This window comes from Pseudophryne corroboree, chromosome 2, assembly GCF_028390025.1.
Source record: "Pseudophryne corroboree isolate aPseCor3 chromosome 2, aPseCor3.hap2, whole genome shotgun sequence".
NCBI classification, from domain to species: Eukaryota; Metazoa; Chordata; class Amphibia; order Anura; family Myobatrachidae; genus Pseudophryne; species Pseudophryne corroboree.
In genome coordinates, this window is record NC_086445.1 from 610,807,518 (window position 1) to 610,879,606 (window position 72,089).

Sequence of the window (72,089 nt, forward strand, 5' to 3'; positions counted from 1 at the left end):
TTCTATCAGCTTGGACATCTTATTTAATCTTTACCACAGAGTTTTATTTATTTATGATATTCAGATATTGGTTGTTTTCATGCATTTTGAAAGTCCTTTAAATCTGGCATTTTGTACTGTGAAATACATTCAGTGGAGTATTTCTGTGATTGTTATTATTGCATGAATATAAATACTGTACATATCTGTGGTTAAGTGTAGCACGGATATCAGCTGGACATCCACTTGCAGCCAAATGGGTGGAGCTGGGAGGCAACTGGGTGTTTGCCCTTTCTGTCATGGACATGCAGATGGACTTGTAGTCTATTGAGAGGTGAAACTTTGCATCTACAATTGCGCTGGTGTGAATGCATGCTGATAGTGATGGCAGCTGCTCTTCCAAGCTGATAAATATGGGGGGGCAGCACCATAAATGTGGCTGACTCTGAATACAGGTGGGAAGCTGTAGCAGTGTTTGTGCATGCAATGTGGCTACAGAGGTGGCAGCTTTGCATGCATCCATGTATCAGCTCTGTTGTACCCTGCTGTCATGAAACTTGAATGGATATGGGTATATTCAATTTCTGTTGGATCCTGTCCAATGGAGATGGACTTTTTCCCAATCGTGGTATTGACTAGACCCAGTTCAGAGGCACAGTGTCTAACATGCCAGTGGTTACCACTAGAGATGAGCGGGTTTGGTTCTCAGAGAACCAAACCCCCGCGAACTTCACGATCCGAGTTGGGAACCGAGTCTGGCTCAGGACTTACCGCCAGACTCGGATCCCAGAACAAGGCAAAACATCATCATCTCGCTGTCGGATTCTCGTGAGTTTTGGATTCCAAATAAGGAGCCGCGCATCACCGCCATTTTCACTTCAGACTTGGAGAGTGAGGGAGGCAGACCTCTGTCTCTCTCTGTGGGTGGTGGCATTGGGTGGGGTCAGTGTGTGCTCTCTAAGGGGGCTGTCCTGTCACTGTGGTGTCCCTGTGATGTTAAAGTTGCTGTCCTGGCTGTACTGGTGTTTCATGTGCTGTTAGGGGTGCTGCAGTTGTACATGGGTGTTGCTGTCCTGGCTACTGTGCTATACAGGGGCACTGTTTTCCTGTATGCTGTGAAAATACAGGGGTGCTGACCCTGTCTTGTGTGCTGTAAAAATTGAGGGGTGCAATGAAAATAAATGTACACTGGCCCTGTCTTGTATGCTGTAAAAATTCAGGGGTGCAGTGAAAATAAATGTACACTGGCCCTGTCTTTTATGCTGTAAAAATTCAGGGGTGCAATGAAAATAAATGTACACTGTATGCTGTAAAAAAAAAACGTTTTTTGGGGGGCAGCAAAAATAAATGAACACTGGCCCTGTCTTGTATGCTGTAAAAATGTCAATGGTGCAGTGAAAATAAATGTACACTGGCTCTGCATATGGTACATACAATGTCTTGTATGCTGTAAAAATTCAGGGGTGCAGTGAAAATAATTGTACACTGGCCCTGTCTTGTATGCTGTAAAGATTCAGGGTGCAGTGAAAATAAATGTACACTGGCTCTGCCTTGTATGCTGTAATAATTCAGGGGTGCTGTTGTTAAAATAAATGTATACTGGTCCTGATCTGAATGCTGTAAAAATACAGAGGTGCTGTTGTTAAAATAAAAGTACACTGGCCCAAATAAAAGGGTGCTGTTGTTAAAATAAAAGTACACTGGCCCAAATAAAGGGGTGCTGTTGTTAAAATAAAAGTACACTGGCCCTGTCCTGTATGCAGTAAAAATACAGGGGTGCTGTTGTTAAAATAAAAGTACACTGGCCCAAATACAAGGGGCTGTTAAAATAAAAGTACACTGGCCATGTCTTGTATGCTGTAAAAATATAGTGGTGCTGTTGTTAAAATAAATGTACACTGGCCCTGTCTTGTATGCTGTAAAAATTCAGGGGTGCTATTGTTAAAATAAAAGTACACTGGCACTGTCCTGTATGCTGTAAAAATATAGGGGTGCTGTTGTTAAAATAAAAGTACACTGGCCTTATGTTGTATGCTGTGAAATGACAGGGGTGCTGTGAAAATAAAGGAGCACTGTTCTGCATGCTGCAATAATAAAGGGATGCTGTCCTGTGAAATGGAGAACAAAAATTTTGAGGAAAAAATAGTAGAAGATCAGGAACCACTTCCAGTTCCTAGCACTAGTGCTGAAGCTGCTGCTGCCACCAGTCATGACATTGACGATGCAATTCCATCAGCAACATCTGCTAAGTCCGATGCCCAATTTGACAGAAGGCATATAAAATCCAAGAAGCAAAATATAATAATCAGAAAAAAAGAAATTATCTGATGAGAAACGTAAAATTGGCAATATGCCATTCACGGCTCGAAGTGGAAAGTAAAGGCTAAGGCCTTGACCTATGTTCTTGACTGGTGGATCAGCTTCTCATGAAGATGGAAGCCCTCCTCCCTCTGAAAAAAAATTCAAAATTAAGCTTATTTAAGCACAGGAAAAAACAACTGTGCATTCAGAGATATCACAAATCCCCAAGGAGAGTCCAAGTGTGTCCACAGTTGTGATGTCTAGGCCTGACCTTCCCAAGACTGTATGGAAAGAGGAGGCTCCTACCACCATTTGCATGCCCCCTGCAAGTGCTGGAATTAGCACCGCCAGTCCAGTTGGTGATATTGAGATTGAGGCTGTCACTGTAGAAGTACACCAGGATGAGGTGGATATTGGTGTAGCTGTCGCTGAGGAGTAAGTTGACGATGAAGATTCTGATGGTGATGTGGTTTCTTTGAATAAGGCACCAGTGATGACAGTTGTTGTCCATGGGATGAAAAAGCCCATTGTTGTGCCTGGGCAAAATACCAAAAAAGCCACGTCTTCGTGTGGAATTATTTCTCCACAAATCCATATAACAGATATCAAGCCATGTGTTGCCTTTGTCAATACATAAGTAGGGGTATGGAACATTTTCCCTTATACATCACTTGCAGTGCATTCATCATAAGTCATTGTCAAGTTCAGAAACTTTGGGTAATAGCATAAGCAGTCCACTGACACCTAAATCCCTTCTTCCTCTTGTACCCAAGCTCCTGCAATCCACACCACCAACTCCCTCAACGTCAATTTCCTCCTCAGTCAGGAATGGATGTAGTCCTGCCGGCAATGTCACTTGCATGACTGATGAGTCCTCTCCTATCCGGGATTCCTCTGGAGGATCCTTGAGAGGTATGCCTACTGCTGCTGCCGCTGCTGTTGTTGCTGCTGGGAGTCGATCGTCATCCCAGAGAGGAAGTCAGAAGACCACTTGTACTACTTAAACTAAGCAGTCCTTTTTGAGGAAGATGAAATATGACTGCAGTGTCCCTGTTGCAAAGCGGATTACTGAGGCCATAATAACTATGCTGGTGTTAGATGTGCGTCCGGTATCCGCAATTAGTGCAGTGGGATTTAGACAGTTGATAAACATACTGTGTCCCCCGGTACCAAAGCCTGTCTAGATTCCACTTCACTAGGCAATCGATTCCAGGACTGTACAGGAACATTAAGAAAAGTGTCCTCAATGTCCTGAAAAATGTGGTTGTACTCACTGTCCACTTAATCATGGACATGTGGACAAGTGGAGCAGAGCAAACTAAGGACTATATGACTGTGAAAGCCCACTGGGTAGATGTATTGCCTCCCATAGCAACAACAGCAGCAGCACCAGTAGCAGCATCTCACAAACGCCAGCTCGTTCCTAGGCAGGCTACGCTATGTATCACTGGTTTCCGTAAGAGGCACACCACTGACAACTTCTTACGGAAACTGCACTACATCAACACACAATGGCTTACCCCACTTAGATTCTCCTGGGGAATCGTGATATCTGACAATGCCACCGATATTGTGCGTGCATTACATCTGGGAAAATTCCAGCACATCCCATGTTTTGCAAATACAATTTATTTGGTGGAGCAGAATCTTCTCAAAAATGACAGGGGCATGCAGGAGATGCAGGTGGTGGACCTAAAATTGCAGGCCACATTCAACATTCAGTGACTGTGTGCCAAAGACTGGAGCTCCAGAAAACTTTCCTGGACCTGCTCTGCCATCACCTGAAGCAAGAGGTGGTAACAAGGTGGAATTCAACACTCTATATGCGTTAGAGAATGGAGGAGCAGCAAAAGGCCATTCAAGCCTATACATCCACCTATGATGTAGGCAAAGGAGGGGGAATGAACCAAACCTTCGAACTTGCCACACGTGAAGTCAGTTCAGACACTGCCAGCTTGAGTCAGGTCATTCCCCTCATCAGGCTTTTGCAGAAGCAGCTGGAGAAATTAACGGAGGAACTAAGACGGAGCGATTCCGTTATGTAAGTGGGACTTGTGGATGGAGCCCTTCATTCACTTTGCCAGGATTCAAGTAAATCTGAGCGCTACATTTTGGCCACCGTACTCGATCTTCGGTTTAAAGCCTACGTTGTATCTCTCTTTCCGGCAGACACAAGTGTGCAGAGGTGCAAAGACCTGCTCGTGAGTAAATTGTCAACTCAAGCGGAACGTGACCCGTCAACAGCTCCTCCTTCAATTTCTCCTGCCACTGGGGCTGCAAGGAAAAGGATAAGATTTCCTAGCCCACCCACTGGTGGTGATGCTGGGCAGTCAGGAGTGAAAGCCGACATCTGGTCCGGACTGAAAGACCTGCCAACGATTACTGACATGTCTACTGTCACTGCATATGATTCTGTCACCATTGAAAGAATAGTGGAGGATAATATGAGTGACAGCACCCAAGTAGGCATGTCAGACAGTCTGTATGTATACTGGCAGGAAAAAGAGGCAATTTGGAGGCCCTTGCACAAACTGGCTTTATTTTACCTAAGTAGCCCCCCCTCCAGTGTGTACTCCGAAAGAGTGTTTAGCCGGTAACCTTGTCAGCGATCTGCTTAGGAGGTTACTTCCACAAAATGTGGAGAAGATGATGTTCATCAAAATGAATTATAAATTCCTCCGGGAAGACCTTTACCAGAAATTGCCTACAAAAAGTACACAGCGACCTGTGATGGTGGATTCCAATGGGAATTAATTAATACTCTGTGAGGAGGAGGATGTACACACTGAAAGGGGTGAGGAATAGGAGGATGAGGATGAGGTCGACATCTTCCCTCTGTAGAGCCAGTTTGTGCAAGGAGAGATTGATTGCTTCTTTTTTTGTGGGGGCCCAAACAAACCAGTCATTTCAGCCACAGTCGTGTGGCAGACCCTGATTGGTTTGTTAAAGTGTGCATGTCCTGTTTATACAACATAAGGGTGGGTGTCTTTTTCTTCTTTGCATCATGTGCCGTTTGGGGACTAGTTTTGTTAAGTGCCATCCTGTCTGTAACTGCAGTGCCACTCCTAGATGGGCCAGGCGTTTGTGCCGCACACTTGTGTGGCTTAGCTTGGCCATCCAGCTACCTCATTGCACCTCTTTTTCTTCTTTGCATCATGTGCTGTTTAGGGCCTATTTTTTAATTCTGCCATCCTGTCTGCCACTGCAGTGCCACTCCTAGATGGGCCAGGTGTTTGTGCCGCACACTTGTGTCGCTTAGTTTAGTCATACAGCCACCTCGGTGCAACCTTTTGGCCTAAAAACAATATTGTGAGGTGTGAGGTATTCAGAATAGACTGGAAATGAGTGGAAATTAATGTTATTGATGTTAATAATTCCGTAGGATCAAAAGTTTTTATGTTTTTTTCAAAAATCATCCAGATCCAAAAACCAAAACACGAAAGGGTGGTTTTGGCAAAACCAAGCCAAAACCAAAACACGAAAGTGAAATTAGAACCAAAACACAAAACACGAAAAGTGCCAGCCGCACATCTCTAATTAGTGGGTGTACTTATCCACATTTTGTATATTTGTTGATTTGTTTGGGTCAATAATTTGCAAAATTATATTTATATTTTGTTTGCTAGTTATGGACAACATATGTACATCAATTATTTTAGTTTAAGTAATTTAAGACCATAATGATAAGTTTGTTAGTGGTGCATTGTTTACATCACCACTTTGTTACTAAGCTGCTGCCTTAAACTGGGAAACTACAATGTGATACTTTTTTCTAAGATGGGTGTTCTTTTGAAGCTGGGGTGTTGCACATACCAACCAATCACATTCCAAGATGTTTCTACTATAAGGTGTAACATAAATGATAAGTAGAATCTGATTGGTTGCTATGGGCAACATTCCATCTTAAATAGAACTTCCATCTTTGTAAATTTATCTTAATGTTTGACTTATGGTAAATTGTGTGTGTGAAAGTATATGTCATTTATGTTTTTTGTTTTTTTTTACTCACCAGGCAGGTGTGGAGAATATGGTGACAATGGCTGCGGGCTGTCGAGGAGTTGCATTGGTGGGATGACTCATACCTCTGACATGCGTCAACGTGGTGTTGTGATGTGTACTGGCCGTGAAGACACACCCAAACTGCTTTTCCATGGTGGCAACACATGTGTGGAAGGACCTAAAAAAAATAAATGTAATATTGTATCCAAATTGATGTGAAAACACACCCAATGCTAATGTACTTACCAGCATCATCAGCATCCTCAGCATCAGTAGGAGTGGAGACTGGCCTACAGGCTATTTGTGACTTTTTGGAGACTGTAAATGTATATGAAGCATTTAATTTTTATCCAAACAATTTAATCAACACACATATGTTGGTACTCAGGAATTCAAAACTCATGTTTATCAAAATAATGTATATTAAAAAATGCATACATACATAAAAAATACAATCCACAAAAAAAACATTCACAATACACATACATTTCAGTGTTGTCAGCATACACAATGAGAAAATGTCTATAAAAAAACACATGCTGACCAATACATTTTATAAAGAAACAGTACAAAGCATTATTACTGACCAATACATTTTATAAAGAAACAGTACAAAGCATTATTACTGACCAATACATTTTATAAAGAAACAGTACAAAGCATACTAAAAACTATTTTATAATTACAGGTTGAGTATCCCTTATCCAAAATGCTTGGGACCGGAGGTATTTTGGATATCGAATTTTTCCGTATTTTGGAATAATTAGATACCATAATGAGATATCATGGTGATGGGACCTAAATCTAAGCACAGAATGCATTTATGTTACATATACACCTTATACACACAGCCTGAATGTAATTTTAGCCAATATTTTTATAACTTTGTGCATTAAACAAAGTGTATCTACATTCACACAATTCATTTATGTTTCATATACACCTTATATATACAGCCTAAAGGTCATTTAATACAATATTATTAATAACTTTGTGTATTAAACAAAGTTTGTGTACATTGAGCCATCAAAAAACAAAGGTTTCACTATCTCACTCTCACTCAAAAAAGTCCGTATTTTGGAATATTTGGATATGGGATACTCAACCTGTAGTACATCTTCAAAATGATTAAATTAAAAAACAGGACTTACCAGCCTGCTTGGGCCGGTCTGAGTCCCGGACATAAGTCCCCCTCACTACTTCCGGAGGAAACAGGTACTGTAGGGGCTCCTCATACTCTAAATAAGAGGCCACAAAAGGACGCCCACCTCCTGTTTGGTATGCAGACTTGGCTTTCACTCGCTGCTTTATATCGTAGAACCTCTTTCTACATGTCCCCTCAGTTCGCCTCACCAAGCCCTTACTATTAAGAGCATCAACCACCTTCTTCCAAATGCCTGTTTTCTTACGGGATGAGACCTTAGCAGCCTCTGGGCCAAAAAGCTGCCGATGGTACCTCATAATCACCCGCACCAGGGTCATATTTTCAGCAAAAGTGAACTTAGCATTGCGCCCTATCTTGGTCCTGGTGCGTGGCTGCAGAGCCACATCACTCTCACTAGAGGACTCAGGCGCATCTTCTGCCACCTCCTCCACCTCACCCTCCTCACTAACCTCCTCGGCTTTACCCCCTCACTAATCTCCACCTCACCTCACTCACTAACCTCCGACACCTCACTAACCTCTGCATGTGACATACTTAAGACAAACAACACTGAACACTAAAAAATAAAGACAAACAACACACACTCCTCCTCTACCTCTACACAGCGCGCGCACACACACACACACACACACACACACACACACACACACACACACACACACACTCACATACACAGAAACACTGGCAAGAGACTAAATTAAAAAAACACTGACAGAAAATATAACAAACTAATAACTAACAATACAACAATAAAGACAAGACAACTTTCAAACACAATACAGCAATCAGAATTCGTAAAATATAAAAGCACAACACTCACCAACTCCTCAGACCACTATCTCTCACCTTTCCACTAACTAAACCCATGACGGCATTCGGTTTGGGGCATATTTATATGGCTGCGCTTTGACACTCCCACGTATTCTACACAACCAATCATGCATCACCTTCAAAATCGAAAGTAAATGTAAAAATGTGGGCGCATTGTACACAAAACACTGCCGCACTAGAAAATTATGAATCATGCATCCAAATATCCATGTTTGGCCGGACACAAACACATACAGCCGGAAAACATACACCAGAAATACGAATGACATCGACATCGGAAAATACGAATATAACAAACACGATAGCTTAGAAAATTACCGATTACAAAAACAAAAAGTTGCAATTTTGCACGGCCGATGTCAGTCGACTTCTGTTTCAACTGAAATTGGCCAAAATACAAATCTTAGTAAATATTCTCCAATATTGTGAGATATGAGGTGTTTAGAATCCAAAAAAATCCAGATCTAAAACCAAAATAAAAAGACGAAAGGGTGGTTTTGGCAAAACCAATCCAGATCCAAAACACGAACGATGATCCAGATCCAAAATCCAAACCCAAAACCCAAAAATTGTCCGCCGCACATCTCTAGTTTTTACCAGGGACCCCTGCAAGGAGGTTTGGGCTTTGCAGCACCTGACACACAGGTTGCTGCCCTATGACACCGTTTCCAAGTACGGGTGCTGGTTAAAACTGGAAACTGGACCGACTTGGATGATGGCCTGGGACCAGATAATGGACTGGATGTTGGCCTTGAAACAACTACTTATGATACCAGTCTGGGATTAGTTACTCTGGACGCTGGGTTTGGATTAGTATTGCTGTGAGCCAGGCTTGGATTACTGATGGAACAGGAACTCAGGATACTTGAAGTTTGTGACTAATTATGTAGTGCTTGTACTGTGGTGAGAAGCTGAATGAGTATAGATACAGTAACATAAGTTTGCTGCAGGAAAAACTAGAAGTATCTGGAAATAATATGCTAACAGCAAAGACCTAAGGTGATAATGGGGGTCATTCCGAGTTGTTCGCTCGGTAAATTTCTTCGCATCGCTGCGATTTTCCGCTTAGTGCGCATGCGCAATGTCCGCACTGCGACTGCGCCAAGTAAATTTGCTATGCAGTTAGGAATTTTACTCACGGTTTTTTCTTCGTTCTGGTGATAGTAATGTGATTGATAGGAAGTGGGTGTTTCTGGGCGGAAACTGGCCGTTTTCTGGGTGTGTGTGAAAAAACGCTACCGTTTCTGGGAAAAACGCGGGAGTGGCTGGAGAAACGGAGGAGTGTCTGGCCGAACGCTGGGTGTGTTTGTGACGTCAAACCAGGAACGACAAGCACTGAACTGATCGCAGATGCCGAGTAAGTCTCGAGCTACTCAGAAACTGCACAGAGATGTATTTTCGCAATAATGCGAATCTTTCGTTCGCAATTTTAAGAAGCTAAGATTCACTCCCAGTAGGCGGCGGCTTAGCATGTGCAATGCTGCTAACAGCAGCTTGCGAGCGAACAACTCGGAATGACCACCAATGTTCTTTAGAATGAGCATATGGTAGTAACTAGAACTTGCACACTAAACAGTTAAATATCTTGCTGGTAGGACAATCAGAGATTAACTGCACATAGAGGTACAGAAGTTCTAAGGGCAGAATGCAGCTGATAATAAACAGATATGAATTGAAGTCTGTAGAAGTGGAAACTGCAGGCAACCACAATGGTGATGGATAGCTCATAGGTGGTAGTACAATCAGGAGAGAGCCACAGCAAGGCTGTAGATCTCCCTCAGCAGATTTCAGCAGAATGGGAACTTGAATAGACTGAAGGGGCCGTAAGTGAAATGGGATGCGGTCAAGATCCCGCCGGACGGAATCCCGGCGGTCGAAATACCGACGCCGGAATCCCGACCGGCACAATCCCTACATATTCTCCCTCCATGGGTGTCCACGACACCCATAGAGGGAGAATATAATAGTGTGCCCACAGCATGGTGAGCGAAGCGAGCCCGCAGGGGGCTGCATTCCGCTCGCCACCCCTGTCGGGATTGTGTGGTCGGGATTTCGACCACCGGGATCCCGTCCATCGGGATTTAGTACTGATCCCAGTGAAATGCATCTGGATCCTGCACTGAGTTGAGAAACAGGTAACAGGTAAGATTATAGTTTGGAAATACTGAGATTTGATGAGATACACAGGGCACTCAAGAGCATCTGTAGCATGAAAAGCTTGCAGGAAGGAAACCAGCATTGAAGAGGCACTGTAATTAACTAAAATCTACAGATTTACTGCAAACAGGAGCCAGGGATTAGTAATGTAACGTATTGCTCTGGCAGTGAATCAATAAACAGAGACGTTTTACATAGGAGCTGCAGGTTACAGATTGACTGCCAGAGTCAGCTTAGGCAAGCAGCACTCTGACTGGAGGAGATGTGGTCAGCTGACAAGATCCAACATGGCGATGTCCATGCATCAGCTCCATGTCACAAGTGCAGAAAGAAAACATTCCCTGCAGGACAGGCAGCAAAGGTAAGTCACACAATGAAGTTCCAGAGTGTGATACCTGTTTCATTAAATATTCAAAGTAATATTAATTTATATCACAAATTCTTAATTGTTTGACATTTTGGCCAGATGAGACATCGAGTCAAATTTTTAGGTTATATGAAGTATGGAGTAAAAATTTTATCCCACTAGAATCAGACAATGAAGATCTCAGCAGTACAAAGATGTATTCAAGGGAAGTATTTTTGCTTACTCTATTTTTGGTTTTTATTTGGGACTTTGGGACATCCCCTCCATCATCCCTGGGCGACTATGATAACATCATTGACAACCCTACTGATATACAGTAGTGTGCATCAAACTTATTGCCCTTTCTTCCTGTTCTAGCCTCTAACAGAGGATCTCTTCCCCCACCCAATGTTTTGGACACCTGACCTTGTCTTCTCCCATCAATATGTTCTTTTTGACTTCTCCAACTCTCCCTCCCACTCTCTGACCACCATCTCATCACCTTCATCTTATCATCATCTCCTGCTCCCCCCCCCCCCTCCCCTAATGCTCTTAATACAATTATTTTGTCCTCTTTGCTACAAACTCTCCTCTCCCCTCTATCCACACTGGCATGCCCTATCCAGATAGCCTCCTTCTACAGCCCCGCCGACACTTTTACCTCTGCTGCCCCCCACTCTTTTGTCCACCTTCACCATTCTGAACCCCAACCATGGCACTTGAAAATTTAGCCAGTTTCTTAAAAAATGCACATGTACCACTAGACACCACTGGAGGAAATCTTGTCTCTTGGTGGACTTCCTTAATTTCTAGTTCATTCTCTCATCCTGCAATTCTGCCTTCTCCTTTGATAAACAATTATTCTTCAAGTCTGTCATTTCTTTGCAGTCCTTTAAACCCCCTGCCTTTTTGCCACCTTCAACACACTCCTTTGCTCTCCCACTGACATTGCCTCCATTTAACTTCCAAAGTTGATGCCATCATGCAGGAAATCTCCCATTTCTACAGTCCATACTGACATTTTTCTGTCTCCCCTAAACCTGCCCCATTGATCCCATCCTTTCTCTCTTTCTTCACTCCCTCCCCCCACTGCCTGCTCTAACCTTGCATACCTCTTCAATCTATTCCCTCTCCATCTTCCCCACAGCCTTTTAATATGCTCTTGCTTCACCCACTCCACCTCACACTATCACCCCATTTCTATTCTACCTTTTGTCTCCAAAATGCTTGAGCTGTTTGTCTACAAACATCTCACCAGCTACCTCTCTGACAACTCCCTCCTTGATTTTCTCTAACCTGGCTTTTCTAACATTGTCCTCTCATGGTTCACCTGCTACTTTCTCAACCACTCCATCTCTGTTTCTACCTCTGGTTACCCCCCCCCCCCCCACCCGCTCCCATCAAGGTTTCCCATAGACATCCCACAGGGTTCTGCCCTTTTCTTTGCACACCTCCTAAATCAGTTCTTCCCACCTCCAGTGACACTTATTTGTCAGTGACACACTACTTTACTTCTCATCTCCTGATCTCTCTCCTTGCCTTCTCTCTCAGGTGTCTCTACTTTTCTCCTCTCAGATGTCTTTCCCCCATCTCTTCCTGGATGTCCTTATACTTTCTCAACTTAACATGAGCAAAGCTAAACTCATTGATCCTTCATTCAAGAGTGTATTACCCTCCCAACCTTTATCACTGTTGTTCCCCAGCTCTGCTGCCTGGCTGTCATTCTTGACTCCTCCCTCTCATTCACCACCCACAGTCAATGCCTTACCCAGTCCTGTGGTTTCCGGCTCTGCATCATCACTCGTATCAGATCCTTCCTCTCACAGAATACCTCCAAAACTGTTGTCTATTCACTGATCTTTTCTCATCTCAACTACTAATATCTTCTCCTTACAGCCCTGATCTGTTCCCATTTTGCTCCTCTTTAATCTATACTTAATGCTGCAGCTAGATTTATCTTCTGCTCTTACCATGCCACATCTGCCTCCCCTCTCTGCTAAACATTACGCTGACACCACTTCCCCCACAGAATCCTCTTCGATCCTCTTTACCATCATATCCTCTTTACCATTACATCCTCTTTATCATCACATGCAAGGACCTCTCCAACTGCACTATTCCCAACATCTTCATCCTTCTCTCCATAGAAACTACTTCCTCTTCTCTCCTGTTGGTTAATGACTATTGCCTTTCTGCCTCTCTGGTTTCCACTTGTCACTACCAAATTTAAGATTTTACCCATGCTGTTCCCCACCAATGGAGCATTTTCCCTCAGACTGTCCTAAATCTTCAAATAGTTTTTGAAAACCTAATGTACTATTAAAACATACCAGTCCTCTGCCCTCTATGCCCTTGAGCATCTTCTTTAGAGGACATTGAAGGACTCATATTGTCATCATGACTGGTTGCAGTAGCTGCAGCAATAGTATTTAGTTGCTGCTCCTGCTTTTCTCTAAACTGATCGTTATTAATTTTTTAACTGCCACACTGTGTGGAGTCATAGGGTTTATGTAAAGTGAACAAAGTGCACTGGGATACAGAGCATACTGGGTAGGTAGAGTGCACAGAACAGTACAAACAAATTATACAACAATATATTTTTAATTTTTTTTACTGCATTCACACTGTGTGGAGTTAGACCACTTTTATGCACATGCACTGGGGTACAGAGCATACTGGGGTAGGTAGAGTGCACAGAACAGTACAAACAAATTATACAATATTTTGTTTTATTTAATTTTTTTTAACTGGGGAGTCAGAGCTCTTTTATGCATGCTCGCTAGGGTACAGAGCATACTGGGTAGGTAGATTACACAACATATTTTGTTTTATTTTTATTTTTTTAACTTGCAGCTTGGCTCAACTGTGGGGAGTCAGACCTCTGTTATGTATGCTCACTAGGGTACAGAGCAGCTCAGTACACACTGCTTGTGGTCAGACTGCTTTTATATGTACATTAAGTGAACAAAGTACATGGGGTACAGAATACTGGGGTGCAGTGCACAGAACAGTACAAACAAATGATTACATTTTTTAAAAAATTTTCTAACTTTTTTGCAATTGACAGTACACACTGTAGTACTTATGTGAACGCAGTGGGTGGAGTATTGTCTGCAGAGTCAGTGCAGCACCACTGTGTTACAGAATGAGACTGGAGACTGGACTTGTGAATGGACACAGCACAGCCACTTAATGGACACAGCACAGCCACTTCTGGATGGACACAGTACAACCAATTTTTATTGAATCACTATCACTCTGGACACAGCACATCCACTTTTATAGCTTTATGAAGTCTGAAGTCTGAACAGTGCAGCATACAGTAGCATGCCGGAGAACTGCATGAAAAGTCTTATATAGAATCTAAAACCCGCAAGAATCCAACACCGGGAGGATGACATTTTGCATTGATCTGGAATCCATGCCTGGTGAGAAAACCTGAGCCAGGGCTCATATAAACTTGTAAACCAAAAGATTTGGGGGTTTGGATTAAAGGTAATCTGAACTGCTCATCTCTATTGAAATCAGAAGGTTATGCTTACCTGCCATGTTCAGGATCAGGGCTACCATCAGAAATTGTGGGGTCTGGGATGGACAAAAATAGGCAGCTTTCCCCCCCCCCCCCCCCCCCGGCCTCTAGGGTTGTTCAAGTGGTATGCCCAGTTCTGTGTCAGTGCTAACAGTGTCCCTCTGGTGCTAACCTTGGTGGTGGTGGTGCTACTCCTCTGATGCACTGACTTGGCTGCCTGCAGCAGGCTGACCTCAGTCAGCTCAAGCCTACATTCCCTGCCCCTGACCATACTCTGGGCACAGCTTGCAACTCCTGTCTGGTCCCTGTGCTATGGCACTAACTGGTCCACACCTTCTAACCCTGGGAATGTGAAGCAGCAGGGGATAGTGGCCAGGAGGCAAGTCTGGTTCCATGGTGTGGCTTTGGTGGGGGACCAGGCTTCGGGGAGATTGCTACATGTCATACACAGCTAGCCAGAGAGCAAGCCGAGAACTCAGTAAGCAGACTTGCATGCTGGGACGGATGGGCTGCGCTCTCGCAATCTGCTGATTGGTTGACCCACTGCAATGGGCATTCCAATCCTGTGATAGCTCCATGCGCATGGGATGGAGGGAGTGCTGTGAGGAATAGAGGAGGTGAGGCTTTTGTGGGCAGGGGTGGGAATGATTTCCCAGCAGTCAATACACTCACGATGTGTGCAGGAAAAGTTTGTTTTTAATAAGTCCTCCCTGCATATCAGCCTGGTGTTAATGCATCTAAGAGCCATGGTGGGCCCCCTCTCTATCTGTCCCAGCAGTCCCCCCATGATGGCAGCCCCACTCAGGATTCTCCATGTCATTTATGATCAGCGGCCAACAGGACTCCAATGACTACAGCAGACGGAGGAAAAAGGTTTGGTGTAACGACAAGAGAAGTATAAGGAAAAAAGGGGTGACTGGGGATCAGAAAAGAAGATGGCAAAAAACACAGAAGAAAGGTGGTTAGTGTGAATAAATGGAAGAATTAGGTGGCTGGAGGTCACGGGGTAAATGGAAAAAGCAGACACAAACTCTAAATAGGAGCCTTAGTTGGGGGTAAGGAGGAATAAACATACTGTACCTTTACTGAGATGTGTGGGAAATAGATGCAGTGGCAGCATTAGAAGATAAAGAACTGGACTGTCTATGTGAGTGCAGTAACCCATGCTGTCTCTAGCAATAGGCAGTATGTGGCTGCGCACCGGGCACCATTTTTGGTGGCTATCTTAGCATTGTTAGGGGAACAAGTTGGGCATTTCGGCAGTGAATCACTATAAATGTGGAATATACAAAAAATAGTCCGTCTGCCACTGGCAGTGCCCCCTGTCCCCTCCAGTGCCAACAGCACATGCTCCATTTGCTCCACCTATGCTCCACCCCTCAAATGGTTCCCAACCTTTGAAACACATTTAAATATATTGACTTCAAAATTACATCTTTTGGGGGCATTTGAGGGGAGGAAGAGAAGCATTATTGCAGCTAATTTACATTTAGCAAGGAACACCTCAATCCACTTGTTTGCTCCAATGAGAAGGCTAAATAACAAGACCCCAGGGGGTAATTCAGCTAATATACTGTAGATGTTGATGTTACAAAGCTGCACTGGAGCTGAAAGCCCGCAATTTTACTAACGTATTGGTGTCTAGAGACAAAACTAGAACAATGGCTACACCGGTTAAAAGTACTAAATAATATGAATTCAGATAACAGAATCTGATACCAATTTGGCCTTTTAAATTCTGTGAACATGCACTGATGAACAATATATACAAGCATTCTTCCCATTAAACCAAAGTTCATATATCGTAAGGCGGCCAATCTGAAGAACAAGTTGGTACGAAGTGCGCTACCCATGAAAAATACAAATCCCATCAGAACTGCTAGCTTCCACAGATGTGGTCTATGTTTGGGATGCAGAGGCATCAAAACGGAGAAAACCAAATATACAGAAGTCACCATCAATGGAAATAAATTAAAGATTCACGATTTCATCACATGCAATACCTCCAGCGTCATCTACCTCATCATGTGCAAATGCGGCAAATGCTATGTGGGCAGAACATCGAGAGCTTTGAAAACACGCATAGGGGAACATTTGCGTAACATCCGTAAAGGTCTTGCCACCCACCACCTCTCAGACCACTTCCGGAGGGAACACCAGTGTTCCCCTAATTCCATTGCATATTTTGTAGGCCTCCAGAACATCAGGTCCACATGGAAAGATAGAAATCTAGAAGCCAACTTAGCGAAAGCAGAAATGAGGATGATATTCAATTTACAAACTCTTTCACCCAATGGTCTGAATCAAGACTTTGAAATTAAATGGTTTCTTTAAGACATCACATCTGTCACATCTTCCATTGTTATGTATATCAGCCACTTGTTACCCCATTTAATATTATTATTTATTGATTGTTTTTTCTGTATTTCATTTATTTTCCATGGGGAACTATATTGACAATCTCTGGACCAACACGAGGATGCCATTCCGCAGCCACTGGGAAAGAATTTCTATCCATTCTTCCCACCATACACCATTACAAGTCTTCTTCTTATTTTAGCAATTAATGGACTATATGGGACATATTTTACGTCACTTCCGGGTAGGACTTTTGTTCACTGGGAACCGTGTTTAAAGATCAACACAAGAATGTCATCGAATCATCGTTATGAACAATTATCATCCACGTCTTCCACGCTGTTCACCAATCAAACTTGTTATCTCTTCTGGAACCATTCAGGGACATTGTGGAACGCATTATGACATCACTTCCGGTCAAAAAAATGGAACGCAAATATCACTTCCAGTTTCCGGTTCAGTCCGGACCGGAAGTGAATTTTTCCGCCATCCACGGCCGTTTTTCATTGGCTATCAGACATTTAAAAGGACCTCAACCAAGCCACAAAGGTATCCAGCATTGAGGAAGGGACCAGGCTGTCCTGAAACGCATTGGCGATACCTTGTGGCACTACCCACCCCCGGACGTTTTGTGGACTGTTCTCCTGACTGCCTGAAAGGGAATTCGATTAGAGGAGCCACCAGCAGGGTATTTCCCGGGGTACCCTGCCTTTACTTTGACACCTGCGGCTCCTCCACCTGCATCGGTAGGAATTCATTCCCCCACACAGTCTGTGTTCAGTCCACTTGTTTTTACCTATTGATGTTAGTATTGTATTTATTAAATTCATATTTTCATTTTACTACATCAGTGTGTTTTTACCAACACTCATATACCTGCATAAAAGCTAAATGTACAGGTTAACATCAGAGAGACCAGCGCCATTATAGAGAGAGCATACCCCTCTTTTTCTTGTATTCTCACACTGAGCCTTTAGGGAGCTCTAGCACTCTCCACACGGCTAGCTGTCTCCATCTAATACAGCGCAGATTTGCTACCCCCCGTCCTCCAGTTTGAATATATACAGTACCTCTACATTTTGGTACCTGTGAGTTTACTTCCTGTGGATAAATAAGCCTATAGCCCAGTGGTTCTCAAACTGTATGCCAAGGCACCCTGGGGTGCCTCAGGGCACTTGCAGGGGTGCCTTGGTTTGGTGGTCCATGATCATAAACTATATAGACAAATAGAAGCAAATCTTGTCGCTCACCACACAATTGAACCTAGTTATGACAATAAACTTAATTTAATATTTATTTCTAAATTTCTCAATAAGAAACTTATAGCCTAGGGGTGCCATGAGAAATATTCTGATACTCTAGGGCAGTGGTTCTCAAACTCGGTCCTCAGGACCCCACACGGTTCACGTTTTCCATGTCTCCCAGCAGCTGCACTGTGTATAACCAACTGTCACATTTTAAAAATCTACAGGTGACCTGCAAAACATGGACCGTGTGGGGTCCTGAGGACCGAGTTTGAGAACCTGTGCTCTAGGGCACCGTGATTGAAAAAAACATTTGGGAACCACTGCTATAGCTTGTTTCCAAAATGAGGCTACAAGCACATTGGGTTTTATTTTTTTTTTATTTTTTTTAAGAAGCAAGTTTGATTAAATTCAGCAGTGTTTCACCAGTGTCTATTTCATTATGTAAAGCAACAATGTGTGTGTATATTTAAGAAAAAAAATCTTGTTCAAAAGATGTCACCACATAATAAGGCTAAATCCGTGTCGAACACAAAGGGGTAAATTTACTAAGATTCGTATTTTCCCGTTTGAGGTCAAAGTTCAATCACGAATGACATCGAAAGTGTAAATATGCAACTTTTTGAATTGATTACGACTAATTTACTAAGCTGCCGTATTCTGCATTTTCGGGTTTTCCGATGTCGATGTCATTCATTTTTTTTGGCACTGTTTTACGTGAGTGACTTGTAAAACACTGCCGACTTTAATACAATGAATCTCGGCCGGATCTGAGAGATCCGTGCTGGGCTTCATTGTGCACCTTGTAAAATAAAATAAAAATGTTTAAATGTAAAAAAAAAATTGCGTGGGGTCCCCCCTCCTAAGGCAAACCAGCCTCGGGCTCTTTGAGCCGATCCTGGTTGCAGAAATATGGGGGAAAAATGGACAGGGGTTCCCCCATATTTAAACAACCAGCATCGGGCTCTGCGCCTGGTCCTGGTTCCAAAAATACGGGGTACAAAAGCGTAGGGGTCCCCCGTATTTTTTAAACCAGCACCGGGCTCCACTAGCTGGACAGATAATGCCACAGCCGGGGGTCACTTTTATACAGTGCCTTGCGGCCATGGCATCAAATATCCAACTAGTCACCCCTGGCCGGGGTACCCTGGGGGAGTGGGGACCCCTTCAATCAAGGGGTCCCCCCCCAGCCACCCAAGGGCCAGGGGTGAAGCCCGAGGCTGTCCCCCCCCCCATCCAATGGGCTGCGGATGGGGGGCTGATAGCCTTTGTTCAAAGTGAATGATATTGTTTTTAGTAGCAGTACTACAAGGCCCAGCAAGCCTCCCCCGCAAGCTGGTACTTGGAGAACCACAAGTACCAGCATGCGGCGGAAAAATGGGCCCGCTGGTACCTGTAGTACTACTACTAAAAAAATACCCCAATAAAGACAACACACACACACCTTGAAAGTATAACTTTAATACATCCATCCACACCTCCATATACACATACTTACCTTATGTTCCCACGCAGGTCGGTCCTCTTCTCCAGTAGAATCCATGGTGTACCTGTAGAAAAAATTATACTCACATAATCCAGTGTTTTAGGCTCCTCGGTAAATCCTTTTGTAATCCACGTACTTGAAAAAATAAAAAAACGGATACCCGACCTCGCACTGAAAGGGGACCCATGTTTTCACATGGGTCCCCTTTCCCCGAATGCCTGGAACCCCCTCTGACTTAAGTCCAAAAAGGTTCCATCAGCCAATCAGGGAGCGCCACGTTTGGCACCCTCCTGATTGGCTGTGTGCTCCTGTACTGTATGACAGGCGGCACACGGCAGTATTACAATGTAGCGCCTATGCGCTCCATTGTAACCAATGGTGGGAACTTTTTGCTCAGCGGTTGACCGAGAGTGACCTCACCGCTGACCACAAAGTTCCCACCATTGGTTACAATGGAGCGCATAGGCGCTACATTGTAACACTGCCGTGTGCCGCCTGTCAGACAGTACAGGAGCACACAGCCGATCAGGAGGGTGCCACAACGTGGCGCTCCCTGATTGGCTGAAGAAACCCACTTAGACATCAGTCAGAGTGGGTTTCTGGCATTCGGGGAAAGGGGTCCCATGTGAAAACATGGGTCCCCTTTCAGTTCGTGGTCGGGTATCCGTTTTTTATTTTTTCAAGTACGTGGATTACAAAAGGATTTACCGAGGAGCCTAAAACACTGGATTATGTGAGTATAATTTTTTCTACAGGTACACCAAGGATTCTACTGGAGAAGAGGACCGACCTGCGTGGGAACATAAGGTAAGTATGTGTATATGGAGGTGTGGATGGATGTATTAAAGTTATACTTTCAAGGTGTGTGTGTGTTGTCTTTATTGGGGTATTTTTTTAGTAGTAGTACTACTACAGGTACCAGCGGGCCCATTTTTCCGCTGAATGCTGGTACTTGTGGTCCTCCAAGTACCAGCTTGCGGGGGAGGCTTGCTGGGCCTTGTAGTACTGCTACTAAAAACAATATCATTCACTTTGAACAAAGGCTATCAGCCCCCCCATCCGCAGCCCATTGGATGGGGGAGACAGCCTCGGGCTTCACCCCTGGCCCTTGGGTGGCTGGGGGGGGGACCCCTTGATTGAAGGGGTCCCCACTCCCCCAGGGTACCTCGGCCAGGGGTGACTAGTTGGATATTTGATGCCACGGCCGCAAGGCACTGTATAAAAGTGACCCCCGGCTGTTGCATTATCTGTCCAGCTAGTGGAGCCCGGTGCTGGTTTCAAAAATACGGGGGACCCCTACGCTTTTTGTCCCCCGTATTTTTGGAACCAGGACCAGGCGCAGAGCCCGGTGCTGGTTGTTTAAATATGGGGGAACCCCTGTCAATTTTTTTCCCATATTTTTGCAACCAGGGCCGGCTCAAAGAGCCCGAGGCTGGTTTGGTTTAGGAGGGGGGACCCCACGCATTTTTTTTTTTTTTTAATTATAACATTTCCCACCCCTTCCCACTGATAAACATGCACGGATCTCATGGATCCCTGCATGCCTATACAAACACGGGATAAAAAAGCAGGTCTGTTTTTTTTTAGCACTTTTTCACGATTTGTATTTTAGCACGGCAGTGTTTGGCTATTGTCGGCAGTGTTTGTGTTTTGCACTTTTTAGTAAATGACCGATTTCTACCAAATTGCAGGCGTATTTGACCGATGGTGTATTGATTCGTGATTTTTTCCAAGGACTTCCAAAATATTACGAATGCCCTCATCACTGCCGTGATTTTTGCTTAGTAAATTCCCGACATGACACTTTGAAGAAAAAACGGCATCTCGGTCAAAATCGGGACCTTAGTAAATATACCCCAAAGTGCTATATTTGCAGGTAGTCGAGAAAGCCTGATTTACTACCTTATGCCAATGTGAGTTTCCACGGGGCAGATGTACTAAGCCTTTGAGAGCGATAAAGTGGGGAGAAATAAAGTATCAGCCAATCAGCTCCTAACTGCCATGTTACTGGCTGTGTTTGAAAAATGACAGTTAGGAGCTGATTGGTTGGTACTTTGTCTCTCTCAACTTTATCTCTTTCCAAGGCTATTTCCAAGGTTTAGTACATCTCTCCATATGAGGATCTGTGTGGCTTCAAGTGGGAAACCACTACGTCCACTATTTCCACAATCTCATATGTTATCATTAGTATTGGCACTTGTACCAATCCCATGCTAGATACAAGAAATCCTGTAGAAAGGGCTTCCCTTCCCCGTACACATGAATAGCACAGAACTCAAACTACATGCCCATGACAATACCACCACACTCCAACAGTACAGAACTGTTCCATGCAATTGCATTGTCGCTGCCTAGTTCCCACTGTATACTCCAACGCATAGGGGTCTATTTACTAAGCCTTGGATGGAGATAAGTTCGTTTCCATCCAAAGCTTAGTAAATAAACCCCTCTGAGATAAAGTCCTAAACAACTAGCTCTTAACTGTAATTTTTTTTAAACACAGCCTGTGGCATGGTAGTTAGGATCTGGTTGGCTGGTATCTCCATCCACTTTATTTTAATCCAAGGCTTAGTAAATAGATCCCTAAAATCAGCCCCAGTACTATTAGATAAAAAGATGAAAATGTTGAATAAACTATTAAAATGTGAAAAGCCATTAATTTCTTAAATGTGAAGTAGATTTGCTTGAAACATATAGATGTAGTTATCTTAAATGTAGAGTATAAGAGATACGTTCTGTGGGCCTGATGACGTAAATATTCGGGAGTTTTTAAGATTAATAATACCTAAGAATTGCAAAAATAGCTAGTGTGCTTTTTATGTCATTGTGCCTATACATAACTGAGATGTGCGTCAGATCTCCACAGCTACATTTATTATACAGTACTTCACAATGCACACACCTTGGTCTATGAAAAATATTTGCAGGGTCATTGAATTTGCAAGTTATTTACTGAGAAACAAGAATACCCAGTACAGCTATTGAAGAAAAATATCAACAATTATATATAGTTTTGCTTCAGGGTAGCTTTAGACTCCAGTGAATGCAACATTTTTCAAGGCTATTCAGGTGACCACATTTTGTTCATAGTATTCTCAATAAACACTTTTCTTTGCTAACTTGACCTTTCTATCTATGTACTGAGTTATTTCTGTTTTCGTCACGCTACTGCATTGTGTGTGCATTATAAGAATGATTTAAGAGTATATTTATGAAGCTCCATGGCGAGTATGACCCCAAACTGTTAAAGTGGCACTAATTTTAAGTGCAAAACTTGCCATTTAAAACTTATATTCTGACACTTAAATCACTAAAATTGTGCGGTCCAACCCACTGAGAAAGCAGCAGGTTGGTTTTACCTGCTTTCCTATCCCATGATATACTACTCACACAGACCTGTGTCTCTGGATGTTCCACATTACAGTCCAGAACCACAGGTTCAAGAAACTATCACTATCAAGAAAGTGGCATGTTAGAATCTTAAACTTGCAAACAACTTACACCAACCAACATGGAACACATACAGGGGAAACACATCTAGGGGTAGTACTCACTGGGAAACCTGTTGCCCTCTTGATTGTAGCTTCATTGTTCTTTTACCTAAAACAAACCACATGTGCAGCCATCCCACATAATTGCTCCACTTAGTCAGTCCCTTAGTGTACACTATCGCTATTTGTGATTTATTTGCCATGTCAATAATCATAATGTCAACACAACAATGTTGACAGTTAATACTTAAATGTCGACATTAGAGTTAGGCTGTAAGATGGAAGGTTTGCAGTTAGGCTGTGGGAGTGGACAGTTAGGATCACAAGATGGCTGGACCCAGAAGACACTGCTGCACCACCGGAACAACTGAAGCAACTACTAAGTAATTGAAGCAACTAAACTACTGGGACACATAGTTTTATTAACATTCTAATGGGAATCAGGATCACTTTTGGTCACAGCTGATGTGACCGCCCTTTATACCATCAAACAATAGAAAAAGGTTTTAGAGGATGTCAAGTACTTAATTGATAGGGAGGACCTTTCCAAGAACTCAAAGAACTTTATATTAGAAGGAATTTCATTCTTTTTAAATAACAACTTATTTTGTTTTTTAGATAATTTTAAGGACTTCTATGGGCACCAAGCTTCCCCCGAGCCTTGCCAACCTGTTTATTGTACACTGGGAAGCCATATCAATTTGGAATGGTTATAGCTTTTGGGATAGCCTGGTGACCTGGGTATGATACATTGACAATGTATTCTTCATTTGGAAGTGGGGATGCAAGTCCTTGAATTGTATTTGTAACTATTTAAACAATAAACACCCAGAATATTAATTTAATGTTTAATATTAATGAGGAAGTGGTTCAGTTTTTAGAACTTTTTTATTAAAAATGGAAATATCATGACAAAAATTATATGAAACCAAAGGACTGTACTGTAATTTGTTTGTCAACTATGAAAGTAATCACCACAAAATTGGTTAGGGAGCAAGGGTCAATTTTAATGAAAAGGCAGAAACTGCACTGAAAGAGATGATTACGAAACCCAACCCAGTATTTTAAAAAAGCAGTTCATATCCAATGGGTACAATAACAATGAAGTGGAGAGAGATTTTTTTGAAGTCAGGGATCTAAACAGGAATGAGATGTTAGTCAGGAAAAGAGATACAGATCATAATGAAGACCTCAATTCTAAAATCCTGTTCGATACTATGTATAATGTACTGTATAGCACAAACAAATTAATTGAGGGGATAATCCAAAAGCATTGGGGTGTTTTGTGTCACTCTCAATAGTTTTGTTGGTGACAAACTTTATTTATCATGAAGCTGGAACTTTGAAAAATCTATTTGTTCGTAGTGGGGTTACAGATCCCAACCTACATTTAAGGATTCATTCAAAAGGTTTTATCAGTGTGGTGCATGCATGATATGAAGAGACTACAAAAGTCCCACAAGTAAAATTGTGGAATACAAATCTATCCCCATTGGCAAAACCTACACAAAAAATTGTATATGTATTTTTGGGACTGCTCGGGGAGGAAAGCAGTATGTAGGCAAAATAAGAAGAATGCTGATGTTGCTTCTGGGTGAGAACTTTATGGAAGAGATTAGAAACGCATAAAGTTTCATTACACTTTAAAAAGGAACATAATTGTGATATTGCAAATTTATTATCCTTCTGTGGAACTAAAGTGGCTACACCTATTTAGGGGAATACGGATATGGAGATACCTTGGCATATGCGCACTGCGGTCATGCCACGTGTAGTCTGCAATCACTCAGTTACGACACTGTTAAAGTTGCAACTGCATCTGAATGAGGCCCACAGTGTACTATTTATCTACATTTAAGGTGTTTAGACAAAGTCACATTTATACTGTGTATAGTAAAGTCAGCGTCGGAGGTTATTTGTCTTTTATATTGATGATACTTCTTGTCCATACATGTAGCAATGCTAGATAATATCAGGGGTGGATTGGGATTGAATACCAGCTCGGGTAATTTATGGACGCAGCCCTAATAGGGGTAAGGTCTGTTGATAAGGTGGGATCTGTTGAGGGGGAGGGATTCCTCCTCATAGGATGGATTCTGAGTTGGATGCAGTTGCGGACTTCCTTGTTTCTTTTGCTGCAGTTTCGTCTGCAACTTTAGACTAATGACACTACAATGCACTTCCCTGGTGTACATCCACGCTTCCAAATATGCAATGACTGAGGTGCCCAACTTTAGTATCTACAGATGCTGCAATCATGCTTTGTGTCTTTAGATGCTCCCATTGGTCACACCAATGAAACTTTCCCCATCCCTATACTAGGTGCAGATTATCCGTATGGCCTACAATGTGAGCAATTGAATGTCTCTATATGCAACCACTTTCAGCAACATGCCCACACTGCGTTACATCTTTATCTGATTAGCCAACTCCCTCTAACCATACAGTTATGACCAACACATTTCTAAAACACTTCTTGGTACGTGTGTCTGACACTGCACTGCAACTCTGTACGAACACTATCATGGTGCATGCATGCGCAGATGAAAGACATTGCACATACACACACACACACAAAAAACAACAACACATTGGCCCACACTGGAAAAACACACACATTGGATCCCACAGAAAACAATAAAACAAACTGGCCCCCATGAAAAAAATATATGAATGTATAATATACCTGTTACTTTTGGTATTACACTTTGTTTTAAATTTCCTCTGCTGTTTGCAAGGCCCAGTGACACCAAGAGGTTTTATAATTCTTGGCTGTAACATAAATATAGTAATTTATGTGTTAACATTTATGTAGAGCTAGTATATTCTATTGTACTTTCCTTCAAAACTTAGGATGGGGCACAATGGGAACTGAAAGTGGACCTGGAAAAATTTGCAGAAGTGGCCTCACATGGACAGCACCAAAGGTATACTGTGTATCCATGGCAGTAGCACTACCCCTCATATGTTAACAAACAAAACAGGCCTTACATGCACATTGACCCATCGGGAATCTTCCCTGTTAGCCCTATGGCTAATCCACCTTGTGTAATATCATGCTGGTGAGGGAAATATTTATTAAGGTTCTACAAGTATATTCTCACAACCAGATTTAAAAATAAAAAAAAAAAACACTCCAAAGCTACACTAGCAGTGTACTGTGGGGGTTATTCAGAGTTGTTAGTAAACCAAAAAGCAACTGGGCAAAACAATGTTGTACTGCAGGTGGGGCAGATGTAAAAGTGCAGATAGCTTTAGATTTGGGTGGAGTATATTGTTTCTGTGCATGGTAAATACTGGCTGCTTTACTTTTACACTGCAATTTAGATTTCAGTTTGAACACACCCCACCCAAAATAAATCTCTCTGTACATGTTACATCTGCCCCACCTGCAGTGCAACACGGTTTTGCCAATTAGTGTGCTTTTTTTAACCAGAATAACCCCCTGTGTTCGTATTTTGTAAATGCAGAAGCTCTACTATTTTTTGAGGGATTATAATCATACTGTAAATGTTACCACATATAGGGGCTAATTCTGAGTCACCTGCAAAAGCTAATGCTGCAGCATGTATGGGCAGTTGCCCATCTGTGAGTTTTTGCAAATGCTGCTACAACCTATTTTGCTTTGTGTTCATCAGTACGGCCGCATGTGCAAGGACAGAGCTGCCCACATTAGCACCCAAGCACACTATAATGCCTATTGGTGCATCCTTATTCTCTACCCTCAATTGCACACTCGAAAATTGCACCTGCCCCGTGGGAGGTGCAGTTTCTTCTTCTGACCAGGGCAGCCATGTTTTCCATCACAGCAACCACCATGCCACGAAGCCGCCCCAAAAACTGCCAATACCCGCCTTCATTTTTTCCTCTTCGCCCCCGCAATGATGCGTCGCTGCCCCGGACTGCCCCCGCAAACACCTCTGCCTGTCAGTCGAGCAGAGGCATTCACATTAATGAGATACAATGACCCTTCTGTTTATTGTATGTGTGCCCTCAAGTACATTTTTGGCATTTTAGACCAACTGTGGAACCCTGTTTCAATGTTCAATATTTTTTTAAACATGATAATTTGTAACCCAGATGTTGAAAACCCTTCAATGTGATTTTGTTATATTCACAGTGTTATGTCTTTGTGGTTGTTATGGAAACAGGCAGTGAGTTATGACATGTTGTGTGGGCCCCTCCACCGTTTCCTAGGCTCCGGATCCCACCAGTACACGGGATGTTGGTGAGGGGATATAATGGTGAGTTTTTTGTGATTTCATTTTCCTGATGACGATGGATTAATTTCCATTGAAATGTTGAAATACCTACCTGTGTTTGCAGATATTAATTACCGGAATGCCACCAATTCTGTACACTATATATGTAGCGTACCTGAAAGCCAGAGCACTCACTGGACTCAATTCCCTGCTTAGTTGTACAGACATGAAATTACTATCATATTAATCATATTAATGGTCATTGTTTCCTTTTTATTACTAAAAATTTTGGTAGGTCATAAGATTTTTTTTTTTGCAATAAAAATGAAACATTGACTATTAATATGATGATTCAATTTAAAATACTTTTACTAACACATAAGGCCATTAACCATACTACACCAATGTACGTCTCTTCGCTCATCTCAAAATATCTCCCAACCCGACCTCTCCGCTCTTCACAAGATCTACGTCTCTCAGCCACACTCATTACTTGCTCTCATGCACGATTGCAGGACTTTCTTTGGGCTGCACCCACTCTGTGGAATGCCCTACCAGCCACAACAAGACTCTCCCCTAGTCTGCAAACCTTCAAATGTTCCCTGAAAACTCACCTCTTCAGGCTAGCTTATCACATTCTAGAACAACTCACTCAGCCTTCATAAGCTTTCCAATGCAATTATATCCCCACTGTACAGTCCGCACATATCCTCCGACAGCCGGCATACCGACACTTTTTCTCCCTCGTGGGGGTCCACGACCCCCCTGGAGGGAGAATAAATAGCGTGTCGAGTGCAGCGAGCCCGCAAGGGGTTCATTTGCGCTCGCCACACTGTCAGTATGCCGGCAGTCGGGCTTCCGGCGCCGGTATGCTGGTCGCCAGGAGCCCGGCCGCCGGCATACCATACTACACCCCTTTCTGACCATGGTTCATCATTGCTGTGATGTGATATCATGCAACCCACCTAGAACCTTTGCAATCCAGTGGACAAATTTGCAATAGTGCCTTTCCTTGTGTATCAATACTTTTTTCCCTATAGATTGTAAGCTTTCGAGCAGGGCCTTCCTACCTCTATGACGGTTTGTTTATTTCCCAGTTTTGTTTTATCATTGTGTCCAATTGTAAAGCACAATGGAATTTGCTGTGCTATAAAAGAAACTGTTAATAAATAAATAAATAAATAAATAATGATGGACATTACATGTCTGTATAACTGAGCAAGGAATTGAGTCCAGTGAGTGCAGCAGCTTCCAAGTACGCTATGTAATTTTCTGTCTGGAAGAACACTGGCAGTACATGAGAGACAGATTGTGACAGCATTGCAAGGTGGATATATATATTTTCCCCTGACGAAAACCATGGAGAGTTGAAACGGCCTTCAGGCTGTAGTACTAGGCTCATGTCCAGATGTTTCTTCTGTAAGGAATAAACCCCTTTTTTCTTTTCATCATCAAAACGTGAGTGCTGGTCTCATTTTCTTTTCTTTTGCAAAAGTGAGTGTCTGTATATATATATATATATATATATATATATAATTAGAGATGTGCGGCGGACACTTATTAAGTTTTGTGTTTTGGTTTTGGATCTAGATCTCCGTTCATGTTTTGGATCTAGATTGGTTTTGCCAAAACCACACATTCCTGTTTTGGTTTTGGTTCTGTTTTTTTTTTTTTTTTTAAACCATAAAAACAGCTAAAATCACATAATTTGTTTTTTTTTTTAATCCTACAATATTATTAACCTCAATAACATTCATTTCTACTCATTTCCAGTCTATTCTGATCACCTCACACCTCACAATATTGTGTTTAGGCCAAAAGGTTGCACTGAGATAGCTGGATGACTAGGCTAAGCGACACAAGTGGGCGGCACAAACACCTGGCCCATCTAGGATTGGCACTGCAGTGGCAGACAGGATGGCAGTTTTAAAAACTAGGCCCCAAAGAGCACATAATGCAAAGAAAAAAAGGAGGTGCAAGATGGAATTATCCTTGGGCCCTCCCACCCAGGACATGCACAGTTTAATAAACTCATCATTTTAGTGACAGGTGGTCCCCCTGGAAAAAGCTTGCCAAGTTCTCCGAATCATAGGTAGCTACATACCACCTCCATATTTGATGACTTTTCACATTATGAGAAGAGGCAAGCGGAAGAGGACAGTGTCAAGAAGGTGATTAAAAATTAGAGAGGCACACGCAATCAGGAACAACACACAGGCTTTCACTTCCACTCCTATATTGGTGTGGAACAGAAAGGACTTTAATCAAGCAAATATATAATTACCAAAACTGAAAAACTAGGGGCCTCTGAATTTGTACTCCCTCCTCCATTTTCAGGGCTTAAGATAATCTTGGATTTAATGCTTTGATGCAAATAAACTGGTATATACCACAAGATCAAGATTGGATCTTTTTCCCCTCCACGGAGTCTGGACACTTATTTTGTGAAAATCTTGTGGGTTTCTTTCTTCCATTTTTTTATTGCATTTTTATTGACATATTTTGTGGCAGATGCCTTATTTTTGTTTTGCACAGCTCCAAGTTACACGTATGTGAGCATACCTGTGTGTCCCAGTTACACGCATGTGAACACACCTGTGTGCCTTGTTTATTTTATTCATACTTTATTTTTAAATAAAGCAGCCCCTTAGATATTTTAGCAGCACATCCTGAGCCCCCACAGGAGCCCTGGATCGGGCAAGTTAAGTTCAGTTGGGTTTAGTACAGTACTAAGCAGGACTGTGCAGTAATTTTTTGTTATTGAGCCCCTGCCCTAGTGGAGCTTACCACTCTAGTCCAAACTCATTTCATATTACAAGTAGGACTGTGGGAGGAAGCAATGCTAACCTCTGTGTCACCAGCATACCTCAGTCTGGCAAGCCAGACATCATCCTGGCTGTAAGCCATCATTAGACTCCATACTGGGCCCTTATTCAGTAACTGTTTGTGTCTCACATGAGCTCCTGACCCATCTAGTGCTGCAGTGCAATGGAAAGCTGATATAATTGAAGATCACTGAAACTCTGTGTCACGCTGCTTGGATTTTGGAAATCCAGAGTTGTGGCTTGAGACTCGGTGTCGGTAACCTTCGACAGGATAAGCTGGGCAGGCTGAATAAAGGTCTTTTTCATAGGTCTCCTATGAAGGTACTGCTGGTGCTGTAACTAGGAAATTCTGTACAAGCGAATGGATCGGCAGAGCCCGGCTTCCCAAGCGCGAATGCCTGGCAGGACCCCGGAGATAGGTCGGCTGATGACTAGAATGAGCTGAGGGTTCAGGGAGTGAAGGTAACCTGGAGGATCAGCTAGATTGCTGAAATGACCAGGATATACGATGAATCAGAAGAATTCCAGGAACAGGATGCTACAGAAGCAAGGCTGTGAAGCACAGATTAACTAGCACACACAAGGCTGTGTGAGAGAGACGTTGCACTGGCGATTTCTCACCCAGAAAGCCTCAGGTTTGTACCTGTAGGCTGTTTCTTATTGGCTTTGCAAGTCACACTGGTCACTGGATGATTTGGATCAGGTGACCCATCCAAGATGTCCACCCCCATACTGCAACTCTGCATCTGGAAGCTGCATTCACACATGCTGATGCCTTTGCCCCCTGGCCTCCCAGACCGCCCTCCAATCTGAGACCAGTGCCAGCAGCCTGCACCCCCTCCGGATGGACCACGCCAGAACGTCCGGACAGGTAAGTACCGGAACTCCCGGGACCCGATCCGCCGGAACGTGAGACTCTGTTCTTAAAACACTGCGAGGTCTTGCGATAACCTTACGCAGCCCTTACATTGTACAATTATTAAAGAGAAAACATTTACAAAATAAAGGAAAAGATCCCTGTACAACAAAAGCGAATCTTGTAAATAATCCCAAAATGTGGAACATTAATAATAAATAAAAATTAAGGTTGACTAATTGGAGACATTCATTTGAGTCCCTAACATGAAATAATTGAGAAGAACCTCTCTCTAATGCTGGGTACACACTGCACACTAGAAGATATATCTACTCGAGATGAGCGGGTTCAGACAGGGCACCCCTGGAATGATATGGCAGACATATAGACATAGGTGTGTTAGGGAAATTTAATTTCTCCGGCAGTTGCCAGAGAAAATGAAGTAGGAGATGTTGCCATGTCACTGGATTATGCTTCTGTCTCTTCTGAGTCTGAGTGACTTTGGCCACAAATGTGATCTCTCACCACTTTATTAAAAAACACTTCAAAATTACAATTTCGATTTCCACCTTTGCAGTTAAATGTTTTCATAAATCTGGTTGGGATGTTGAAGCTTGTTTCATATTCTACTCTAGGCTTTAATTTAAAACTAGTATCAAGTACAGCAGCACCCCTGGAATTATACGGCAGCGCCTCTGGACTTATACAGCATAGGCAGCACCCCTGGAGAATTACACAGCACAGCAGACAGGCAACAGCACCCCTAGACTTAAACGACAGTGGAGCAGAACCCCTGGACTGATAGGACAGAGGGGCAGCACCCCTGGAATGATGTGGCATACAAAGAAAAGACGTGCAAGATGGAATTGTCCTTGGGCCCCCCCACCCATCCTTTAGCTGTATAAACAGGACGTGCACACTTTAACAAACCAATCATTTTAGCGACAGAGTCTGCCACACAACTGTGGCTGAAATGATTAGTTTGTTTGGGCCCCCACCAAAAAAGAAGCAAGTAATCTCTCTTTGCACAAACCAGCTCTACAGAGGCAAGATGTCGTCCTCATCCTCTGATTCCTCCCCCCTTCAGTGTTTACATCCTTATCCTCACATAGAAATAATTCCACACCAAAGAGGTGGATTTTTGGAATTTCTGCCCAGACATGACAATGGGCTTTTTTATCCCATGGCAAACAACTGTCTCCACTGGTCCCTTATTGAAACAAACCACATAATATAGTTGTCAGTGGACTGCTTACGCTATTACCCAAAGTTTCTGAACTTGGCAATGACTTATAATGAATGCGCTGAAGGTGACGTATAAGGGAGGATGTTCCTAGGTGGTTAACGTCCTTACCCCTACTTAGTATGGATTGACAAAGGCAACACATGGCTTGACACCTGTTGTCTGGATTTGTGGAGAAATAATTCCACACGAAGACGTGGCTTTTTTTGGTATTTTGCCCAGACATGACAATGGTCTTTTTCATCCCATGGCCAACAACTGTCTCTACTGGTGCCTTATTAAAAACAAACCACATCACGATCATAATCCTCATCGTCAACTTCCTCCTCAGCGCCAGCTACACCAATATCCCCCTCATCCTGGTGTACTTCTGCAGTGACATCATCAGTCTCAATATCAGCAACTGGACTGGCAGTGCTCCTCCCAGCACTTGCAGAGGGTGTGCAAATGGTGGTAGGAGCCTCCTCTTCCCATACTTTATTGGGAAAGTTAGGCCTAGACATCGCAACCGTGGACACACTTGGACTCTCCTTGGGGATTTGTGATATCTCTGAATGCACAGTTGTTTTTTCTTGTGCTTTAGCAAGCTTTATTTTTTTAATTTTTTGAGAGGGAGGAGGGCTTCCATCTTCATGAGAAACTGAACCACAAGTCATTAACATAGGCCAAGGCCTTAGCCTTTTCTTGACACTTTGTGTCGTGAATGAGATATTGCCAATTTTACGTTTCTTATCAGATAATTTATTTTTTTGGGGTGTTATTAATTTTTTCTTCTTGAAGTTTACATGCCCTCTGTGACATTAGGCATTGGCATTAGCAGACGACGTTGATGGAAATGCATCATCAATGTCATGACTGGTGGCAGCAGCAGCTTCAGCATTAGTACTGGGAACTGGAAGTGGTTTCTGATCTTTCACTACTTTTAACTCCAAATTTTTGTTCTCAATTTCACAGGACACCACTTCTTTATTATTATAGCACTAAGAACAGTGCCTCTTTATTTTCACAGCACCCCTGTATTTTTATAGCATACAGGACAGGGCCAGTGTACATTTATTTTCACAGCACCCCTGTATTTTTACAGCATGCAGGACAGGGCTAGTGTACTTTAATTTTCACAGCACCCCTGTATATTTTCAGCATACAGGACAGAGCCAGTGTACATTTATTTTAACAGCACCCCTGTATTTTTATAGCATACAAGATAGGGCCAGTGTATATTTATTTTCACAGCACCCCTGTATTTGTACAGCATACAGGACAGGGCCAGTGTATATTTATTTTTACAGCACTCCTGTATTTTTACAGCATACAGGACAGAGCCAGTGTACATTTATTTCCACAACACCCCTGTATTTTTACAGCATACAAGACAGGGCCAGTGTACATTTATTTTCACTGCACCCGTGAGAGCACCCCTGTATTTTACAGCATACAGGACAGAGCCAGTGTACATTTATTTACACAACACCCCTGTATTTTTACAGCATACAAGACAGGGCCAGTGTACATTTATTTTCACTGCACCCCTGAGAGCACCCCTGTATTTTACAGCATACAGGACAGGGCCAGTGTACATTTATTTTCACAGCACCCTGGTATTTTTACAGCATACAAGACAGGGCCAGTGTACCTCTGCAACACCCCTGTATTTTTTTATAGCATACAGGAGAGAAACAGCACCCCTGGTTTTAGGTTCTGTCCTCTGCTTGGTTCCTGGCTTGAATCGTGAAGTTCGGAGGGGTTCGGTTCTCTGAGAACTGAACCCACTCATCTCTAATAAATATATATATATGGGGGGGGGGCTCTCGGGGCACTAAACTGTAGTTTGCCTTCATGCAACTGAGAAGAAATTACACCTCTGCCTCCTGCTGATGTAGCACCTGCCACATATCTTGAAGAGCAGTCCTCCCAACAGACATCTGGTCTTCGTATGTAAAACCTAATGTCCCTACAACCAAGAGGTCATTTCATCCAAGTATTTTCCCCTGCAAGTCTACATTTATGCAGGCAACTCTTACTTTAATTCTGAACCCATATCAGCATGCTTTGCTGAGACTTCCCTCAAAATTTAACTCACAACAATGAGACACTCATCAATTACCTCAACAGAATTGGCAACAGGGAACCTACAGTAGTTTAACCGCTTATAGGTACAGGAAATTAGAATGGGACACTGCATGTCATAATGGGAATTGGGGTCAATGTGTTGGATAATGTGTACTGGCGGCTCTACAATAAACTAGGGCACCACTAAGGTCATAAAATAAAATAGGGCACTACTATGGAGCATAACATTAACTAAGGCACAACTATGGTTCAGAAAATGAGCTAGGGCACTATTATGGGGCTTAAAATAAACAACTGCTGCCGATAAGTGTCTCTCAAGAAGCATTGGGACAGGGGCCCCTTCAAAATGTTGCTATGGGGCCCACAAAGTTCTGGCTATGCCCCTGCCACTTGTGGAAGTTATTACCCAAAATGCCTACACCAACCCCTCATTATGTTTACTGTGCACTCTAGTTTTTCTTTATTTTATGTCTGTAGCTTGTCCATTGTTGTATTACTTAAACCTTCTGTATTATGGAGATAAAAAAAATAATAGCAAAACTGCTACGGATAAAATTGCAAACTGAAGGCTGCCCAGCACAGGGCAAGGCTGCCCAGCATATGTAGTGCCTCCCTGCATTGCAATCGCAATTATTGAGATCGCATCACAGGAAACTTGAAATTAAGGTAGATCCTCTGCATATGCCAGGCTTCGTGTGCAGTCGGCACGGCACCATGTCACAGGAAATGCAGGTAATGTCACCCAGCCACCCCAAAAACAGCCATGACATGCCTACGTACCTCTACCCACCAACGCCGCGTCCCCACCCCCAACCACCCGCCACCTGTCAATCACATTGTGATCACATCCTCCCAGGATGCAATTGCATTATGAACATTTGCGTGTGCGTTATGAGATCATGGTGCTTGCGCAGATGGACAAAGATCTGTCGTTTGCGATTTCTCAAATTACAGATCAACTTTTTCATGTCTGTAAAACACCTTGAGTCCTGTTGGAGAAAGAGCACTATATAAATAAAATTATTATTATCATTATTATTACCTGTTCAGAATTTTGCTGACTGCGTCAGACTCCTCAGCACCTTCTGCTCCATGCTAATTCTTGTCTCATCTATGCCAATTCTTCCTTGTCAGCCACCAAGGGCTCCACCAGCCATCACACACAAGTCCAAGGACGTGCGGTGAGCTAAAAGGCTAAGGAGGCACTAGCTAGCACCATAGCCAGATTTACACACAAAATATGAGCCAAAGGGTACATCTGGGCATTATTCACAGGTGCAGCAGTATAAACTCCTGGAAATTTGGTGAGTTTTGATTAGAGATGTGCGGAAAAGATAAGCAGGGGAGGCAGCCATAGACTTTTTACTCCAGAGTTTTGGCTATAAAAATTATTAGAATAATGCTAAGTAAATATTTCAAACATATTGTTTGTATTTTTCATATACTTTATACAATCAAAACTCTGGTACAAACGTAAGTATGACAGGAAAGGCTCTGCCTCACCTGCCTCACCCCACCGCATGTCACAACACACAACTCTTACAAGTATTGCATAATCCTGGATATGGCCACAACACCATCTGGGACCTCTGTTGGGCACCTGTATAAGAGACAATGTTATAATCCCAGGCGATGGCATCCCCTGGAACATAATGAGAGGCCATGGAAATTTTATCTAGTAGCTTCTGATGCAGTAGCACATTGCACAGTCATATGGTGAACTGATCCTTTAAGATATTGTCTACTTACAAATGACGGCAAAATATGAACTTGAAGCTTTATGGCAGGGTTACTTTGCTGAGTTCAGCAATGGCAGCTGTTGGGTGGAATACCTTTGAGGCCTTTTTGAGGGGTTTACTTGATTAAACGGGTTGCTGAACTCAAGATATTTAATAGGAAAAGGGAAGATGCCTGAGCTGAAAACTGCCTGCAGTGTCTTAGAGTCAGAATACTTGAGGGATAGATTGGAGGTAACTGGTATAAAATGGCTGACCACACAGACTGACTAGACTAGTTATACAGGGGAAGAAATGGGTGCAGATGCACTATACAATCATTACTATAAATTACAGTATATAATATACTAAGAGGTTGTTAGCATATAATTGGCCAATGATACGGGCTTGCTCACCGCGTCGAGGTCACCTCTATCGAGCAAGTCCCTAACACTTTTGGGGTTCACACTGGGACACAGGGCACCCCCAAATCAGCCCAGCCATGAACCCCCCCAAGGCATCACACTAGTGGAAAATTGTGAGGTGTAATAAAGTATAAGAAAAGCATAGGTAGTTACGGAGTGTAGAAAGTGTTTTAAAATTAGATATAAAGTGGGTGAAAAAATAAGATTTTACTTACCGATAAATCTATTTCTCGTAGTCCGTAGTGGATGCTGGGGACTCCGTCAGGACCATGGGGATTAGCGGCTCCGCAGGAGACAGGGCACAAAACTAAAGCTTTAGGATCAGGTGGTGTGTACTGGCTCCTCCCCCCATGACCCTCCTCCAAGCCTCAGTTAGGATACTGTGCCCGGACGAGCGTACACAATAAGGAAGGATATTGAATCCCGGGTAAGACTCATACCAGCCACACCAATCACACCGTATAACTTGTGATCTAAACCCAGTTAACAGTATGACAAACGTAGGAGCCTCTGAACAGACGGCTCACAACAATAACAACCCGATTTTTTTGTAACAATAACTATGTACAAGTATTGCAGACAATCCGCACTTGGGATGGGCGCCCAGCATCCACTACGGACTACGAGAAATAGATTTATCGGTAAGTAAAATCTTATTTTCTCTGACGTCCTAAGTGGATGCTGGGGACTCCGTCAGGACCATGGGGAATATACCAAAGCTCCCAAACGGGCGGGAGAGTGCGGATGACTCTGCAGCACCGAGTGAGAGAACTCCAGGTCCTCCTCAGCCAGGATGTGCCCCTGACCAAGTAGCAGCTCGGCAAAGCTGTAAAGCCGAGACCCCTCGGGCAGTCGCCCAAGATGAGCCCACCTTCCTTGTGGAATGGGCATTTATATATTTTGGCTGTGGCAGTCCTGCCACAGAATGTGCAAGCTGAATTGTACTACACATTCAACTAGCAATCGTCTGCTTAGAAGCAAGAGCACCCAGTTTTTTGGGTGCATACAGGATAACAGCAAGTCAGTTTTCCTGACTCCAGCCGTCCTGGAAATCTATATTTTCAGGGCCCTGACAACATCTAGCAACTTGGAGTCCTCCAAGTCTCTAGTAGCCGCAGGTACCACAATAAGCTGGTTCAGATGAAACGCTGACACCACCTTAGGGAGAAACTGGGGACGAGTCCGCAGCTCTGCCCTGTCCGAATGGACAATCAGATATGGGCTTTTGTGAGACAAAGCCGCCAATTCTGACACTCGCCTGGCCGAGGCCAGGGCCAACATCATGATCACTTTCCATGTGAGATATTTCAAATCCACAGATTTGAGCGGTTTAAACCAACGTGATTTGAGGAATCCCAGGACTACGTTGAGATCCCACAGTGCCACTGGAGGCACAAAAGGGGGTTGTATATGCAGTACTCCCTTGTCAAATTTCTGGACTTCAGGAACTGAAGCCAATTCTTTCTGGAAGAAAATCGACAGGGCCGAAATTTGAACCTTAATGGACCCCAATTTGAGGCCCATAGACACTCCTGTTTGCAGGAAATGCAGGAATCGACCGAGTTGAAATTTCTTCGTGGGGCCTTCCTGGCCTCACACCACGCAACATATTTTCGCCACATGTGGTGATAATGTTGTGCGGTCACCTCCTTCCTGGCTTTGACCAGGGTAGGAATGACTTCTTCCGGAATGCCTTTTTTCCCTTAGGATCCGGCGTTCAACCGCCATGCCGTCAAACGCACCCGCGGTAAGTCTTGGAACAGACATGGTACTTGCTGAAGCAAGTCCCTTCTTATCGGCAGAGGCCCTGAGTCCTCTGTGAGCATCTCATGAAGTTCCGGGTACCAAGTCCTTCTTGGCCCATCCGGAGCCACGAGTATAGTTCTTACTGCTCTACGTCTTATAATTCTCAGTACCTTTGGTATGAGAAGCAGAGGAGGGAACACATACACCGACTGGTACACCCATGGTGTTACCAGAACGTCCACAGCTATTGCCTGAGGGTCTCTTGACCTGGCGCAATACCTGTCCAGTTTTTTGTTCAGGCGGGACGCCATCATGTCCACCTTTGGTCTTTCCCAACGGTGCACAATCATGTGGAAAAAACTTCTCGATGAAGTCCCCACTCTCCCGGGTGGAGGTCGTGCTGAGGAAGTCTGCTTCCCAGTTGTCCACTCCCGGAATGAAAACTGCTGACAGTGCTATCACATGATTTTCCGCCCAGCGAAGAATCCTTGCAGTTTCTGCCATTGTCCTCCTGCTTCTTGTGCCGCCCTGTCTGTTTACGTGGGCGACTGCCGTGATGTTGTCCCACTGGATCAATACCGGCTGACCTTGAAGCAGAGGTCTTGCTAAGCTTAGAGCATTGTAAATTGCTCTTAGCTCCAGTATATTTATGCGGAGAGAAGTCCCCAGACTTGATCACACTCCCTGGAAATTTTTTCCCTGTGTGACTGCTCCCCAGCCTTTCAAGCTGGAATCCGTGGTCACCAGGACCCAGTCCTGAATGCATAACTGTGGCACTTTAGTAGATGAGCACTCTGCAGCCACCACAGAAGAGACACCCTTGTCCTTGGAGACAGGGTTATCCGCTGATGCATCTGAAGATGCGATCCGGACCATTTGTCCAGCAGATCCCACTGAAAAGTTCTTGTGTGAAATCTGCCGAATGGAATCGCTTCGTAAGAAGCCACCATTTTTCCCAGGACCCTTGTGCAATGATGCACTGACACTTTTCCTGGTTTTTGGAGGTTCCTGACTAGCTCGGATAACTCCCAGGCTTTCTCCTCCGGGAGAAACACCTTTTTCTGGATTGTGTCCAGAATCATCCCTAGGGACAGCAGACGTGTCGTCGGAGACAGCTGCGATTTTGGAATATTTAGAATCCACCCGTGCTGTCGTAGAACTACTTGAGATAGTGCTACTCAGACCTCCAACTGTTCTCTGGACCTTGCCCTTATCAGGAGATCGTCCAAGTAAGGGATAATTAAGACGCCTTTTCTTTGAAGAAGAATCATCATTTCGGCCATTACCTTGGTAAAGACCCGGGGTGCCGTGGACAATCCAAACGGCAGCGTCTGAAACTGATAGTGACAGTTTTGTACCACGAACCTGAGGTACCCTTTGTGAGAAGGGCAAATTTGGACATGGAGGTAAGCATCCTTGATGTCCAGGGACACCATATAGTCCCCTTCTTCCTGGTTCGCTATCACTGCTCTGAGTGACTCCATTTAGAATAGGTCTCACCGAGCCGTCTGGCTTCAGTACCACAATATAGTGTGGAATAATACCCCTTTACTTGTTGTAGGAGGGGCAGGGCCGGATTAAGCCCTTGGGGGGCCCAGGGCACCCAAGACAGGGGGCCCCTTCACCAGCAACCACCCCCCGCAGGGGGAAAAGCAGGATACAGAAGGGGGGGTTTCCTTTGATGCATGCACATGTGTTTGTGTGTGCGTATTTATATTATATATATATATAGATACCCCACACGGCTGGCACACGCAGAGACTGAATAAAGAGACTGACACTAGCAACTGTGTCAGTCTCTTTATTCAGTCTCCTCGAGTGCCAGCCGTGTGGGGTATCTATATTGTTCTGGAAGGCAAGGCACCGGAGCAAGTCGCTACACTATTTATTAGGAGTGCCGGACTAGTAAGATTTACACATATATATATATATATATATATATATATTATATACACACACACACACACACACACACACACACACACACACACACACACACACACACACACATTAAATAGAACTCATACACCCACATACACACAAATACATACACTCACAGAAAATATACACACATACATATACACTAATAGAACTGTTCTATAAGTGTATATGTATGTGTGTATATTTTCTGTGTGTGCATGTGTTCTATCTGTGTATACTGTATGTATGTGTATATGTTCTATTAGAACATATACACATGCATACAGTATACATAGATAGAACACATACACACAGAAAATATACACACATACATATACACATACATACAGTGTACACAGATAGAACACAAACTGTGGACACTTACACTGAAGCCTGCCCTGAGGAAAGGGGTGAGGATGTCACCACAGCCAGGAGATATTGCTGGGAGCCAGGGGCACAGATCACCATTAGGCCCCGCCCCCATGACAAACATGCCACGGTCGTGGTGAGGGGGCGGAGCCAACATGCCGTGATTCTATCACAATGTTCTCATATTAGCTCCGCCCCCTCTGCTCCGACCCCCGAATCGCGGTATACAGCCACGAGGGGGTGGGGTTCTGAATGCTGGACAGCAGCCATTGGAAAAAAAAAATATTTGCCCATCCCCCTATTCCCCCTGCACAAAGCCAGCCACCGGCATCAGGAGCTGTTTGGTCAAGGCCCCATGCTGAAGCAGAAGACTCCTGGCTGCTGGGGAGGGAGGATTCCGCGCTGCCAGCGGGTGTGTGATGTCCGCTCGCGGCTGTGCGTGTGGCTCCCTCCCCCCTCCTCACGGGTCAGTAACTGATACAGGGCAGAGGGACCAGCAGCACCAGAGCGGTGCAGAGCAGCTTCGGCTCGGGGGCCCCTTATGTCAGGGGGGCCCGGGGTACTGACCCCCTTGGCACCCCCTTTAATCCGGCTCTGAGGAGGGGTACTTTGATTATCACCTGCTGGAAATACAGTTTGTGAATTGTTTCCAATACTGCCTCCCTGTCGGAGGTAGACGTTGGTAAAGCAAACTTCAGGAACCTGCGAGGGGGAGACGTCTCGAATTTCCAATCTGTACCCCTGGGATACTACTTGTAGGATCCAGGGGTCCACTTGCGAGTGAGCCCACTGCGTGCTGAAACTCTTGAGACGACCCCCCACCGCACCTGTTTGTACGGCCCCAGCGTCATGCTGAGGACTTGGCAGAAGCGGTGGAAGGCTTCTGTTCCTGGGAATGGGCTGCCTGCTGCAGTCTTCTTACCTCTATCCCTGGGCAGATATTATGGGGACGAAAGGACTGAGGCTGAAAAGACTATGTCTTTTTCTGCTGAGATGTGACTTGGGGTGAAAAAGGTGGATTTTCTAGCTGTTGCCGTGGCCACCAGGTCCGATGGACCGACCCCAAATAACTCCTCCCCTTTATACGGCAATACTTCCATGTGCCATTTGGAATCTGCATCACCTGACCACTGTCGTGTCCATAAACATCGTCTGGCAGATATGGACATCGCACTTACTCTTGATGCCAGAGTTTCGCATATATAAATATGTATCTTTTAAATGCTCTATAGTCAATAAAATACTGTCCCTGTCAAGGGTATCAATATTTCCAGTCAGGGAATCCGACCAAGCCACCCCAGCGCTGCCCATCCAGGCTGAGGCGATCGCTGGTCGCAGTATAACACCAGTATGTGTGTATATACTTTTTAGGATATTTTCCAACCTCCTATCAGTTGGCTCCTTGAGGGCGTCCGTATCTGGAAACGGTAACGCCACTTGTTTTTATAAGCGTGTGAGCGCCTTATCCACCCTAAGGTGTGTTTCCCAACGCGCCATAACTTCTGGCGGGAAAGGGTATACCGCCAATAATTTTCTATCGGGGGAAACCCACGCATCATCACACACTTCATTTAATTTATCTGATTCAGGAAAAACCACATGTAGTTTTTTTTTTCACACTCCACATAATACCCTTTTTTGTGGTACTTGTAGTATCAGAAATATGTAACATCTCCTTCATTGCCCTTAACAAGTAACGTGTGGCCCTAAAGGAAAATACGTTTGTTTCTTCACCGTCGACACTGGAGTCAGTGTCCGTGTCTGTGTCGACCGACTGAGGTAAAAGGACGTTTTAACGCCCCTGACGGTGTTTTAGACGCCTGGACAGGTACTAATTGGTTTGCCGGCCGTCTCATGTCGTCAACCGACCTTGCAGCGTGTTGACATTATCACGTAATTCCTTAAATAAGCCATCCATTCCGGTGTCGACTCCCTAGAGAGTGACATCACCATTACCGGCAATTGCTCCGCCTCCTCACCAACATCGTCCTCATACATGTCGACACACAAGTACCGACACACAGCACACACACAGGGAATGCTCTGATACAGGACAGGACCCCACTAGCCCTTTGGGGAGACAGAGGGAGAGTTTGCCAGCACACACCAAAAACGCTATATTATACAGGGACAACCTTTATATAAGTGTTTTTCCCTTATAGCATTTTAATATATATATACATATCGCCAAATAAGTGCCCCCCTCTCTGTTTTATGCAGGGGAGAGCCTGGGAGCCTTCCCACCAGCCTTTCTGTGAGGGAAAATGGCGCTGTGTGCTGAGGAGAATAGGCCCCGCCCCCTTTTCGGCGGGCTTCTTCTCCCGTTTTTCTGAGACCTGGCAGGGGTTAAATACATCCATATAGCCTCCAGGGGCTATATGTGATGTATTTTTAGCCAGAATAAGGTATTATACATTGCTGCCCAGGGCGCCCCCAGCAACGCCCTGCACCCTCCGTGACCGTTGGTGTGAAGTGTGTGACAACAATGGCGCACAGCTGCAGTGCTGTGCGCTACCTTCATGAAGACTGAAAAGCCTTCTGCCGCCGGTTTCTGGACCTTCAATCTTCAGCATCTGCAAGGGGGGTCGGCGGCGCGGCTCCGGGACGAACCCCAGGGTGAGACCTGTGTTCCGACTCCCTCTGGAGCTAATGGTGTCCAGTAGCCTAAGAAGCCAATCCATCCTGCACGCAGGTGAGTTGAACTTCTCTCCCCTAAGTCCCTCGATGCAGTGAGCCTGTTGCCAGCAGGACTCACTGAAAATAAGAAACCTAAAAACTTTTTCTAAGCAGCTCCTTAAGAGAGCCACCTAGATTGCACCCTGCTCGGACGGGCACAAAAACCTAACTGAGGCTTGGAGGAGGGTCATGGGGGGAGGAGCCAGTACACACCACCTGATCCTAAAGCTTTAGTTTTGTGCCCTGTCTCCTGCGGAGCCGCTAATCCCCATGGTCCTGACGGAGTCCCCAGCATCCACTTAGGACGTCAGAGAAAAATACATGGATAAAATGACACACTTAGGAGGTAGTGAAAAAATAGTGACTATAAGTGTTAGGGTGTGATGCCCTGGAGTGGCCCAGACAGAACAGTTCAGGGGACCCCACGTCCCAATGCTTACCCCCAAATAGACTGACACTGTATGAAAATAATAGGACTTACTTTGTATTACGCCTGAATCATTGATGTGTAGACAGATGTAGGTCCCTGCTTAAAATCAGTTTGGTAGGTGGGGGAGGGGTGCTAGTCAGAATGAAGTAATCTCAGACTTCAGGTGTGTATTTATACACATAGTATAGACTATACAGAGGAAATGGGTCTAGACTGCACACCCTAGTGGTTGTAATGAAAGGTGCTATCTGCTGAGATTTTATGGTAATACAGGGGAAGAAATGGGTGCAGATGCACTATACAATCATTACTATAAATTACAGTATATAATATACTAAGAGGTTGTTAGCATATAATTGGCCAATGATACGGGCTTGCTCAACGCGTCGAGGTCACCTCTATCGAGCAAGTCCCTAACACTTTTGGGGTTCACACTGGGACGCAGGGCACCCCCAAATCAGCCCAGCCATGAACCCCCCCAAGGCATCACACTAGTGGAAAATCGTGAGGTGTAATAAAGTATAAGAAAAGCATAGGTAGTTACGGAGTGTAGAAAGTGTTTTAAAATTAGATATAAAGTGGGTGAAAAAAATACATGGATAAAATGACACACTTAGGAGGTAGTGAAAAAATAGTGACTATAAGTGTTAGGGTGTGATGCCCTGGAGTGGCCCAGACAGAACAGTTCAGGGGACCCCACGTCCCAATGCTTACCCCCAAATAGACTGACACTGTATGAAAATAATAGGACTTACTTCCTTGTCAGCCACCAAGGGCTCCACCAGCCATCACACACAAGTCCAAGGACGTGCGGTGAGCTAAAAGGCTAAGGAGGCACTAGCTAGCACCATAGCCAGATTTACACACAAAATATGAGCCAAAGGGTACATCTGGGCATTATTCACAGGTGCAGCAGTATAAACTCCTGGAAATTTGGTGAGTTTTGATTAGAGATGTGCGGAAAAGATAAGCAGGGGAGGCAGCCATAGACTTTTTACTCCAGAGTTTTGGCAATAAAAATTATTAGAATAATGCTAAGTAAATATTTCAAACATATTGTTTGTATTTTTCATATACTTTATACAATCAAAACTCTGGTACAAACGTAAGTATTAGAGATGAGCGCCTGAAATTTTTCGGGTTTTGTGTTTTGGTTTTGGGTTCGGTTCCGCGGCCGTGTTTTGGGTTCGACCGCGTTTTGGCAAAACCTCACCGAATTTTTTTTGTCGGATTCGGGTGTGTTTTGGATTCGGGTGTTTTTTTCAAAAAACCCTAAAAAACAGCTTGAATCATAGAATTTGGGGGTCATTTTGATCCCATATTATTATTAACCTCAAAAACCATAATTTCCACTCATTTTCAGTCTATTCTGAATACCTCACACCTCACAATATTATTTTTAGTCCTAAAATTTGCACCGAGGTCGCTGGATGACTAAGCTAAGCGACCCTAGTGGCCGACACAAACACCTGGCCCATCTAGGAGTGGCACTGCAGTGTCACGCAGGATGTCCCTTCCAAAAAACCCTCCCCAAACAGCACATGACGCAAAGAAAAAAAGAGGCGCAATGAGGTAGCTGACTGTGTGAGTAAGATAAGCGACCCTAGTGGCCGACACAAACACCGGGCCCATTTAGGAGTGGCACTGCAGTGTCACGCAGGATGTCCCTTCCAAAAAACCCTCCCCAATCAGCACATGACGCAAAGAAAAAAAGAGGCGCAATGAGGTAGCTGTGTGAGTAAGATTAGCGACCCTAGTGGCCGACACAAACACCGGGCCCATTTAGGAGTGGCACTGCAGTGTCACGCAGGATGTCCCTTCCAAAAAAACCCTCCCCAATCAGCACATGACGCAAAGAAAAAAAGAGGCGCAATGAGGTAGCTGTGTGAGTAAGATTAGCGACCCTAGTGGCCGACACAAACACCGGGCCCATTTAGGAGTGGCACTGCAGTGTCACGCAGGATGTCCCTTCCAAAAAAACCCTCCCCAATCAGCACATGACGCAAAGAAAAAAAGAGGCGCAATGAGGTAGCTGTGTGAGTAAGATTAGCGACCCTAGTGGCCGACACAAACACCGGGCCCATTTAGGAGTGGCACTGCAGTGTCACGCAGGATGTCCCTTCCAAAAAACCCTCCCCAATCAGCACATGACGCAAAGAAAAAAAGAAAAAGAAAAAAATTATGGACGGACTGCCGAGTGCCGACACAGAGGTAGCCACAGCCGTGAACTACCGTACTGTACTGTGTCTGCTGCTAATATAGACTGGTTGATAAAGAGATGTCGTAGTATGTATGTATAAAGAAGAAAGAAAAAAAAACCACGGTTAGGTGGTATACAATTATGGACGGACTGCCGAGTGCCGACACAGAGGTAGCCACAGCCGTGAACTACCGTACTGTACTGTGTCTGCTGCTAATATAGACTGGTTGATAAAGAGATGTCGTAGTATGTATGTATAAAGAAGAAAGAAAAAAAAAACACGGTTACGTGGTATACAATTATGGACGGACTGCCGAGTGCCGACACAGAGGTAGCCACAGCCGTGAACTACCGTACTGTACTGTGTCTGCTGCTAATATAGACTGGTTGATAAAGAGATGTCGTAGTATGTATGTATAAAGAAGAAAGAAAAAAAAACCACGGTTAGGTGGTATACAATTATGGACGGACTGCCGAGTGCCAACACAGAGGTAGCTACAGCCGTGAACTACCGTACTGTGTCTGCTGCGACTGGATGATAAATAATGATATAAAAATATATATATATCACTACTGCAGCCGGACAGGTATATATATTATATAATGACGGACCTGCTGGACACTGTCTGTCAGCAGAATGAGTTTTTTATAGAATAAAAAAAAAAACACCACACAAGTGAAGTCACACGACGAGTGTTTAACTTTTTCAGGCAATCACAATATAGTATACTACTAACTATACTGGTGGTCAGTGTGGTCAGGTCACTGGTCAGTCACACTGGCAGTGGCACTGCTGCAGCAAAAGTGTGCACTGTTTAATTTTAATATAATATGTACTCCTGGCTCCTGCTATAACCTATAACTGGCACTGCAGTGCTCCCCAGTCTCCCCCACAATTATAAGCTGTGTGAGCTGAGCACAGTCAGATATATAATATATACATAGATGATGCAGCACACTGGGCTGAGCAGTGCACACAGATATGGTATGTGACTGTCTTGTACTCCTGGCTCCTGCTATAACCTATAACTGGCACTGCAGTGCTCCCCAGTCTCCCCCACAATTATAAGCTGTGTGAGCTGAGCACAGTCAGATATATAATATATACATAGATGATGCAGCACACTGGGCTGAGCAGTGCACACAGATATGGTATGTGACTGAGTCACTGTGTGTATCGTTTTTTTCAGGCAGAGAACGGATATATTAAATAAAACTGCACTGTCTGGTGGTCACTGTGGTCAGTCACTAGTAAACTCTGCACTCTCTTCTACAGTACTCCTAAGCTCCAGTAAATCAGGTCAATCTCTCTCTCTCTCTCTCTCCTAATCTAAATCACTATACTCCCTAACAGCTGCTCCCCGTCCCCAATCCTCCCCACAATTATAACTAAGTCACTCAGTCTTTACTCTTTTCTACTATAACGGAGAGGACGCCAGCCACGTCCTCTCCCTATCAATCTCAATGCACGTGTGAAAATGGCGGCGACGCGCGGCTCCTTATATAGAATCCGAGTCTCGCGAGAATCCGACAGCGTCATGATGACGTTCGGGCGCGCTCGGGTTAACCGAGCAAGGCGGGAAGATCCGAGTCGCTCGGACCCGTGAAAAAAAACATGAAGTTCGTGCGGGTTCGGATTCAGAGAAACCGAACCCGCTCATCTCTAGTAAGTATGACAGGAAAGGCTCTGCCTCACCTGCCTCACCCCACCGCATGTCACAACACACAACTCTTACAAGTATTGCATAATCCTGGATATGGCCACAACACCATCTGGGACCTCTGTTGGGCACCTGTATAAGAGACAATGTTATAATCCCAGGCGATGGCATCCCCTGGAACATAATGAGAGGCCATGGAAATTTTATCTAGTAGCTTGAAGCTTCTGATGCAGTAGCACATTGCACAGTCATATGGTGAACTGATCCTTTAAGATATTGTCTACTTACAAATGACGGCAAAATATGAACTTGAAGCTTTATGGCAGGGTTACTTTGCTGAGTTCAGCAATGGCAGCTGTTGGGTGGAATACCTTTGAGGCCTTTTTGAGGGGTTTACTTGATTAAACGGGTTGCTGAACTCAAGATATTTAATAGGAAAAGGGAAGATGCCTGAGCTGAAAACTGCCTGCAGTGTCTTAGAGTCAGAATACTTGAGGGATAGATTGGAGGTAACTGGTATAAAATGGCTGACCACACAGACTGACTAGACTAGTTACCTCTAGTGATGAGCGGGTTCAGATCCTCGGGATCCGAACCCCCCCGAACTTCACCCTTTTTTGCACGGGTCCGAGCAGACTCGGATCCTCCCGCCTTGCTCGGTTAACCCGAGCACGCCCGAACGTCATCATCCCACGGTCGGATTCTCGCGAGATTCGTATTCTATATAAGGAGCTGCGCGTCGCCGCCATTTTTCACTTGTGCATTGGAGATGATTGTGAGAGGACGTGGCTAGCCTCCTCTCAGTTTCTATGTTCAGTGGGCTGCAAATATCTGTGCACAGTGTGCTGCAAATATCTGTGCTCAGTGTGCTGCAAGTGCAAATATCTACGTTCTCTGCCTGAAAAACGCTCCATATCTGTGCTCAGTGTGCTGCAAATATCTGTGCTCAGTGTGCTAATTGCTTTATTGTGGGTACTGGGGACCAGCAGTATTATATAGTAGGAGTGCAGAGTTTTGCTGACCAGTGACCACCAGTATTATACATTCTCTGCCTGAAAAACGCTCCATATCTGTGCTGCATTGTAGTATATAGTAGGAGGACAGTGCAGAATTTTGCTGACCACCAGTATAACTATATATATAGTAGTGATGAGCAGGTTCGGTTTCTCGGAAACCGAACCCCCCCGAACTTCACCCTTTTTATACGGGTCCGAGCCATACTCGGATTCTCCCGTATGGCTCGGGTAACCAGAGCGCGCCCGAACGTCATCATCCCACTGTCGGATTCTCGCGAGATTCGGATTCTATATAAGCAGCCGCGCGTCACCGCCATTTTCACTCGTGCATTGCAAATGTTAGGGAGAGGACGTGGCTGGCGTCCTCTCCGTTATTGTTGAATTTGATTGTGCATTATTGCTTAATTCATTGTGGGGAGGACTGGGGAGCAGCTGTATAATATAGGAGGAGTACAGTGCAGAGTTTTGCTGATCAGTGACCACCAGTATACGTTGTCTGCCTGAAAAACACTCCATATCTGTGCTCAGTGTGCTGCATATATATCTGTGCTCACACTGCTTAATTGTGGGGACTGGGGAGCAGCTGTATTATATAGCAGGAGTACAGTGCAGAGTTTTGCTGACAGTGACCACCAGTATACGTTGTCTGCCTGAAAAACACTCCATATCTGTGCTCAGTGTGCTGCTTTATTTTAATGTGGGGACTGGGGACCACCAGTATAATTAATATTATATAGGAGGAGTACAGTGCAGAGTTTTGCTGACAGTGACCACCATTATACGTTGTCTGCCTGAAAAACACTCCATATCTGTGCTCAGTGTGCTGCTTTATTGTGGGGACTGGGGAGTCGGGACCACCAGTATAATATTATATAGGAGGAGTACAGTGCAGAGTTTTGCTGACACAGTGACCACCAGTATACTATATATAGCAGTTGTCAGAGTCGGTTTAGTTTGTGTCCCCGGAGGGGGCGCTAGTGGGTCAGTGGAGGTAGGTGGAATGAAGTGAGGAGGCAGTATTGGGTTTCTGCGCATGTGCACAATGTAGATTTATTAATAACAGAAAGTCCAGATAATAATGCAGCAGAAAGTAAAACAAACGAATGCAATGGAAATGATAATGGTAACGGCAATGGTAATGGCAATGATATAATATGGTTTGAAACTTGAAAGTCTATGGCAGAGTTTGTAATGCAGAAATGGAACCAGAGTAATTAAAACGTGGAGCCAGCAGAGGTGGAATAATGGTAGCAAACCTGGTAGCAATGCAGGAGACTAGATGGTAATGTTCACTGTGCTGTTGGAAGTGCACAATCAGCATGCAGGCTGAATCACAGGTGAGATGACGGAATGCACCTGGAGAGGGAGTCTCTACTGCTGTAGGCTGGAGCACACTGCAGGTGTAGAAGGTGTGAAGCCAGAAAGGTATTGCTGGTGCTGGTACTTGTAGTTCCACGGAAGTAACAGGTACAGAAGATTATCCAGGAACACGGAGGACCAGGAGAATATCCAGGAACACGGAGGAACAGGAGAACAGGTCCAGACACACGGGTCGCAGGAGTGACACAAAGTTCAGGACAACCTCTGACTCACCCTGCAGCTCCTGATATACCCCCTGACCGGCAGGTATTGGCTGGAGTGAGAGGAGGAGGTGCGGCCAAGCTCCGGATTGGCTACCGCACTTACACTGGGGAAAACTGTCATGGCGGCGCCCATGACGCGGCCCGGCCAGGACGCGGCGCGCCCACACGCCCGTCGACTCCAGGGGCGCTCCCAGGCCTGAGACGGTATCCACGAGCAGGGCGACAGATGACAGCAACATGCAGTGACCCCGGACGGAGTCCGCTCCGGCGGACAGACACAACAGCGGTAAGTCGATTCCTGACAGTACCCCCTCCCTTATGGGTGGGCACCGAACACCCACGTGGCTTGGAAGGATGAGACCTGTGGAAAACACGGACCAACCTGGGAGCGTGGACATCAGCAGAGTTCACCCAACTCCTCTCCTCAGGACCATAGCCGGCCCAGTCGATGAGATATTGCAGACGACCATACCGGTGACGGGAGTCCAGGATCTTCTCTATCTCGAACTCTATGCCCCGCTGAGTTGGAATGCTGGGGCCAGCTGGAAGAGCTCTTTGGAAGCGATTTAGGACTAATGGTCTGAGGAGAGAGACATGGAAAGCATTAGGAATACGCAATGAAGAGGGTAACTTGAGCTTGTAAGCCACAGGATTTAGAACTCTTTCGATGGAGAAAGGACCAATGAAGCGTGGTGCAAACTTCATCGAAGGCACTTTAAGACGAAGATTCCGGGTTGACAGCCAGACTTTATCCCCAGGTTTCAAGCTGGGAACTGCACGTCTCTTGCGGTCGGCAAAGAATTTGTACCGGGCAGAAGCCTTTCTGAGTGAAGTATGAATCTTCCTCCAGATTGTTGAGAACTGACTGAGGACAGTAGTGGCAGCAGGGACATCGATGCTAGGAAAGTCTTGAAAATCAGGAACTCGTGGATGCTGCCCATAAACAGCGAAGAACGGAGTAGTTTCAGTAGCTGTGTGGTAGCGGAAATTGTGAGCGAATTCAGCCCACGGGAGCATATCTACCCAGTCATCTTGGGAAGATGATATGTACAGTCTCAGGAAAGTTTCCAACTCCTGGTTTACCCTCTCTGTCTGCCCGTTCGTCTGAGGATGATACGCTGACGAGAACTTGAGATGGACCTGCATGGCAGAACAGAGAGCTCTCCAAAACCTTGCCACAAACTGAACTCCACGGTCAGATATTATTTCAGTGGGTAGTCCATGTAAACGGAAAATCTCCCGTAGGAAGATTTGAGCCAGTTTTGGAGCGGAAGGAAGTCCTTGGAGTGGAACAAAATGAGCCATTTTGGTAAATCTGTCGACCACTACCCAGATGGTATTGAATCCTTGGGAGGAGGGAAGGTCAGAGATGAAATCCATAGACAGATGTGACCAAGGACGGCTGGGAATGGATAATGGCTGTAACTGACCTGCTGGAGACTGACGAGGAGTTTTGTGCTGCACACAATTAGGGCAAGACGCCACAAAGTCTTTGATGTCGACTTTCATCTTCGGCCACCAGTATGTTTCAGAGAGAAATTTAAAAGTCTTTAGGACACCAGGATGCCCAGTAAATTTAGACTGATGAGCCCAAGACAACAACTTAGAACGGAGTTCAGGAGCAACAAAAGTCTTACCAGGAGGCGGAGCTGGAGAAACTTGTGAAGAAGCAAAAGCAACAGGATCCAGGATGGAGCGTGGTACTGGATCGGATATCTCGTCCTCAGATTCCATGGATCGAGACAAGGCATCTGCTTTGGTATTCTGAGAACCTGGGCGGAAATGGAGCTTGAAATTAAAACGGGAGAAGAACATAGCCCATCGGGACTGGCGAGGATTAAGGCACTGAGCTGCCTTCAAGTAGAGCAGGTTTTTATGATCCGTATAGATATTAAATGGAAACTTCGCCCCTTCCAGGAGATACCTCCATTCCTCAAGGGCCAGTTTAATCGCCAGAAGCTCTTGATCTCCGATGAAATAATTAACTTCTGCAGGAAGAAATTTACGGGAAAAGAATCCACAGGGATGAATCTTCCCGTCAGCTCCCATCTGAGAGAGAACAGCTCCCACTCCTACTGTGGAAGCATCCACCTCCAACTCGAATGGCTTATTAATATCGGGCTGTAACAAAACTGGAGCGGTAACAAAAGCCATCTTGATTTTTTGAAACGCAGCCAGGGCATCTTCTGACCAGTTGGAATGATCTGCCCCTTTCCGAGTTAAGCTAGTAATAGGAGCAATGAGAGTTGAAAAGCCTCGGATGAATTTCCTATAATAATTGGCAAAGCCCAGGAATCGTTGAATGGACTTGAGAGTGTTCGGAATGGACCAATTGGCAATAGCTTCCAATTTTGCCGGGTCCATCTGGAGATCCGATCCAGAAATTATATACCCCAGGAAGGGTATGGAGGTAACCTCAAAGGTACACTTAGATAATTTGCCGTAAAGACAATTCTCACGAAGACGTCGGAGGACTTCACGGACTTGGAGACGATGAGAAGGGAGGTCTTGAGAGAAGATGAGGATATCGTCAAGGTAAACAACGAGATACTTGTACAGAACGTCACGGAAAATTTCATTAACAAAGTGTTGAAACACTGCTGGAGCATTGCTCAACCCGAATGGCATTACCAGGTACTCGTAATGGCCATCCCGAGTATTGAAAGCTGTCTTCCATTCGTCACTGCTGCGGATTCTGATGAGATTATAGAACTTGGTGAAGATGCGGGCTCCTTTGACTCTATCAAATAACTCGGTAATAAGAGGTAACGGGTAGCTGTTCTTAACGGTAATATCATTAAGTCCCCGGTAGTCAATACATGGACGTAGTCCTCCATCTTTCTTTTTAACAAAAAAGAAACCTGCCCCAGCAGGTGATGATGAGGGACGGATGAATCCTTTCAGTAGGTTTTCTTTGATGTATTCGCTCATTGCTTCGGTTTCAGGAACAGATAACGGGTAGGTGCGCCCCCTAGGTGGTTTTTTGCCAGGAATGAGGTCGATGGGGCAATCCCACTCTCTATGGGGCGGCAGGACATCAGCGGCCTTCTCGCTGAAGACGTCAGCGAAATCTAGATAGGCCATAGGAAGAGTAGACTGGGTCTTGATTTCAGAAGTCTTGACAGGAACAACTTGGGCTAAACAGGACTGACGGCAATGAGAACCCCAAGCAGTTAGTTGTAAGGTAGCCCAATCAATCTGTGGGTTATGTAGCTGGAGCCAGGGCATACCTAACACAATCTCCTGAGTTGCCTGAGGAATAACTAGAAATTTTATTAACTCAGAATGCAGGAACCCAACCCCCAGTATCACTGGCCGGGTTTGTTGAGTGATATACCCCTTAGAAATACGACTACCATCAACTGCCGTGATGTAGACTGGATATGGAAGTTCATAGACCGGCAGATGAAACTTGTCTACCGCAGCTTGAGTGATGAAATTCCCCGCTGCACCACAGTCTACCAACGCAGTTGCAGATTGGAGTCCAGCCGCCGTCTCTAAGGTCACAGGAAGAATTAAATCTTGGGTTGAAGGAGCTTGCTTGAAAGATCCCAACTTGACTCCTCCCCTACAAGTCAGGATCTGGCGTTTCCCGAACGCACTGGACAAGAATTTATTTGGTGACCTACTGCCGCACAATAAAGACACAGTCTCTCACGAAGTCTCCTTGACCGCTCCTCAGAGGTTAAGCGGGACCTATTAATTTGCATAGGCTCGTCAGAAGGTGGAGGCTGAAACTGTACAGGAGGTACCATTCTTGGTTTGCGACACTCAGCACGAGCACGCTCACTATTGCGTTCGCGGATGCGAGAGTCCAACTTGATACATAGGGAGATTAATTCTGGTAATTGCACAGGGATATCACGGGTTGCCAGTTCATCTTTTATCCTCTCCGAGAGTCCATGCCAGAAGGCTGCTACCAAGGCTTGGTTATTCCACTGGATCTCTGCGGCTAGCGTCTGGAACTGGATGACGTATTGGCCCATACTGCGAGTCCCTTGACGGAGCTGGAGAAGATCTGCGGAGGCTGATGTTGCACGACCCGGTTCATCGAAGATGCGTCTGAAGATGGAAACAAACTCAGCATAGTTGTTCATCAACGGGTCGGCACGTTCCCATAGAGGAGACACCCAGCTCAGGGCTGATCCAGAGAGCAGTGAAATGATATAAGCAACCTTGGATCTTGGCGTGGGAAAATTATGAGGTAAAAGTTCAAACTGGACTTCACACTGGTTGAGGAACCCACGGCATAACTTCGGACTGCCATCATACCTGCTAGGCACAGGCAGGTGCAAACGAGATACAGGAGCAGATGCAGCCGGAGAAGAAGAACCCCCTACACTTGCATGTGCAGGGGTAACAGGAACTGGAGGTGCAGGCGCACTTAGCAGAGATTGTTGTAACGTATCAATCCGGGAGGACATCCCTTGCAGAAACTGGAAGATCTGCTGCTGCACAGCCTCTTGTCCATCCAAACGGGAGACCAGGTTTTGTAAGGCCCCTGACCCCACACTCTGACCACCGTCCGAGTCCATCGGTCCTGAACTTACTGTCAGAGTCGGTTTAGTTTGTGTCCCCGGAGGGGGCGCTAGTGGGTCAGTGGAGGTAGGTGGAATGAAGTGAGGAGGCAGTATTGGGTTTCTGCGCATGTGCACAATGTAGATTTATTAATAACAGAAAGTCCAGATAATAATGCAGCAGAAAGTAAAACAAACGAATGCAATGGAAATGATAATGGTAACGGCAATGGTAATGGCAATGATATAATATGGTTTGAAACTTGAAAGTCTATGGCAGAGTTTGTAATGCAGAAATGGAACCAGAGTAATTAAAACGTGGAGCCAGCAGAGGTGGAATAATGGTAGCAAACCTGGTAGCAATGCAGGAGACTAGATGGTAATGTTCACTGTGCTGTTGGAAGTGCACAATCAGCATGCAGGCTGAATCACAGGTGAGATGACGGAATGCACCTGGAGAGGGAGTCTCTACTGCTGTAGGCTGGAGCACACTGCAGGTGTAGAAGGTGTGAAGCCAGAAAGGTATTGCTGGTGCTGGTACTTGTAGTTCCACGGAAGTAACAGGTACAGAAGATTATCCAGGAACACGGAGGACCAGGAGAATATCCAGGAACACGGAGGAACAGGAGAACAGGTCCAGACACACGGGTCGCAGGAGTGACACAAAGTTCAGGACAACCTCTGACTCACCCTGCAGCTCCTGATATACCCCCTGACCGGCAGGTATTGGCTGGAGTGAGACGAGGAGGTGCGGCCAAGCTCCGGATTGGCTACCGCACTTACACTGGGGAAAACTGTCATGGCGGCGCCCATGACGCGGCCCGGCCGGGACGCGGCGCGCCCACACGCCCGTCGACTCCAGGGGCGCTCCCAGGCCTGAGACGGTATCCACGAGCAGGGCGACAGATGACAGCAACATGCAGTGACCCCGGACGGAGTCCGCTCCGGCGGACAGACACAACAGCGGTAAGTCGATTCCTGACAGCAGTACGGTACGGAAGGCCACTGCTGTACCTACCTCTGTGTCGTCATTAAGTATACTATCCATCTACATTCTATACCTGTGGTGCATTTTAGTTTTGCAGTTTGCTGACACAGTGACCACCAGTATACTATATATAGCAGTACGGTACGGAAGGCCACTGCTGTACCTACCTCTGTGTCGTCATTAAGTATACTATCCATCTACATTCTATACCTGTGGTGCATTTTAGTTTTGCAGTTTGCTGACACAGTGACTACCAGTATACTATATATAGCAGTACGGTACGGAAGGCCACTGCTGTGCCTACCTCTGTGTCGTCATTAAGTATACTATCCATCTACATTCTATACCTGTGGTGCATTTCAGTTGTGCGCAGTATATATAGTAGTAGGCCATTGCTATTGATACTGGCATATAATTCCACACATTAAAATATGGAGAACAAAAATGTGGAGGTTAAAATAGGGAAAGATCAAGATCCACTTCCACCTCGTGCTGAAGCTGCTGCCACTAGTCATGGCCGAGACGATGAAATGCCATCAACGTCGTCTGCCAAGGCCGATGCCCAATGTCATAGTAGAGAGCATGTAAAATCCAAAAAACAAAAGTTCAGTAAAATGACCCAAAAATCAAAATTGAAAGCGTCTGAGGAGAAGCGTAAACTTGCCAATATGCCATTTACGACACAGAGTGGCAAGGAACGGCTGAAGCCCTGGCCTATGTTCATGGCTAGTGGTTCAGCTTCACATGAGGATGGAAGCACTCATCCTCTCGCTAGAAAAATGAAAAGACTTAAGCTGGTAAAAGCACAGCAAAGAACTGTGCGTTCTTCTAAATCACAAATACCCAAGGAGAGTCCAATTGTGTCGGTTGCGATGCCTGACCTTCCCAAAACTAGACGGGAAGAGTTTGTGCCTTCCACCATTTGCACGCCCCCTGCAAGTGCTGGAAGGAGCACCCGCAGTCCAGTTCCTGATAGTCAAATTGAAGATGTCACTGTTGAAGTACACCAGGATGAGGATATGGGTGTTGCTGGCGCTGGGGAGGAAATTGACAAGGAGGATTCTGATGGTGAGGTGGTTTGTTTAAGTCAGGCACCCGGGGAGACACCTGTTGTCCGTGGGACGAATATGGCCATTGACATGCCTGGTCAAAATAAAAAAAAATCAGCTCTTCGGTGTGGAATTATTTCAACACAAATGCGGACAATAGGTGTCAAGCCGTGTGTTGCCTTTGTCAAGCTGTAATAAGTAGGGGTAAGGACGTTAACCACCTCGGAACATCCTCCCTTATACGTCACCTGCAGCGCATTCATCATAAGTCAGTGACAAGTTCAAAAACTTTGGGTGACAGCGGAAGCAGTCCACTGACCACTAAATCCCTTCCTCTTGTAACCAAGCTCCTGCAAACCACACCACCAACTCCCTCAGTGTCAATTTCCTCCTTACCCAGGAAAGCCAATAGTCCTACAGGCCATGTCACTGGCAAGTCTGACGAGTCCTCTCCTGCCTGGGATTCCACCAATGCATCCTTGAGTGTAACGCCTACTGCTGCTGGCGCTGCTGTTGTAGCTGCTGGGAGTCGATCGTCATCCCAGAGGGGAAGTCGGAAGACCACTTGTACTACTTCCAGTAAGCAATTGACTGTCCAACAGTCCTTTGCGAGGAAGATGAAATATCACAGCAGTCATCCTGCTGCAAAGCAGATAACTCAGGCCTTGGCAGCCTGGGCGGTGAGAAACGTGGTTCCGGTATCCACCGTTAATTCAGAGGCAACTAGAGACTTGATTGAGGTACTGTGTCCCCGGTACCAAATACCATCTAGGTTCCATTTCTCTAGGCAGGCGATACCGAAAATGTACACAGACCTCAGAAAAAGACTCACCAGTGTCCTAAAATATGCAGTTGTACCCAATGTCCACTTAACCACGGACATGTGGACAAGTGGAGCAGGGTAGACTCAGGACTATGTGACTGTGACAGCCCACTGGGTAGATGTATTGCCTCCCGCAGCAAGAACAGCAGCGGCAGCACCAGTAGCAGCATCTCGCAAACGCCAACTCGTTCCTAAGCAGGCTACGCTTTGTATCACCGCTTTCCAGAAGAGGCACACAGCTGACAACCTCTTACGGAAACTGAGGAAGATCATCGCAGAATGGCTTACCCCAATTGGACTCTCCTGGGGATTTGTGACATCAAACAACGCCAGCAATATTGTGCGTGCATTACATCTGGGCAAATTCCAACACGTCCCATGTTTTGCACATACATTGAATTTGGTGGTGCAGAATTATTTAAAAAACGACAGGGGCGTGCAAGAGATGCTGTCGGTGGCCCAAAGAATTGCGGGCCACTTTCGGCATTCAGCCACCGCGTACAGAAGACTGGAGCACCACCAAACAATTCTGAACCTGCCCTGCCATCATCAGAAGCAAGAGGTGGTAACGAGGTGGAATTCAACCCTCTATATGCTTCAGAGGATGGAGGAGCAGCAAAAGGCCATTCAAGCCTATACATCTGCCCACGATATAGGCAAAGGAGGGGGAATGCACCTGACTCAAGCGCAGTGGAGAATGATTTCAACATTGTGCAAGGTTCTGCAACCCTTTGAACTTGCCACACGTGAAGTCAGTTCAGACACTGCCAGCCTGAGTCAGGTCATTCCCCTTATCAGGCTTTTGCAGAAGAAGCTGGAGACATTGAAGGAGGAGCTAAAACAGAGCGATTCCGCTAGGCATGTGGGACTTGTGGATGGAGCCCTTAATTCGCTTAACCAGGATTCACGGGTGGTCAATCTGTTGAAATCAGAGCACTACATTTTGGCCACCGTGCTCGATCCTAGATTTAAAACCTACGTTGTATCTCTCTTTCCGGCAGACACAAGTCTGCAGAGGTTCAAAGACCTGCTGTTGAGAAAATTGTCAAGTCAAGCGGAACGTGACCCGTCAACATCTCCTCCTTCACATTCTCCCGCAACTGGGGGTGCGAGGAAAAGGCTAAGAATTCCGAGCCCACCCGCTGGCGGTGATGCAGGGCAGTCTGGAGCGAGTGCTGACATCTGGTCCGGACTGAAGGACCTGCCAACGATTACTGACATGTCGTCTACTGTCACTTCATATGATTCTCTCACCATTGAAAGAATGGTGGAGGATTATATGAGTGACCGCATCCAAGTAGGCACGTCAGACAGTCCGTACGTATATTGGCAGGAAAAAGAGGCAATTTGGAGGCCCTTGCACAAACTGGCTTTATTCTACCTAAGTTGCCCTCCCTCCAGTGTGTACTCCGAAAGAGTGTTTAGTGCAGCCGCTCACCTTGTCAGCAATCGGCGTACGAGGTTACTTCCAGAAAATGTGTAAAGATGATGTTCATCAAAATGAATTATAATCAATTCCTCCGTGTAGACCTTCACCAGCAGCAATTGCCTCCACAAAGTACACAGGGACCTGAGATGGTGGATTCCAGTGGGGACGAATTAATAATCTGTGAGGAGGGGGGTGTACACAGTGAAAGGGGTGAGGAATCGGAGGATGATGATGAGGTGGACATCTTGCCTCTGTAGAGCCAGTTTGTGCAAGGAGAGATTGATTGCTTCTTTTTTTGTGGGGGCCCAAACCAACCAGTCATTTCAGTCACAGTCGTGTGGCAGACCCTGTCGCTGAAATGATGGGTTCGTTAAAGTGTGCATGTCCTGTTTATACAACATAAGGGTGGGTGGGAGGGCCCAAGGACAATTCCATCTTGCACCTCTTTTTTCTTTCATTTTTCTTTGCATCATGTGCTGTTTGGGGACAATTTTTTTGAAGTGCCATCCTGCTTGACACTGCAGTGCCACTCCTAGATGGGCCAGGTGTTTGTGTCGGCCACTTGTGTCGCTTAGCTTAGTCACACAGCGACCTTGGTGCACCTCTTTTTTTCTTTGCATCATGTGCTGTTTGGGGACTATTTTTTTGAAGTGCCATCATGCCTGACACTGCAGTGCCACTCCTAGATGGGCCAGGTGTTTGTGTCGGCCACTTGTGTCGCTTAGCTTAGCCATCCGGCGACCTCGGTGCAAATTTTAGGACTAAAAATAATATTGTGAGGTGTGAGGTGTTCAGAATAGACTGGAAATTAGTGGAAATTATGGTTATTGAGGTTAATAATACTATGGGATCAAAATGACCCCCAAATTCTATGATTTAAGCTGTTTTTGAGGGTTTTTAAAAAAAAACACCCGAATCCAAAACACACCCGAATCCGACAAAAATTTTTCGGTGAGGTTTTGCCAAAACGCATCCGAATCCAAAACACGGCCACGGAACCGAATCCAAAACCAAAACACCAAACCCGAAAAATGTCCGGTGCACATCACTAATATATAGCAGTACGGTACAGTAGTCCACTGCTCTACCTCTGTGTCGTCAAGTATACTATCCCATCCATACCTGTGGTGCATTTCAGTTTTGCACAGTTTGCTGACCACCAGTATATAATATATAGCAGTACGGTACAGTAGGCCACTGCTCTACCTACCTCTGTGTCGTCAAGTATACTATCCATCCATACCTGTGGTGCATTTCAGTTTTGCACAGATTGCTAACCACCAGTATATAATATATAGCAGTACGGAACAGTAGGCCACTGCTCTACCTACCTCTGTGTCTTCAAGTATACTATCCATCCATACCTGTGGTGCATTTCAGTTTTGCACAGTTTGCTGACCACCAGTATATAATATATAGCAGTACGGTACAGTAGGCCACTGCTCTACCTACCTCTGTGTCGTCAAGTATACTATCCATCCATACCTGTGGTGCATTTCAGTTTTGCACAGTTTACTGACCACCAGTATATAATATATAGCAGTACGGTACAGTAGGCCACTGCTCTACCTACCTCTGTGTCGTCAAGTATACTATCCATCCATACCTGTGGTGCATTTCAGTTATGCACAGATTGCTGACCACCAGTATATAATATATAGCAGTACGGTACAGTAGGCCACTGCTCTACCTACCTCTGTGTCGTCAAGTATACTATCCATCCATACCTGTGGTGCATTTCAGTTTTGCACAGTTTGCTGACCACCAGTATATAATATATAGCAGTACGGTACAGTAGGCCACTGCTCTACCTACCTCTGTGTCGACAAGTATACTATCCATCCATACCTGTGGTGCATTTCAGTTTTGCACAGTTTACTGACCACCAGTATATAATATATAGCAGTACGGTACAGTAGGCCACTGCTCTTCCTACCTCTGTGTCGTCAAGTATACTATCCATCCATACCTGTGGTGCATTTCAGTTATGCACAGATTGCTGACCACCAGTATATAATATATAGCAGTACGGTACAGTAGGCCACTGCTCTACCTACCTCTGTGTCATCAAGTATACTATCCATCCATACCTGTGGTGCATTTCAGTTTTGCACAGTTTGCTGACCACCAGTATATAATATATAGCAGTACGCTACAGTAGGCCACTGCTCTACCTACCTCTGTGTCGTCAAGTATACTATCCATCCATACCTGTGGTGCATTTCAGTTTTGCACAGTTTGCTGACCACCAGTATATAATATATAGCAGTACGGTACAGTAGGCCACTGCTCTACCTACCTCTGTGTCTTCAAGTATACTATCCATCCATACCTGTGGTGCATTTCAGTTTTTCACAGTTTGCTGACCACCAGTATATAATATATAGCAGTACGGTACAGTAGGCCACTGCTCTACCTACCTCTGTGTCGTCAAGTATACTATCCATCCATACCTGTGGTGCATTTCAGTTTTGCACAGTTTGCTGTCCACCAGTATATAATAGAGCAGTACGGTACAGTAGGCCACTGCTCTACCTACCTCTGTGTCGACAAGTATACTATCCATCCATACCTGTGGTGCATTTCAGTTTTGCACAGATTGCTAACCACCAGTATATAATATATAGCAGTACGGTACAGTAGGCCACTGCTCTACCTACCTCTGTGTCTTCAAGTATACTATCCATCCATACCTGTGGTGCATTTCAGTTTTGCACAGTTTGCTGACCACCAGTATATAATATATAGCAGTACGGTACAGTAGGCCACTGCTCTACCTACCTCTGTGTCGTCAAGTATACTATCCATCCATACCTGTGGTGCATTTCAGTTTTGCACAGTTTACTGACCACCAGTATATAATATATAGCAGTACGGTACAGTAGGCCACTGCTCTACCTACCTCTGTGTCGTCAAGTATACTATCCATCCATACCTGTGGTGCATTTCAGTTATGCACAGATTGCTGACCACCAGTATATAATATATAGCAGTACGGTACAGTAGGCCACTGCTCTACCTACCTCTGTGTCGTCAAGTATACTATCCATCCATACCTGTGGTGCATTTCAGTTTTGCACAGTTTGCTGACCACCAGTATATAATATATAGCAGTACGGAACAGTAGGCCACTGCTCTTCCTACCTCTGTGTCGTCAAGTATACTATCCATCCATACCTGTGGTGCATTTCAGTTTTGCACAGTTTGCTGACCACCAGTATATAATATATAGCAGTACGGTTGTTAGGCGCCGAGGGTCCGCCCGTCAGTGCGGCCCGGCGCCTAGCAACTAGGGACGCCGCATGCGGACAGCCGCCGGCTCCCTAGCAACGCTAGACGCCGGGCGCACGGAGCCGCTCAGACCCTAGCAACGGGGACGCCACTGTCGGACCGCGTTCCCCGTTGCTGGGTCTAGATTAATCACCTCATTGGTATCCTGGCCGTGCAGCATGCAGCTGCACGGCATGATTGTTAATTACCCTGTCTGGCTCCTGATTGGAGAGCTCCCAGTTAAAAGCACTCTCTGGACTTCTCACAGACGCCGGTAATAGCTTCCTGTTTGCTGTGTCTGTTGCAGAGAGTTTTCCAGTCCTGTCTATCCGGTCGTTCCTGTCCTCAGTGGTCCAATACTCGGAAGTTGTCATCTTTTCCTGGAGTCCTGACCGAGCACCTTTAACATCCTGTGGTGTTCGTGAGTCGCGGCGTAGCCGTGTGTTGCGGCTTGACCGCTTACTATTTATTATTTGGTTATATTGTGTTTCGGAGCTTTTGCGGAGGATTCCGCTCCCACAAATCCACTCTGGTATCCAGCGGTGCTGGATAGGAGTAACGGATTCGTGGATTTTTGGTTGTCCTTTTCCCTGGCGGTTTGTCCGCACATACTTCTGGTTTAAGTTAGTTAGCTTGTAGCCCCTGGCCCGGTTTCTTAGTCAGAGGGCCCCTTGTTATCACCCTGTCTCGGATTTCCCTTTGTCTCCCATTAAGACCTGAGGGGGCATCGGAGTTGGGCAGACATAATCCGCCCTTCAAACGCGGCTGCCATGGGCTCAAGCAACCATAGTCTCGCAGGGGATTTCTGATAACACGGGCGAGACAACGGAGTTAGGGCGCCAGGGGTTACTAGGCTTTCCTGCTCCCGTAACCAGCATTCCATTCCAGTACTCTGACCTCCGTCATAAGATCACCTCTGGTCAGACGTACTGGTATCATAACATTATTACCGGCCAGACTAAAATTTAAAATTAAACAGGGTTTGATTTTTTCCCTTATTTCAGTTTGGAAGATTTGTCGGCCTCATGAATCCCACTGGTGTAGGGCCAAATCCTGGCCAGCTTCTAGTTAGTCAGATTCAAGAACTTACTCAGATGGTTCAGGATCTATCCCTTCGGGTGAGGTCACAGGAAGATCTGTTACGGACTTCCCCGAGGGTCGTTCCTGAACCAAAAATGCATTTGCCTGACCGTTTTTCTGGGGATAGAAAGCAGTTTTTTAATTTTAAAGAGTCTTGTAAACTTTATTTTCGTTTAAGACCAGTCTCCTCAGGTACGGAATCTCAGCGGGTCGGAATTATTATTTCTTTACTTCAGGGGGATCCCCAGACCTGGGCTTTTGGTTTAAGAACTGACGATCCGGCATTGTTGTCTGTAGACGCCTTTCTGGGGTCTTTAGGGCTATTGTATGATGACCCTGATAGAGAGGCATCCGCCGAGAGTCATTTGCATGCTCTCAGACAGGGTAAGAATCCCGCAGAGATTTATTGTACGGAGTTTCGCCGTTGGTCGAACGACTGTGGATGGAATGACCCAGCCCTGCGCAGTCAGTTTCGCCTCGGCTTATCTGAGTCTATAAAAGACAGTCTCCTTCAGTATCCCGCTCCTGAGACTCTTGATAAACTCATGGAGCTTTCTATTAAGATTGATCGTCGTCTCAGAGAGCGGAGGGCTGAAAAAGGAGCATCTGTCGGGTCTACTCCTGGTGTTTTTTCCATTCCTGTGGACCTAGAGGAGCCCATGCAGATAGGTCTCTCCAAACTGTCTCCTGAAGAAAGAACCAGAAGGCAAAATTCTGGTCTTTGTTTGTACTGTGGGAGTAAGGGACATTTTGCCCGTAATTGTCCGAACAAGTCGGGAAACGCCTCGACCAAGTGAATTGTGAGGGGGTTCACTTTGGTCTGCAGCTTATCTCCTCAAATAATTCACTGTTAGTCCCTGCTAAAGTTTCCTTTGGCAGCCTCTGTTCCTCGGTGTCGGCTTTTGTTGACAGTGGAGCTGCAGGGAACTTTATGGACTTAACGTGGGCCAAGGCCTTAGGTATTCCTCAGTTAGCCTTGGGTAGGTGTATCACCATGCATGGTTTAGATGGGAGTCCCTTGTCCAATGGGGTTATTTCTCTCTGTACACCTCCTGTACTATTTTCGGTAGGAGCTCTTCATTCCGAAAAAATTGAATTTTTCCTTACCCATTGCCCAGCAGTTCCAGTGGTTCTGGGTCACCCTTGGCTGGCCTTTCATAATCCCATCATTGATTGGCAGTCGGGGGAGATCTCACAGTGGGGTACCATCTGTAATAAGGAATGTATTACGCTTCCCATCAGAATAGCTGCTGTCATTCCCGCACCCATTCCTGTGGAATACCAGGATTTTGTTGATGTATTTTCCAAGGGCAATGCGGACATTCTGCCTCCCCATCGGCCTTATGATTGTGCTATTGAGCTAATTCCTGGTGCCTCTTTGCCTAAGGGAAGGTTATATGCATTGTCCGGACCAGAAACTGTGGCCATGAATGAATATGTTAAAGAAAGCCTAGGGAAAGGATTTATCAGGCCGTCTAAATCCCCTTTAAGTGCAGGCTTCTTCTTTGTGGAGAAGAAGGATGGATCACTCAGACCTTGCATTGACTTTAGAGCCTTGAATAAAATCTCAGTAAAAAATACTTACCCTTTGCCGCTGATTTCTGTCCTCTTTGATCAGCTACGTTCGGCTGTGATTTTTTTCTAAGATTGACCTGAGAGGAGCATATAACCTCATCCGAATCAAGTCAGGGGATGAGTGGAAAACGGCATTCAGTACTCAGTCGGGTCACTATGAGTATCTGGTTATGCCATTCGGCCTGTCTAACGCTCCGGCAGTTTTCCAGGATCTCATTAACGATGTGCTCCGTGATTTTCTTGGAAGATTCGTAGTAGTCTATTTAGACGATATCTTGATATATTCTGACTCTATTGAACAACACGTTACCCAGGTGCGTCAGGTTCTAAAAAAATTACGTGAAAATCACCTATATGCCAAGCTGGAGAAGTGTGAATTTCATGTCACGGAGGTATCCTTTTTAGGGTACATTATTTCCCCTCGGGGATTCTGTATGGAACCGAAGAAGCTCCAAGCCATCCTTAGTTGGGCGCAACCCACCAACTTAAAAGCAATTCAGCGCTTTTTAGGGTTTGCGAATTATTATAGAAGATTTATTCACTCTTTCTCCGACCTAGTTGCTCCCATTGTGGCACTGACTAAGAAGGGAGCGGATCCAACCAACTGGTCACGTGAAGCTGAGTTATCTTTTCAGGCCTTGAAACAAGCCTTTGTCTCAGCCCCGGTCCTCAGACATCCCAACCCAGAATTGCCTTTCATTGTTGAGGTTGATGCCTCGGAGGTTGGAGTAGGGGCTATCCTATCTCAGAAGGATCCGGATTCTCTAGAATTACATCCTTGTGCCTTAATGTCCAGGAAATTCTCATCTGCTGAATCCAACTACGATGTTGGTAACCGGGAATTACTGGCTATTAAATGGGCTTTCGAGGAGTGGAGGCATTGGCTTGAGGGAGCAACACATACCATTTCAGTTTTGACTGATCACAAGAATCTTCAGTACATTGAATCAGCTAAACGGCTGAATGCCCGGCAAGCTCGTTGGGCTTTATTTTTTACTCGTTTCAAGTTTATTATCACCTTCAGGCCAGGTTCCAAGAATGCCAAGGCGGATGCCCTGTCACGCAGTTTTCTTCCAGTTCATGATAACAGTCCTGTTACTCCCATACTTCCGTCTTCAGTCATTCGGGCAGGCCTCACACAAGATTTATTTACCCAGTTAAAGCAGCTTCAACATCAAGCTCCTGGAAATACTCCTGCTGGTCGTCTTTATGTCCCTGAGTTTTTGAGAGCAACTGTTTTGACGGAGTTTCATGATAGCAAAGTTGCCGGGCATCCGGGGATCGCTAAGACTTTGGAATTAGTCTCCCGCTCAGTATGGTGGCCTGGTCTTTCCAAAGACATTAAGGAGTTTGTTTTTTCGTGTCAGGTCTGTGCACAGCATAAAGTTCCCCGTTCCTTGCCTATCGGTCAACTTATGCCCTTGAATGTTCCTCTCAGGCCATGGTCTCATATTTCCATGGATTTTGTGGTGGACCTCCCTCTGTCAGCCGGATGCCGAGTCATATGGGTGGTAGTTAACCGTTTTAGCAAGATGGCCCATTTCATTGCTCTTCCCCGATTGCCATCTGCCCAGGGATTGGCAGTTTTGTTCCTCCGCCATGTTTTCAGACTCCATGGGTTACCCACTGATATTGTTTCTGATCGGGGTCCACAATTCATTGCACAATTTTGGAAGTCTTTTTGTGCCTCTTTAAAGATGAAATTGTCTTTAACGTCTGGCTACCATCCCCAATCCAACGGGCAGACTGAGCGAGTTAATCAATCATTAAAACAATATTTGCGTTTGTACTCGGCCAAACTCCAAAATGACTGGTCCGAGTTTCTTCCGTTGGCGGAGTTTGCTTACAACAATGCCTGTCATTCCTCCACCAATGTGTCTCCATTTTTTACAGTTTTTGGTTTTCACCCCAGAGCTAATTCCTTTTTTCAACATTCCTCTGTCTCCTCACTGACCTTGACCGCTCATCTCAGACTCATTTGGAGAAAAGTGCACCTTGCTCTCAGAAAAGCGGCATTTCGGGAGAAAAATTTTTCTGACAGGCTCCGGCGGCCGTGCACTTTTAAAGTTGGAGATAGGGTGTGGTTGTCGACTCGCAACATTAGACTTCGACAAACCTCGGCCAGATTGGGCCCTAAATTTATTGGACCATTTCATATTATAAAAAAAATCAATCCAGTTGCTTTCCGGTTACGTTTACCAAGAACTCTCCGGATCGGAAATACTTTCCATTGCTCCCTGTTGAAACCATACGTTTCTTCCAGTAGATTTCCTCGGAAGATCTCTCAGGGGAAATCACCAATAGATGTACAGGGTCAGCAGGAGTTCTTGGTGGAGAAGGTTCTCGATTCCAAGTTGTCCCGGGGTCGGCTTTATTTTTTGGTACATTGGAGAGGTTATGGTCCAGAAGAAAGGTCTTGGGTCCTGGATGAGGATCTCCATGCCCCGAGGCTCAAAAAGGCATTTTTTCGAGAATTTCCTCAGAAACCTGGCCTTAGGGGTTCCTTGACCCCTCCTCAAGGGGGGGGTACTGTTAGGCGCCGAGGGTCCGCCCGTCAGTGCGGCCCGGCGCCTAGCAACTAGGGACGCCGCATGCGGACAGCCGCCGGCTCCCTAGCAACGCTAGACGCCGGGCGCACGGAGCCGCTCAGACCCTAGCAACGGGGACGCCACTGTCGGACCGCGTTCCCCGTTGCTGGGTCTAGATTAATCACCTCATTGGTATCCTGGCCGTGCAGCATGCAGCTGCATGGCATGATTGTTAATTACCCTGTCTGGCTCCTGATTGGAGAGCTCCCAGTTAAAAGCACTCTCTGGACTTCTCACAGACGCCGGTAATAGCTTCCTGTTTGCTGTGTCTGTTGCAGAGAGTTTTCCAGTCCTGTCTATCCGGTCGTTCCTGTCCTCAGTGGTCCAATACTCGGAAGTTGTCATCTTTTCCTGGAGTCCTGACCGAGCACCTTTAACATCCTGTGGTGTTCGTGAGTCACGGCGTAGCCGTGTGTTGCGGCTTGACCGCTTACTATTTATTATTTGGTTATATTGTGTTTCGGAGCTTTTGCGGAGGATTCCGCTCCCACAAATCCACTCTGGTATCCAGCGGTGCTGGATAGGAGTAACGGATTCGTGGATTTTTGGTTGTCCTTTTCCCTGGCGGTTTGTCCGCACATACTTCTGGTTTAAGTTAGTTAGCTTGTAGCCCCTGGCCCGGTTTCTTAGTCAGAGGGCCCCTTGTTATCACCCTGTCTCGGATTTCCCTTTGTCTCCCATTAAGACCTGAGGGGGCATCGGAGTTGGGCAGACATAATCCGCCCTTCAAACGCGGCTGCCATGGGCTCAAGCAACCATAGTCTCGCAGGGGATTTCTGATAACACGGGCGAGACAACGGAGTTAGGGCGCCAGGGGTTACTAGGCTTTCCTGCTCCCGTAACCAGCATTCCATTCCAGTACTCTGACCTCCGTCATAAGATCACCTCTGGTCAGACGTACTGGTATCATAACAACGGTACAGTAGGCCACTGCTCTACCTACCTCTGTGTCTTCAAGTATACTATCCATCCATACCTGTGGTGCATTTCAGTTTTTCACAGTTTGCTGACCACCAGTATATAATATATAGCAGTACGGTACAGTAGGCCACTGCTCTACCTACCTCTGTGTCGTCAAGTATACTATCCATCCATACCTGTGGTGCATTTCAGTTTTGCACAGTTTGCTGACCACCAGTATATAATATATAGCAGTACGGTACAGTAGGCCACTGCTCTACCTACCTCTGTGTCGACAAGTATACTATCCATCCATACCTGTGGTGCATTTCAGTTTTGCACAGTTTGCTGACCACCAGTATATAATATATAGCAGTACGGTACAGTAGGCCACTGCTCTACCTACCTCTGTGTCGTCAAGTATACTATCCATCCATACCTGTGGTGCATTTCAGTTTTGCACAGTTTGCTGACCACCAGTATATAATATATAGCAGTACGGTACAGTAGGCCACTGCTCTACCTACCTCTGTGTCTTCAAGTATACTATCCATCCATACCTGTGGTGCATTTCACTTTTGCACAGTTTGCTGACCACCAGTATATAATATATAGCAGTACGGTACAGTAGGCCACTGCTCTACCTACCTCTGTGTCGTCAAGTATACTATCCATCCATACCTGTGGTGCATTTCAGTTGTGCGCAGTATATATAGTAGTAGGCCATTGCTATAGATATATTACTGGCATATAATTCCACACATTCAAAAATGGAGAACAAAAATGTGGATAGTAAAATAGGGAAAGATCAAGATCCACTTCCACCTCGTGCTGAAGCTGCTGCCACTAGTCATGGCCGAGATGATGAAATGCCATCAACGTTGTCTGCCAAGGCCGATGCCCAATGTCATAGTAGAGAGCATGTAAAATCCAAAAAAATAAAGCTCAGTAAAATGACCCAAAAATCTAACTCAAAATCGTCTGAGGAGAAGCGTAAACTTCCCAGTGTGCCATTTATGACACGGAGTGGCAAGGAACGGCTGAGGGCCTGGCCTATGTTCATGGCTAGTGGTTCAGCTTCACATGAGGATGGAAGCACTCATCCTCTCGCTAGAAAACTTAAAAGAGTTAAGATGGCAAAAGCACAGCAAAGAACTGTGCGTTCTTCTAAATCAAAAATCCCCAAGGAGAGTCCAATTGTGTCGGTTGCGATGCCTGACCTTCCCAACACTGGACGGGAAGAGGTGGTGCCTTCCACCATTTGCACGCCCCCTGCAAGTGCTGGAAGGAGCACCTTTTTAGGTTCCTGGTGCTCAGAACAAGGGAGATGTTGCGTAGTGAGTCCAGAGCACCAGAACGTGATGCTGAAATAAGGTGTGGTGTGGAAATAGCCCCTAGCACCCTACCTCCATTGTTTCACCCGTGTGGTCAGTTCACGCCTGGGTGACTATGGTTTCTTGGGCCCACGGCAGCCGCGTTTGAAGGGCGGATTAGGTCTACCCAACTCCGATGCCCCCAGGTCTTAGAGTGAGACAAGGCGTGAACCGAGACAGGATAATAACAAGGGGACCTCTAACTAAAGCAAACAGAAGGCTAGGGGCTACTAACAACCCTAAAACTAAATATATGTGCGGCACGCCGCCAAAGGAAAAGAACAACAAAGGAAATGCTGTCCACTCGCCGACACAATACTGTTGTGTACCGGTGGTGACAGCATAAGCAGAACCCTCTGCAAAGCACCAGTAACAAAATATAACCAAAGAATACTGCGGCCTAGGCCGACGGACACGGCAAAGCCGCTACTCACGGAACCGGTACCAATACTGGCAAACGGACAGGAACCCCCAATGTAGCCGACACAGACTCTCAGAACCGGAGGACAGGCAGAATCCCAAACGACAGACCGGTGGACACCAAGAAGCCAGATACTCGACCAGGCACAGACAAAGCCACAGGACTTCTGGACAGGAACGCTTCACGGCAGGACACGGGATCAGACACTGGAACCGACACTGGAACCGACACTGGAACCGACACTGGAACTGACACTGGAACCGACACTGGAACCGACACTCGAAGCAGCTAGACAGACACTGCTAGACAGGAGCTCAGGAACTGGCAGGGACTAGCTCAGAGCTCAAGAACTCTGGAAATTTGGAAATATCACCAGCGTCTATGAATTGCACTGAGCCAGAATATAACAGAGAGTCTTAATTAATTATGTCGTGCAGCTGCCCTGCTGCACAACTGAGAGGTGCAATCAACAGACAGGTGAGGCTGAACACATGGGAACAAGCTGCAATCACACAGACTCACCACCGGCAGCAAACAAGAGTCTTCTCAAACCAGAGCAACGGGAAATCCTGGCCTGCAAGACAACTATAAACATAGAATAGGAATGAACCACTACCTGTGGTTCATAACAGTACCCTCTCCTTAAGGGTGAGCTCCGAACACCCCATGACACCCACGGGGAACATAAACAGAAGTATAACATAAAATACATAACCAAAATGCAAAACAGGAATGAGCCACAGCCGTGGCTCATAACACACCCGCAGTCCAGTTCCTGATAGTCAAATTGAAGACGTCACTGTTGAAGTACACCAGGATGAGGATATGGGTGTTGCTGGCGCTGGGAAGGAAATTGACAAGGAGGATTCTGATGGTGAGGTGGTTTGTTTAAGTCAGGCACCCGGGGAGACACCTGTTGTCCGTTGGACGAATATGGCCATTGACATGCCTGGTCAAAATACAAAAAAAATCACCTCTTCGGTGTAGAATTATTTCAACAGAAATGCGGACAACTGGTGTCAAGCCATGTGTTGCCTTTGTCAAGCTGTAATAAGTAGGGGTAAGGACGTTAACCACCTAGGAACATCCTCCCTTATACGTCACCTGGACCGCATTCATCAGAAGTCAGTGACAAGTTCAAAAACGTTGGGTGACAGCGGAAGCAGTCCACTGACCACTAAATCCCTTCCTCTTGTAACCAAGCTCCTGCAAACCACACCACCAACTCCCTCAGTGTCAATTTCCTCCTTAGACAGGATAGCCAATAGTCCTGCAGGCCATGTCACTGTCAAGTCTGATGAGTCCTCTCCTGCTTGGGATTTCTCAGATGGATCCTTGAGTGTAACGCCTACTGCTGCTGGCGCTGCTGTTGTTGCTGCTGGGAGTCGATCGTCATCCCAGAGGGGAAGTCGGAAGACCACTTGTACTACTTGCAGTAAGCAATTGACTGTCCAACAGTCCTTTGCAAGGAAGATGAAATATCACAGCAGTCATCCTGCTGCAAAGCGGATAACTCAGGCCTTGGCAGCCTGGGTGGTGAGAAACGTGTTTCTGGTATCCACCGTTAATTCACAGGGAACTAGAGAATTGATTGAGGTACTATGTCCCCGGTACCAAATACCATCTATGTTCCATTTCTCTAGGCAGGCGATACCGAAAAAGTCAGACTCATGACTATATGACTGTGACAGCCCACTGGGTAGATGTATTGCCTCCCGCTGCAAGAACAGCAGCGGCGGCACCAGTAGCTGCATCTCACAAACGCCAACTCGTTCCTAGGCAGGCTAGGCTTTGTATCACCGCTTTCCATAAGAGGCACACAGCTGACAACCTCTTACGGAAACTGAGGAACATCATCGCAGAATGGCTTACCCCAATTGGACTCTCCTGAGGATTTGTGACATCGGACAACGCCAGCAATATTGTGCGTGCATTACATCTGGGCAAATTCCAGCACGTCCCATGTTTTGCACATACATTGAATTTGGTGGTGCAGAATTATTTAAAAAACGACAGGGGCGTGCAAGAGATGCTGTCGGTGGCCCAAAGAACTGCGGGCCACTTTCGGCATTCAGCCACCGCGTGCCGAAGACTGGAGCACCAGCAAACACTCCTGAACCTGCCCTGCCATCATCTGAAGCAAGAGTTGGTAACGAGGTGGAATTCAACCCTCTATATGCTTCAGAGGATGGAGGAGCAGCAAAAGGCCATTCAAGCCTATACAGCTACCTACGATATAGGCAAAGGAGGGGG